Raw genomic sequence first — 72,089 nt, 5'->3', positions numbered from 1 at the left:
ATGTCTGGATGTCTGGATGTCTGTAGGATGTCTGTAGGATGTCTGTGACGCGCATAGCGCCTAAACCGTTCGACCGATTTTCATGAAATTTGGCACAAAGTTAGTACACTGTAAAAAATCTCGGAAAACTCTCTGAATATACAAAAAAGTTTTCCGTAATACACAGATTCCTACGCCCTCCGCAGTTTTCTGCTATAATCAGAAACGTTTCCTGTTTAGCAAGAAAGTAAGAGTCGACGCATGCGCAGATTACACGGCAATTTTATAGTCCAGCAGTAAATCTAAACTGAAACTTTCGAAAGCACGCAATGAAAACAAGTGCTGACTCATGTATGCGAAATAACACTCATCAAGGGGATTAGTAGAAGTTTTGTTCCTCGCATGAATTCACTGAAGATAATTTTAAAGTCTTATATTTTCTTGCTTATGTATCGTCATGAGATTGAATTTGAAGCTATGTCACTTATTTTTAAGTACGAAGTGCAAATTCTCGACGCATGCTCGCGGAAGGAATACAAACTGAAATTAAAAACCAAATAACTGCCTAGAGGACGCCATGTAAATTCATTGCGTCGCATAACTTGTGTAGGTAATTTACTTTTTTCTTGGATACTTTTCTTCTTTCTACCAAATGGGTAATTTTTGTTGGCAGAATTTTATTCTGTCATAAAAATCACCTTTTTGGTGACCAAAGCCTGCAAAAGACCACCACCGACGAATAGGTAAGTCGCTTTGCAACTCTATTACTTTAAAGAGATTTAGTTCATATAAAAAAATTTAAATAAGTGTTATTGTGTACTTTGTTTTTATGTGTCAATCTCAGTTAATATTTGGCTGAACATTTATGTATCAAGCATTATGAATTAAATGTTATAATATGCAAATTGTCAGGTTTGATAGTTCGTCTTTAAGGTTGCATGTTTTCATTCTCTTGTAAACAGTGTAGCTAGATTGTATGAAGTAAAAAAAAAAAACTATCTCTTGTAATTAGGAACATAGTGCTTCAGTATTATCTAAATGACGATATCTCTTTAAATATTTGCATTAGCGAAACGCTTTAAATTAGTTAAATGTGTATTAATTTATTTAACAAATAAATACATGTACGTATTTAAAAGTGTCTTCATTTTTTTCGTTTTACGAGCCTCAATTTTACCAAAAGCAAAAAAAAGACTTAATAAAATAATTTTGTATTTTTACACCATATTAAAGTATTTGACTTATAATTCATATGATACTTTGATTTATAATGTATATGATACTTTGATTTATAATGTATATGATGTTGCTTTTTCGAGGGGGGGGGGGGGTGCTTCATAGCATTTTATGGGTGCACCATCACTCTTATGGTGGGGGGGGGGGTATTCTCGTATATATGAAATGGAATAATCATGTAATAGAGTTCAATGTTTTAATAAATAAAATATATAATGCATTTTGCGCACACTGTAAAAATAAAATCAGTAACCTATTTTGAATAAGTATTTATATTTGTGATGAGCTGGAAAGGGCAAAAACAGAAGAATCAACCCGAATGGTTCCAGCAGGGGGACTTGGTGTCATATTTAAATTCATCAATTTCTCTGTTGGTACTTTTCGGACACTTTGTTCGTCAGAGAAATTGATTTGAGGTGAACGAATTCCGGAACGCGAAGGGTAGGTAAGTCCTGTCAAATTTTATCCGAAGATAAAAGCTATCAAGGTTGATACAAGATATGTTTTTAAGTTCTGCATTAAAAATACAATATGTTGATAGTTTTGTCTTGAAAATATTGAAAGAAAAACTGAAGTTTAAGATTGTTTAACAAACAATCCCCACTTTTCAGAAGGTACCCCCACTCCAATTCCCCGACGATTTTGTGATTAGGAGTGAAACTAGTAGATTATTTCATAATTTTTCAAAAATTTATAAGTGTGCATATGTTATGCTGTTAACCATGCTATTTGTCATTAGAAATTCCAAAAAAAAAAAAAAAAATCCACGAATGATTCTAAAATTGCTTGTATTATTGCTCTTAGATATGAAAGAATTGAAACTGATATGGTATGCAATACTATAATAAAAAATTATATTTTAGAAAAAATCACGGAAAAAGGATTCCGAAATTCTCGGAAACGTTTTTGAAAATTGTTTGAAGAATTCCGAAATACTCGGAAACGTTTTCGAAACTTTCATGAACCACAGCTGCACAGAATACTCAGAAACATTTCTGGAAATTACGGAAAGAGGATTCCGAAATACTCAGAAACGTTTCTGAAAATTACGGAAAGAGGATTCCGAAATACTCAGACACGTTTCTGGACATTACAGAAAGAGGATTCCGAAATACTCAGACACGTTTCCGGACATTACAGAAAGAGAATTCCGAAATACTCAGAAACGTTTTCGAAAATTTCATGAACCGCAGCTGCACGATATACTCAGAAACGTTTCCGAATTTTTTTTACAGTGTATGTAGCATGGGGTTGTGCATCTCGAAGCGATTTTTCGAAAATTCGATGTGGTTCTTTTTTTATTCCAATTTTAAGAAAAAAAAAACTATCATAAATTACGAAATTATCATAACGTAGAACCGCAACATGGGCACAAGCCAATTGGCGAGATACGAAATTATCATAACGTGGAACTGTAACGTCGGTACAAGCCAATTGGCGAGAAAATTCACCATACATTATTTGTAAATATACAAGCGAACCAAAAGACCTTTAATTTTTATATTACGGGTGAAGCCGTGCGGGTGCCACTAGTTATGATACTATAAAGTCATTTGCCTTTAATGTTTTGTGTATTTATTCCCTAATATTCTGCTTATTATTTTAAAATGGCAGGTATGCGTAGAAAACAAAAAACATGATTCGATATTTGATTTTTTCCCTCACAGTAGCCGTAAATTGGTTTGAAATGTCTCTGAATTGGTTAATTTATGCCATTCTATAGTGAAGTGCTTGATAAAATGCTTTAAAGACAAGAATCGGATCGAAAACAAGGTAAGAAAAGGTCAACTGGCAAAGTTAACAAAGCGTGATCGGAGGTTTACAGTTAAAAAAAACATGGAAAATACACCTTTCAAAACTGAAAAAGTTTCTGGAAAATTGAATGATACACTTTACGTTTAATTTTTACCTAAATTTTTTCGCCAAGGTTTCTGATTAGCTGGATTAAATGAGACCTCTTCCCGCAGAACTTTTCTTGTTCGTGCGAAAAACAGTAAGCTTACGCTTTCCGTCGTAAAATCAATCATAAATAAGCTCAAAACGTTTTGGAACAACGTCTTACTTACAGATGAAAATAAATTCAACATTTTGGGTTAAATTGTTGTATAATTGTAAATGGAAGAAAGAAGTGAGGAATTTAATCTTAAGAACTTAGTTGGATCAGTTAATCAGGACGGTGAAAGTGTTCTTGTGTGAGGGTGCATCTCAGCATCAGAACTTGGAAATTTGGAAATTTTCGGTGAAATAATGAATTATGCTGTTCATTTAAATATTTTGAAAAAATTTTTTAAACTATTAGCCCAAAATTTGGTAATCGGAAACAACTTTGTTTTTTATCAAGATAACGATAAGAAGCACACGTTCGCGTTTGGTGCCTCAAAATTTGTCCTTAAGCTTAGAAATATCTCCTCAAACGCCAGATTTAAACTTAATGGAATATATTTGGCGATATCTGGTGGCTTGATGACGAAAATACACCATTGAAACGAAAAGCGAACTAGAAACCGTAAAACTCGTAGTGCAGCTGAACACTTACTCAGAAATTGCACAAAAAAAGAAAGAAAAAACAATGAAATCTATTCCCAGACGTTTAAAAGCTCTTGTTGTTACTGCATGATATTCTACTAAATAATAACTTAGTAAAAAGTTAAATTATTTACAAAGTTTTTGACATTTTTTCAAAGTGTACGAAGACTTTTGTGAGATAAAATTTCCGGCACTTTTTGGTGTTTGATTTTTAAAAAATTAAGTTTTAATGTTTTATTAAAAAATGTTCGTGTAGTTTTGTTAAAAATAGATCATAGATCTTATAATAAAATACCTATTCCGAAATATTAGTTCTAACCAATGGATAAGGGCCTATTTCATTGAAAGTCGTAGGTGTACGAACACTTTTGGGAGCCACTGTATATTAATTTGAATTTTGTCATCTTGAATTCAAATTATGTTTTTCGCAATCACGAGTGTGTGTGTGTATGTAGGCGTGTGTGTTTATGTGTAGGGGTATGTGTGTGTGTGTAGGCATGTGTGTTTGTGTCTGTGTGCAGGCATGAATATGTTGGTAGTTGTGTGTATGTGAGTGTGTAGGTGTCTGTGAGTGTGTAGGTGTCTGTGTGTGTGTTTGTGTATGTGTGTAGGTGTATTCATGTGTGTGTATGTGTTTGTGTGTGTGTAGATGTATATATGTATATGTGTGTGTGTCTGTGTAGATGCGTGTATGTATGCGTGTAAGTGTAGGATATTGACGAAACCTGGAGACGGTTTTCGCTAGAGGAGCAACATCGTGAGGAGCCGGTCGACGGTGATGCTGCAGAGGGTGGCGGGGGGGGGGGGGATAAAATGATAGGACCTCAAAACAGTCAAATGAAAGTAATAAACAATCGTGATTATTCAAAAACTGACACAAAGGTTTTCCTTTCATTCTTTCTTTCTGTTTTAAAAAACCATGTATATTTGCCTTTATGGTCAAATTGCTTGATTCCGATATTCCAAATGCACAGCATGTCACAATCTTTTTTCCAATTAAAAAAGAAGCACATTGCAATACAATTTGTTCCTCACTACAGCATACTTTCTACTTTCATTACCAATACGATAAATTCTAAATGGAGCCCTTGACTGGTGTGTTTAACTTTTAAATACGACCGTGGTCGATACTTGCAATTCCAATTCAGTTTTTGCCTCAAATAATTATTTCCAAACACATGCGTATCGACTCCCCCCATTTGCAGGCCTTATAAATTTAACAGTAGACTGGTATACTTTTTTTCACATAACACAACTCATCAGCGCGTTACCCAGATCCGTTACCACTTGAGAGTTTTCAAACCCAGATTCCTGCCAGATTTAATCACCTGAGCTCACATGAAACAAAACTGCTCTGGGAATTTAGTATAGCCTCCTTCAAGCCAAGTAAATACTCAATACAAGTCGCGTAACCATACGGCATGGACACTGACGATTTAATTCATCTGAAAAATTCACTGACTGAGGCCGGGTATAAACACGTGAACTTAGGAGCAAGAAGCCAACCTTTTACGGCATCCTGCCGTTTTAAGTAATCATCTTTTGAAGCGGGGCCGTGGTAGCCTAATCGGTAGGGCATTGGACTCGGGGCCGGAGGGGCTCGGGTTCGATCCCCGCTGGTCGAAGACCCACCGTCGTCATTAAAGGGGACTGGGCGACGTTAAATATGCTCGTGGTCTCAATGTCCTCCAAGTGAAACGATACCTCTGGGGGTGCTAGTACCAGGTAGCTATTAGCTCTTGGACTAGTTCTAAATTCTCATTAACTGTTCGATCCGGTGATGGTGCTGCCATCTATCGGTATATAAAATAATGGAGGCAAGGCACTAGTATGCAGTCCTCGACATAAATACAGTTGTAGTCAGTTCTGACTCTTGAATAGAAATAGAAATAGAAATCTTTTGAAGCGGGCCGTGGTAGCCCGATCGGTAGAGTGTCGGATTCGGGGCCGGAGGGTCCTGAGTTCGAACCTCGACGGTCGAAGATCCACCGTCGTCATTAAAGGGGACTGGGCGACGTTAAATATGCTCGTGGTCGCAATGCCCTCCAAGTGAAACGATACCTCTGGGGGTGCTAGCACCAGGGAGCTAATTAGCTACCTGGTGCTAGTTCCTCCTGGTCTAGTTCTAAATTCTCATTAACTGTTCGATCCGGTGATGGTGCTGCCATCTATTGGTATAAAAAAATAATGGTTGCAAGGCACTTAGTATTCAGTCCTCGACATAAATACAGTTGTAGTCAGTTGTGACTCGGAATCGAATCGAATCGAAGATCTTTTGAAGCAAGAGTAAATTGTGTACCAGGGGTGTTTTGACCCGAAACTTCCGAAAATTTTGGTCTGGAAACATTCTAAAGTTGGAAAATTATATTGGGAGAAAAAAAAAAAAAAAACGTTAAAATGTTGTTTTTTTCTCAATGATTTTCGTATGCATATTTGAAGAGTTTTTACAGGGGAAGGGGGGCGGTGGTGTCAACCCCTTATCCTTAACTTGTGGAGAAGTAAAGCATTTGAAAAATATTTGTTGACGCCAGCATTCTCTTCCGAAATACTTAAGCCCAGGGTTTCATAGAAGCGAATCGTCGATCTTAAGCCTTGGTTCCCTAGAAGCAAACACGCCGATCGTCGGCGTCGCTCCACGTCGAGGCGAAAACTTGATTATTCTGCGCATGCGCGCCCGAGCTAAATTGACGTTGTGAATGGCCACGCCAGAATCCACTTGACTTTGACCTCAGCGTCACGGCGAGGAGCGACGTCGAAAATCGGCGATTCGCTTCTAGGAAACCAAGGCTTTAGACGTCGCTCCTCGCCGTAACGCTGAAATCAGAGTCAAGTAGATTTCGGCGTGGCCATTCACGACGTCGATTTAGCTCATTCGCGCATGCGCAGAAGAATCAAGTTTTCCCCTTCGTGAGGAGCGACGCCGAGGATCGGCGTGTTCACGCCTAGGAAATCAAGGCTTTACTTCCGAGGATATTGTACGTCTAATTCAAACGAAAGCAAGTGAAAAAAATAATAAAGGCAACGGCGATAACCATGTGTATTTGAAAATCAGATTATAAAAGTTTTGGAGAGATAAAAAGCAGCTGCCGTGTCTTGAGTTCTTTTTAAGAAGCAATTCCTAGTTGTATCGAGTTATTTGTTACGGATACTTTTTACTTCCTTTTACAAAAAAGGAAATATTGTATTCGCGTAAATAATTTCACTCAAAAATCGACCTTAATTTCCATTTTACTCACCCTCGAATGAATGTTGAGGTTTTTTTTCGACTCGACCACTCGTGAATAAGTGTCTAAGAACGTATAGACACGCGAAATATCCATTTTGACGATTCCCGAGTTAATTACAACGAGTTTTCTCATGACGTCTGTATGTACGTATGTCTGTGCGGATGTGCGTATGTATGTCGCATAACTCAAGAACGGAATGTCCTAGAAAATTGAAATTTGGTACCTAGATTCTTAGTGGGGACTAGTTGTGCACCTCCCTTTTTGGTTGCATTCGTGTGTTTCTGTGTTTCGAAAGGGGTCTTTTGCTCCTTTTTGGGTGGAAATCATTGTTAATTTCGATGTAAACCCAAGTGGTGTCATAATTTGGCGGACACTTGGCGATATATCGCCAGTCTTTTGATCACCAGGTTTTTTCGCCAACTTGGCGACAAATTTTGTAATTTTTTTTTCAATTGGCCCCTGTTTCAATTTGGCCACACTGGTGAAATTTAGAGAGTAAACTATTGAATCACATTAAAATTGCCCATAATGGGGAAATGACATCAAATTGAAGTAAAAGGAAGTCATGTGATGCACACATCAGCTCGTTCTTTTATGCGGCCCCTATCCGCAGCAGAAAAAAAAAATGTTACTTGTGTTACGAAAACTTTTTTTCGCTACTTGTGAAGTTTTGGGCGATTTTTTTAAGCGGTTCATTTCACCGCACAAAAACCAGTTTGAATGGGGGGGGGGGGGGGGTGTCACAGCATAAGCCTGAAAGAAACCTCCATCCTCGACTGCTTGGGGGGAGGGGGAATTCTTTGTCGAAAATATCATATTTTATAGTTCAAATATTTTGTAAATGTATCTTTTTCGGCAATAAAATATCCAAGAATTTCAAACAAAATCTCAAGAACCCAAGATATCTATTGCAAATCCAACATCGGGGAAACCCCAATTTTCTGCATGCCCGGCGAGATTCACTCACCCGTGTCAAGAGATAAGTCGCGAAGGGTGAGTCACAAATATGTACAGAGCACAGTGGCGATATGCGTATGACACATACCTAAGACGTCCCAAGTCTTCGACGCCAAACAAGAAGGACAAATCCTTTGCGTAGAGAGAGTTAGCCCTTTATTTCATCGCTTTTTTTTTTCTTCTTTCTAAATGTGCTGAAACTATGAGAAAATCTTCAGACGAATATTTTCTCATGGTTACATTAAATAGCAGTATCAGTCCCTGTCCTGAGCTGTGTAAAATACACATTTTTTACATTGAGAAGGGGTGTGTTTTTAAAACGATCTTTACATACACATTAGACATTCTTCAGAGTTCATATGCATGTTCAAATGATCTGAAATTCTTTCTGACCTGTACAAGTTCTAGAGTAGTGGTTCTCAACCTGGGGAGGGGAGGCGTAGAAGAATTTCAAGGGGGCACAAGTGTATGAAAATAATATGTATACAAACAACAAAACAAAGAAGAAAAACTACTAATATTCATATTTTCTAATAATTATATACTGAAAATAAAAGTTGTGTAGTGATGTGAAATTTTGTGCGTGGAATTAGTATCTATATTTTGACTTAGTAAGTAGCTTCACTTAAGATATCCTGGCAACTTTAGCTTCAAGTTCTGGATGCACTATTTGTACTGACCATACATGTTAAGAGGATGGGAGCCTAACCGCATATCCACGTTCAACGACAACTGGCCCGACGAGAGGCCATGTCAGCCTAGTCGGAAACTAGGGGCCCGGGCCTGGGGGGGGGGGGGGGAGGCGGCGACACTAACGCAAAAAAAAGAAAAAAGAAAAGCAGGAAGGAAAGAAAAAAAAGGAAAAATTAATTTGAGTTTTGACCTTTTGAATTCAAATTATGTTTTTCACAATCACGAGTGTGTGTGTGTGTGTATGTAGCCGTGTGTGTTTATATGTGTGGGGGTATGTGTGTTTGTGTGCAGGGGATATGTGTATGTGTGTGTAGGCATGTGTGTTTTGTCTGTGCAGGTATGAGTGTGTGGGTAGTTGTGTGTATGAGTGTTTGTGTTTGGGGGGGGGGATGTGTATGTGTGTGTAGGCATATGTGTTTGTGTGCAGGCGTAAGTGTGTGGGTAGTTGTGTGTAGGTGTGTGTGTATGTGTAGGTGTCTGTATGTATGCGTGTGTGTGTATGTGTGTGTAGGTGTATGTATGTATGTGTGTGTATGTGTTTGAGTGTATGTGTGTGTAGGTGTATGTATGTATGTGTGTGTATGTGTTTGAGTGTATGTTTGTGTATGTGTGTAGGTGTATGTATGTGTGTAGGTGCGTGTATGTATGCGTGTAAGTGTAGGATATTGATATTAAAATTAATTTGAGTTTTGACCTTTTGAATTCAAATTATGTTTTTCACAATCACGAGTGTGTGTGTGTGTATGTAGCCGTGTGTGTTTATATGTGTGGGGGGTATGTGTGTTTGTGTGCAGGGGATATGTGTATGTGTGTGTAGGCATGTGTGTTTGTGTTTGTGTGCAGGTATGAGTGGGTGGGTAGTTGTGTGTACGAGTGTTTGTGTGTGGTGGGGAATGTGTATGTGTGTGTAGGCATATGTGTTTGTATCTGTGTGCAGGCATGAGTGTGTGGGTAGTTGTGTGTATGTGTAGGTGTCTGTATGTATGCGTGTGTGTATGTATGTGTTTGAATGTGTGTGTGTTTGTGTTTGTGCATGTGTGTGTGTTTGTGTTTGTGCATGTGTGTGTATTTGTGTGTGCGCGCATGTGTGTGTGTAGTTGTGTATGTATGCGCGTGTGTGTAGCATATGGATGCAACCTGGAGACGGTTTTCGCTATAGGAGCAGCATCGTGAGGAGACGGTCGACGGTGATCCTGCAGAGAGTGCTGGCGGGAAAATAAAATGATAGGACCTCAAAACAGTCAAATGAAAGCAATAAGTAATCGTGATTGCTCAAAAAGAAGGGGTGAAAGAAAAAAAAGTGGGGGGGGGGGAGACTCCGAATAAAAGAAAACGTAAAGATTAAGTAAAGATAGAGTTAATAGTTTTCTAGTAAACAGTTACGATTTTTTTTCTCCCCCCCCCCCTTCTTTTCCCCTTTTCCTTTCTCTCTCCCCCCTCCTTTTTTCCTTCTTTTCCCCCTTTTCTTTCCTTTTTTTACTTCTTTTTTTCTTTTTAGGGGGACGGGAGAGGCCCGGTGACATAATTGACTAGGGGCCCGCCTTGGCTCTCTGCGGTCCTGAACGAAAGTGCAGAGTTTGAAAGATTGAGAACCCCTGTTCTAGAGAAAGGAAAGAATTACAGAACTGAGTTTAGTGGGATAACATGCTAATTGAAAACCAAGCTACCCCCCCCCCCCCTTTCACCCCGGTTTAGGCCTCAAGTTTCTTCAGCTGATCAACATCATATAACTAGCGTATCACAGACTCTCATATGCCAAAAAAAAAAAAAAAAAAAATCAATAATAAATAGAAATTTTGTCTTGTCTGAGCGATGTATACAGAATCTATAAAATTTTGTTATTAAGTTTACTAAGCTATTTTACAGACCGTTTATAAACTTTCGAAGCATTTATAAAATAGATTGAAATTGTTTTCTCAGTTTATAGATAGATAATATCTATTGCAAAAATAGTCATAAGTGAAATCGTCATGAATTTGAAAAGAAATTGAGAGAGATTTTTTAAACGTATTAGCCAAGAGTTAATACGTCATATAACAAATGTTTATCGTAAGTCTTGGTAGGGTATTTGCATTGCCTATATGTTTTGGCCCTCTGCTATTTTTTCTTCGTACTCCATTTTGGAGTGTTAGAAAATTGGATCGTTTTGTAATCGCCACTCTTGTGCGCGAAATTGATTTCCATGAAATATCCAGTGAATAATTCCTGCAAAATCTTCTTCTGGCTATCTTTCATTTCCTGTACCATACTGGCAACACATGTCGCTGGAAAGTGACTTCATATTAACTTTATCATACCGCTTCCTTTGCACTATCTTTGACGTCCAATGAGCGTCGTGCCTCCCGTCTGTATTTAATGAGTCATTATAAAGCATTTGAATTGCTATATCAGTGCTTGTCAAAGTGGTATTAGTCATATTGCACCAGAGATGTTGTGTATGACCCAATGCGTCGTATGCAGGGCCGCAGAAAGACAAGGTGGACCCCTAGTCAGTTACGTCGCCGGGCCGATCCCGCCCCCGCCCCCAAAAAAAAGAGAAATAAATGGGAGAAAAGAAGAAAAAAAAGGGGGGAGAAAAAAATCAAAACTGCTTACTAGAAAACGATTGACTCTGCAATTATCTCTATATTTTACGTGCCACAACAGTAAATACCAAAAAAATTTTGAAAAAAAAATAGAACCGACTTCAAAATTGCTCTAAAAAGTGAAAAATAATTTTATTCTTTAAACACCATTGATAATACTTTTAAACATAATTACTGAAGTTGACGCAAAAAAAAAAAAAAAAAAAAAAAGTAAAATCTATTGTAACCATGCTTCGTTCATATTTTTATCAAAAAAGCATCTAAAGTTAGGAACGAAACATTTATATCGTTACTCAAATATGCTGTCATCAATGCGTAATGCATGTGGTAGTGAAGAAACTGGGCCTGGTTAAATTTATACTTGTAGTTGAGTTATGGCTGTGAATGATTTTATCGATCGTTTTTGCGCCAACTTCAAAAATTATGTTTAAAAGTATTATCGATGGTGTTTAAAGAATAAAATTATTTTTCACTTTTTAGAGCAATTTTGAAGTCGGTTCTATTTTTTTTTTTTTTCAATTTTTTTTATTTTATTCTTTTTAGTGTAAATGCATTTTTGAAATATTAAAAAGTTACCATAACGAAACTTTACCTTATTTTTTTCATAAAAATGCTCCATACTAAGAAACTAAAAACACGCCTTAAACTTTAAGCGATTGAAACTTAAAATTTATCTCTGTTCCTCCCTGGAATTCATTTGTGTGTTAATTTAATTATAACCATTTAAATATTACATTTTCCCTAACTAATTTACAGTTCACAGCATAGTTCCTTTTTATGCAATCCTGTATCTCCTTACTTAGCCCAAATCATCTGTTATTAGCATATATGATAACGATAAAAATACTACTATAGTTGAAGCAAACCTAACCTAGTAGCATTGTGAAGGCTAAGCATATCCTAATCACTGCCTAAACCTCGCTTCCACGTTAGGTTTACCCCCACTATAGAGCAATGAAACTGAAGAAACTTGATGCTTGCTTCAGAGAAGCCTTCATTCAAAATTGTCACCACAATTACTATTAATATTATTGCTGTATGGCACCAAATTTTTTAAACAATGGGCTTTTAATTTAATCATTTAACTGGGAAATTGCATGAAATTTACTGTTTTTTGACCAGAACTTTTTTTTCTAAAGAACAAATATGGTCAAACAAAGTAATGGGACCTAAGTTGAGTCACCCCCTATCCATTAAAAGAAGAATCATCAAAATCGGTTCACTAGGTGAGACGCTGTGAGTGGACAAACAAAAAAAAAACATACATACATATGGTATGAACTGATAACCGCCTCCTTTTTGAAGTCGGTTAAAAAGAGTAAATTTCACTTGATCTTTACGTTTCTCTTATTCGGAGTCCCCCCCCCCTTTCTTTCCTCCTTTCTTTTCATTTTTTTCTTTTTTCTTTCATTTTTCTTTCCTTCATTTCTTCCTTCCTTTTCTTTCTTTCTTTCCTTCATATCCTTCTTTCTTCCTTTCCTTCCTTACTTTCTTTTTTTCTTTCCTTCTTTCCTTTCTTTCTGTTTTTTTTTAGTGTCGCCCCCCCCCCCCCAAGGCCCGGGCCCCTAGCTTCTGACTATACTCATGGCCTCTCGTCGGGCCTGGTCGTATGTAATTACAGGATTCTCTCGTTTAACCGGGATCAGATTATTCGTATTGCGAATAATCCGGGAAGACCCCTCAAAAAAGTTTTTGACCTATTTGGAACAAGAGAAAGATAGCCCACTAACAGGAAAAACTAAATAAAAAAATGATGTAAAAGAATGTGCGGAGCAAAATTCGCCACTGAGCCAGGGCCACCGAGAGGCAAGGTGGTCCAGCTGTCAGTTTGGCCACCAGGCACCTCTACCCCCAAAAACGTCAAATTTATGCTACTACGATTCCGAGCTGGTCCACCTCAAAGGACGGGCCCCTAATTTCCGACTCGTCTGACATGGCCTCTCGTCGACCCTATGAAGAGCAAACGAAAAGCAGAAACTGAATTTATATTATGTAGTTGTAATTCCTACCTTAAAATTTCTCACTTTTATCATCATATCTAGAAAATCGCCCGTCAAGGTGTGACGGGTGAAAATTGCTTCTACATTTGAACGAAGCCATTGCCTGTTTGGTGATATTTTCATAGTTGAAATTGTAACCCTAACCCCAGTGGATTAACAATAAACTCCAGTAGGTAACGTTCATTGTTGACCATTTTTTCGTTTCTTTATTCAACTGAAAAGTCAGTCTTAGCAGTAAAACAGTTCAGTTATAGGATCGAGTTCAGCCTTGTCACAATAAAGCCTTTCCCAAGCATGTTAAACGTTACCAGAACATATTATCAAATTATCATTCCGTGGCGCGAGTTTCATTGTTGAAATTCGCAGGTCACTCGATCATTGGCTATTATATATATATATATATGAGTATTCTTTCAATTCTTCTTATGTATTAATTAATGTCCAGTTGTATTCGGAACTCCAGCGCTCGAATACGCTACCTTGCGGTGATTTACAAAACTGCAAATGAAACTAAAACATTGCCACGTTGCGTTCCACGTATGTCTGCTGACGTAAACACAGGCAGTTTGTTCTGAGTATTTATTAACGCAATCGATGTGTCTTAGTTTGCTTTCAGCTACAGAAATTAATTCGTCCCTTAGTAGTATTCTCGAGCTTCTCAAAATAATGTTAGTTTTCATTTTTCCCTTAATAATTGGTGAAAGCGAAAATTCTGGATTAACAAACTTGGATAACGTTATACAAGGTAAAAAATTTTATTGTTTTGTATGAATTTGTAAGAATATGGGTTTTTTTTTTAAATCTTAAATTAATTAAACTTACCATATTTTACAGCAGTATTTAGTTGGAATGGACGGTATGCAAAATATTTTCTTGAATATATTATCGTAGAACAAAATGAATAACCGAGAAAGAATTTACTTTATTCCTTTTATTCTCAGCTGAAAGGTTTCGCCAAATTTGTTTAGGGTTATAATTTTAGTATAGTGCGAGCAAAGTAGCCTTGGCGAGATTTCGCGTTTTTAGTTAAACCATTTTTAATTTTTATCATGAGTGGAATAAAATGGTAGAAAGATTACAGAATTCGATAAGTGAAAAGAAATAATGGTCAATCAACTGAAAAGAAAACTACCACCATATATCCGTGAGAATTTTGTTGATGATTTGCATAACTTGACATAATTAAATCGTAACTCAGAAATTAGAAAAATCGAAACAGAAAAATTTTAAATTAACCGATTCGGGAATTCGAGAGAAATAACTCAGCAGCAAATGCTAAACAATAAGCGCTAGCCAAGCAAGGCAAAGAAGCATCATCTTCTTTCGATAATAATTTGTAATGTCATATTGAATTTTCTAGCATTAATTGTTGTTCTTGTCAGGCCACAATTATTATTTAGTTTTATCAAGAATTGATAAATATCGAATTCAACATCGTGGAAATGGTTGCTTAGAACTACGAACTACGTAGTTTGCATTAATCTTTGACGTTTAGTAATGCTTCTTGAATTCTCATTTCTTTCTACGTGGGCCAGACTGTCCACAAGACTTTGAAAATTAATTTTAAAAGAATAAAGCGAAAAAATCATACGTACGAACAAAAATCACAACACTTTTAGCATTTTCTTCGTTACCATGTGCGTTTGTTTAAGTTTTTAAGTCCACCATTAGACAGTGACTTCAGTGCCCCCTATAGTTCGTTGGAGTTGCGAATAGTTTTATGTTTTGAGTCCCTTGAAAAATAATTTATATAAAAACAAATCATGAAATTTTGCATTACTGTGAATATCTGGGATCTTCACTTATCCGGGCCGAAGCATGTCCCGACCTTCCAGGTAATCGGGAGTCGACTTATCCACTTTATTAATTTTGGAAACGAGATCTGAACTTCGATTCGAGCCAGAAGCTTTCGAATATAGCAAACATTATTCAAAGGTCTCTGGCCTAAGCACAGGCGTATATTTTACTTTCGTTACAAGTTTAGGAAAAGAAATATAGCAATGTGTGAATGTGTGTTAAGTTTCGAAAGGAAAAAATTCAAATATTCAAAAGTATTCTCTGGGAAGTAAAATTATGAACATCAGATTCACTAGAAAGAAAGTAGCCCTCAAGTCTTAATTAATTTAAGAGGAAGGTAATAGAAAAATTAAAAAGTCTTTTGGTTCGCCTGTATATTTACAAATAATGTATGGTGAATTTTCTCGCCAACTGGCTTGTACCCATGTTACGGTTCCACGTTATAATAATTTCGTATCTCGCCAATTGACTTGTGCCCATGTTACGGTTCATGAGCTAAAAGGTTCACCCCGTGAAAACAAATTGAGTCATTTGTAAAAGATTAGTAAGTAATGGGGTCGATTCCAAAATTTTATAAGTTTTTTTTTTTTTTTTTCTGAAAGAGCATGCTTAAAAACATAGAATTTGACCATCCTCATATATATATATATATATAATAGCCAATGATCGAGTTACGCTCCTGACGTCACCAACAATGAAACTCTCGCCATGGCATGATAATTTGATAACATGTTTTGGTAATGTTTGGCCTGCAGAGAAAGGCCTTATTGTGACAAGGCTGAACTCGATCCGGTAACTTAACTGTTTTACTCGTAAGACTGTGTCATTTCAGGGGAATGCAGAAACGAAAAAGTGATCAACATTGATCGCTATCTGCCGGTTACTCCACTGAAGTTAGGGTTAAAATTTTAACTATCATCACGAAGCATTTACTTCGTCCAAAAGTAGAAACAATTTTCGCCCGTCATATCTTGACGGGTGTTTCTAATTTATTAAATAATTTGACAAAGCTTAGTATTTATTAACAATTATTCTAATCGGTGCGCAGATTCAATTTCATTTTTTACAATTCTGCACATGACATCACAAGTGATGAAATCCATTCACTGATGCCACTAGCGCAGAGCGCAATGTTTAATTCGCATCTTCACTCATATGTAGTGGCAACTATATGGTTGATATCAAACGTAGAGCGCAATATTTAATTCGCTCCTGAATTATCATAACCTAGAAACGCGGTAGATAGCAAGCGTAAACATTCAGAGCGGCAGTGAAATGCGGGTCAAAGTACATCACTCATGCGCGCCCATATAGGAGGATAAGTGAGTGCTTTAGCCCCCTCCCCTCCTTCCCCCAGAAATTAGAACTTCCTTTCTTTTTAGTACTTTTTTTTCTTTGCAAAAATGGAGCAAGATTATTAAAATTAAACAGTTTCAATAACTTATTCACTAATGGCATTATTCTCCAGCCATTAATGAATAAGTTATTGAAATTGTTTAATTTTATTAACTCTAATTTGAACTGAAATCAGTTTCCATGGAGAAAATATCGTGCTAAACCATGGAGAAAATATCTGAACCCCCTCCCCCCTAAAAATTTTGCATATGGGCGCTCACGACATCACTTGTGACGTCATAAGACCACGCCTTGTTTGAAGAATCGGACATTTAAAAAAAATAATTAAAAAAAATTAATTTGAATTTTGACCTCTTGAATTCAAATTATGTTTTTCGCAATCACGAGTGTGTGTATGTAGGCATGTGTGTTTATGTGTGTGTGGGGGGTATATGTGTTTGTGTGTAGGGGGTATGTGTATGTGGGTGTAGGCATGTGTGTTTGTGTTTGTGTGCAGGTATGAGTGGGTGGGTAGTTGTGTGTACGAGTGTTTGTGTGTGGTGGGGAATGTGTATGTGTGTGTAGGCATATGTGTTTGTATCTGTGTGCAGGCATGAGTGTGTGGGTAGTTGTGTGTATGTGTAGGTGTCTGTATGTATGCGTGTGTGTATGTATGTGTTTGAATGTGTGTGTGTTTGTGTTTGTGCATGTGTGTGTGTTTGTGTTTGTGCATGTGTGTGTATTTGTGTGTGCGCGCATGTGTGTGTGTAGTTGTGTATGTATGCGCGTGTGTGTAGCATATGGATGCAACCTGGAGACGGTTTTCGCTATAGGAGCAGCATCGTGAGGAGACGGTCGACGGTGATGCTGCAGAGGGTGCTGGTGGGAAATAAAACGATAGCACATCAAAGCAGTCAAGTGAGAACAATAAGCAATCGTGATTGCTCAAAAAAGTAAATGTTGGGAAAATAAAATTATTTCTGGGTCCATGTTATTGTTTTTGCTCATTCTATCAACTTCGGTGACTAAAAGTAGTACTTTTGACTGAAGTAAACAACCCCATTGTAAATTGAGGAATTACGCACACAACCTCGCACTACAACTCTTTAGAAATGAGATGTTCCAGCCTTAATCAATCAAATGCGAAAGTCTTATTTATTTACCAGTCAAACTCTTTTCTCGTAGAAGAAAAGAAAACATTATCTTGTGATCGCATCGCTGTTTTTGAAATTTGGTTTGTTTGTCTGATTAGAAGCCTTTTTAATGATGCATTATTTAAACAGTGAAATGTTTGCCCCTTTTTTCTGATGATAAAAACTGACTGAAATATACTTAGAATTTGACACTGGTATGATTCATCTGTTCATTATCAGTAAATTGTTTTGTTTTCAACCTTTTTTCTTCATTTGATTTTGTAACATTTCATGGCAAATTCATGAATAGCTTGCTTAAAATTTTCTACGAATGAGTTTTAGGAATGAGTTCGGGGCATTTTCATAAGCTTTCTGGGTACAAATACAAATCGGAAGTTTCCTTCAATAATTGAATATCAATGGGGTTGTTTCCTTCAGTCAAAAGTAGTACTTTTTGTCACTGAAATTGATAGAATAAGCAAAAAAATAAAAAAATAAAAAACATGGACCCAGAAAATACTTTCATTTTCCCAACAGTTATTTTTTAATTATTTTTTTTAAATGACCGATTTTTCAAACAAGGCGTGGTCTTGATGACGTCACAAATGATGCATTTTGGTGCATCTTTCTTCCGCGTTTCCACGTTATGATAATCAAGGAGCGAATTAAAATTGCGCTCAACGCTTGATATCAACCATATCGTTGCCAATACACGTGAGTAAAGATGCAAATTAAATATTTTGCTCTGTGAATGGCATTTCATCATTTGTGATGTCATCGGACAGAAGCATATACATTGAAATCTCGCTGATTTAAGTAATTTTTTAAAAATATTAAACTTAAACAAATTATTTTAAAAATGGTCAGATTCCACGTTTTTAAGCGTGCTCTTTCAGAAAAAAATACTTTTAAAATTTTAAAAACGACCCCATTATTAATAAAACCATTTTGTACACTTGTGTATGATCCTCATATATATAATATAGCCAATAATCAAGTAACGAACAATAATGAAACGCGGCCCACGGCATGATAATTTGATAATACGTTTTGGTAATGTTTAACATGCAGGGAAAGGCTTTATTGTGACAAGGCTGAACTCGATCCGGTAACTTAACTGTTTTACTGGTAAGAATGTGTCATTTCAGGGGAATGCAGAAACGAAAAAGTGGTCAACAATGAGCGCTATCTACTGCAGTTTAGGGTTAATCCACCATATATTTAGGGTTAAAATATCAACTAATCAAAATATCTTCAAACAGGCCATTGCTTCGTTAAAATGTGGAAACAATTTTCACCCGTCATACTTTGGCGGGCGATTTTCTATTTTTTAATAATGGCGCCTTTTCAGAGTTAAAATTTTTCTACTGCGCCTTTTCATGCAACAAGTATGACTAATCATAACAAACAGACTAAAATTTCGTCTTCAACTAACAACATTAAATTCTCGCATTATTCATTACCCTTATTTATAGTGTAGGGATGCCGTGAAATATAGTAAAAGTTTTATAGTTAATTATTCTCTAATAATGTGTGCATTTTTTGCAAATTTTCTTTTCGACTCCTTGGGGGAGCAGCGACATAATTTTGGAATCACTAGAATACTGTGATTAATGCTCAAATGTTAATACATTTGGTGATAAATTCAGTTATTTCAATTGCAATCACCACTGCGAAAATGGTTAACAGAGTGGAAAAAAAGCTTCAGCATTATTCGTTTGATCCAGCTCGGGGGGGAAAAAAAGGAAAAGGAAAAGAGAGAGAGAGAGTAAGAAAAGAGGTGGGGGAGGGGGGGAGAGAGATATTTATTTTATCACTTTAGAAATGGATAGGAACTGAAGGAAGTTGGAAAATAAAAAAAGTAGGTTAGCACCCTCCCTATAGCCTAAAACTTAGAACTTCATTCACAATATTATCTTACTTAAAAGTTTGATTGCCTGGTGGGTTGCTATATCTTATCTGAAATAATCAATGGAGGCAAGCCATTTGACTCAAAATGTAAAACAACTAACATAGTGTTTACTTTCAATGGCAATAGGTCTTAATTTTCTCAAATTTCTCTTTGTTCTTTGGTGACTTTCGTATGCGATAAGAATAATATTTAAATTCATTAAAATATGATTCAAATGGGGTTGTTTCCGAAATTTTAAAAGTATTTTTTTCTGAAGGAGCAAGCTCTACAGCGTGGAATTATACCATTTTAAAAATAATTTGACAAAGTTTAGCATTTCTTAACAACTATTTTAATCGGTGCTCAGATTGAAATATATTTTTTACGCTTCTGCACATGATCTCACAAATGATGAAATGCCATTCACTGATTAGCGCACAAAGCAAATTATCATAACCCGGAAACGCTGTTGACAGCAAAGCGTAAACATTTAGGCGGCAATGGAGTAGCGCGCCAAAGTACATCTCTTGTGACGTTTTAAAGACCACGCCTTATTTCCAAAATCGGACATTTACAAAAATTAAATTAAGAATAACTATTGGGGAAACAAAAACAAAAAAAAAAAATTCTGGCTCCATGTTATTATTATTTTTTTTTTCTTTTTGCTAGTTCTATCAATTTCAGTGAGAAAAGGTTGTACTTTTGACTGAAGGAAACAACTCCATTGAGTGGTTTTTAATGGAGCATCATTACTCATTACATTTGTTCGTCTTTCAAGAGACCGTTCACAAACGGATGTGCAAGCCAAAAAAAAAAATGTGCAGATAAAAGTATTTATGACATAACTTATGTACAGCTAGGGGGATCTGCTCCTGCTCGCCAACCCAGTTGTGGTTAAGTGGCGAAATGATTTATTTGGCTCGGTGAGAGATGGTGTCGCATTGTCTAAGACAGTTTCCAGAAAGCAATTTTTTATTTACAACTTTAGATTGAACAACAAGCCACACGGATTCACATCGCGGGCCACATGTGACCTGCAAGCAGTACGTTGGGCACCACTGCTTGACAACAATCTAAATAATTAAAAATCTTTATCTCTCTGCAGCAGCAATTTCGCACAAAGAATAAAAACAACGTTACTGAAGTACAAAATCGCAAAATAACTCTGGACACTTGTCTTAATGTTGAAAGGAAACCCTTTATCAGTGTATAAGGAGGGGGAAATTTCGACGAAACTTGATTCAAATTATTTCTATCTCAAAACTCAAATCGTCGTCCTTCATACTCCCGGAATATGGGTTAACGATATTTTGCAGGGATTTAATGCTTCAATAACACTGTTTTTCCATTTTCATTTCAATAGTCTTAGCGATATCAAATAATTAAAATGAAATGGTGTTACTTATCCCTATCATGAAGCGCGGAGACCACATCGCTCCAGAGACAGCCGGGAGCTTGGCGTGGTGCATTGGCGACGATTCACCCTCCTGTTGAAAGGCAAGCAACCCTGGCGAGTGTTCTTGCTTCGCAAACAAGGGATCAGTATCGGGAGAAAGTAGCTTTTGCTTGGAACGACCCGTGCGCGGCTCTCACGAGGGGTAGAACTTGATCTCATCATTCGGAACACCCCGAGCTATTGTCTCCTTCGAACATCCAAAGAGTGCGATCCCATCATTTTTATGGAAAAAATTGGTGCATATTATTGAGGAGGAAACTTAACTGACTATTTCGAAAATTAATCATCGAAGGAATTATAAGTGGAGGTTGCGATAAAAAGTCAGCAGACGATCTTTTTCATGGAAAATTTGACACTTTTGTTGCTGGAAAAAGCATTTGAAAAACATTGAGAAAGAATTGTGATTTGTTTCCGAGTTGGAAGATTATTAGGGCAAAGTATGCGGCAACTAACAATGCTAAACTTTGCCCATTATTTTTCATGTTTTCTTAAGATAATCTCAGAAAATCGAAGAGTAAAAAATTTTTGAAGCTTCTTTTTATTGTTCTATAAATTTGCGCAGAAGTGAGTGCAAAATATGAAATTTTCGAAGATACGGGTAAGAGTTTGATGTGAAGGAATTAATGCGAATCATCCTTTTTCTGAAGAAATAATTACGTCATAAGGAAAATAAGTGAATGTAAAAATGAAGTTTGTAGCAGACATTTAAAAAAATTGCTCAGGTTTTTTTATTATTATTATTATATTGTCAATTTCATGGAATTACCACTAAGATGAAGAAAATATCACTGGCACAGAATCGAATTTGGAATGGTTTAAGCTGCTGAGTGATTCAATCGCATTCGAATTTTAGAGTTCTAAAGTATGGATTTAAATTTCACGGAGCTGTCGTAATTACCTGAACCCATATTTCTAGTGAAGCCACCAAAACTGGCCAGTGGCTATCTTATATCTTCTGACGGAACCGGAGGAAACTTTTCCGAACCGGATTGCTGGGTGGAGAAACACCATAACTCGAACTCTGACAGCAGATCAAAAACGTTCTCCATAACTGCTCTTCCATCCCCCGCGGGACGATAATCTAAAAAACTTTCATCGAATGCAAGACGTGGGTGACGTCATCGCCCCGTTGAAAGATGACGTGTGCCGGAGCTCGTCCAATCGGAGGCCGTCCAGCAATTTCATTATGATAATCAGAGCGGTTGCAAATTGATAATCATAGCAGCTTCATCTAGCGCATGCGTCAAAGGGGGTGTCAGTTGAGTGCTCGGACATAGGCTTTCGAATATTAGACAGAACTGCTGGCATGGCGAGGCGAAAGCAGCGCAAGCCAAAGCATTTCGAGAATTCCGATGACTTGGCTCATTCGCTTCAAAACGGTAAGCAATATACGTTTTTCATTCACTAAATCAATATTTTGATTGATTTTTGATTATTTATTAATATTAATTACATAATTGATCATGTTTTTTTAATTGATAACATTTGCTTCGAAGCACTGAGCGATCCATTTTTCGTTCACTTAATTCATATTTTGATTTTTGATTTGTTCATTAATTTTAACTAGTTGAATGTGTTATTTTATTGATAACATTCGCTACCAAATAGTGAGCGATCCATTTTTCATTCACTTATTAATATTTTGATTTTTTATTCACATATTAATTTTAATTAGTTGATTGATTGCAGTTTTTTATCGACAACATTCGCTAAAATATGGTGAACGATCCATTTTTTCATTCACATAACTAGTATAATCTTTTGATTTATTTTTGGTTCGGTTATTAATTTTAATTGCTTGATTGATTGTGCGTGTGTTTTTTTTTTTTTTCATTGATAACATTCAACAAACATAACATAAAATTGATTTTCATTTGATTGATTGTTGACGGAAGGATTTTTTTTTTTTTTTTTCATTTTCATAATCAATTTTGGTTGCTTTTTATTAATAACTTTAAAAAAATTTTATCGAAAACTGTAATGTAATTAATCGTGTTTTTTTTATTTTTATTTATTTTTTTTATAAAAAAATATATTACATTTCGAAATTCATATATGTTATTAAAATTGTAGAAATGAATCGTTACTCAAACCTATTTAATATTGGATTTACACTATCAAAATAGCAGTTCACTTTTTTACATATTCAAACGATCGTAATTTTCAAATACGATCATAATAACTTCTTAAGACTACTTACAATTATTATTTTGGATATTTTTTTATTACTTCAATTTTACCTATTCCGCGATTCACCTTTTAATTTACGTGATTTCAGACTTTTTCAAAAATTTAAACCCATTAATACTGTTTTAAACAATTCTACAGTACACTTTTTAAAAATTCAATAATAAATATTGTTATTTTTACTAAATATACATGATTTTTCATACTCGATCGCGTGTTTAACGGTATAACTTCGATCTAAAAAAATGCAGATAAAAATTGATAAATGAATAAAATTATAAGGAAAGGCTCCCCCCCCCTCCTTAAAATCTTAAGACAATTTTCCCTCATGCACTTACACTTTGGATAAGTAACGTACTTTTTAATTCATCTTATCTTGTCAATTTAATTGTATACATTAATCTGTGCCCTTGTGAAAAATCTCGTATTTTTAGAACACTTCAAAAGTTTTTAGTTACATAACTTGTAAATTTTCTCGCCATGTGCAAAAAATATAAGAAATCTTCTTTAAATAGCTTGCATCGGCAGTTATGTTTGGTGTCCATTATTACGTATTACGTACCATTGAAAGACTTTTAAACATGAAATTTACCTGTCTTGAATCTCAGATGTTCATATTTACTTCACTTTTCACGTTTCGAAGCATTTAACCAACCAATAAAATCTTCACAAAAAGTTTGCTTCCACAGAAATTGAAAAAATCTTGATGACGCAATTCCGTAAAATGTATTTTGTATGCGTTACGTGCATTAGTTTATTTTATCTCTTTCTTTACCTATTGTTAAAATCTAAAATTTCAGATAGGACTTCCATTTTTATTAAAAATGTCACCTGAAATATATTTAATTTCATTTTGCTTTAGAAATTTTATCATCGGCATTTTGACTGCAGTTTTGTTTTTTAAAAATCGTCTGCAAACATTTTCTTCCAAATTGTCTGCGAGCATTTTCTTTCTAATTGCTTGCGAAGTTCTTGACATGCAGTTTATTTGTTGTTGAAAATTCTACCTTTACAACTTTCTCGTCTTTATGATGATGTTTATTAATATCCTAATATCACCAAATTTTGACTACTTTTCTTGGTTCGCATTAACAAATGTCATGTTTTAAGACTTAAATAAAAACTTCGTTTTTTTTTCTCTACCTCTGGCCGTGAAGTTAACTGCCGTTTTTATATTCAGAATTGGCGATTTTTGCAAAGAATGTCTAATCATTCGGCCATGTTTTTTTCATTCGCATTAAGTATAACAAGATGCTTAAGGTAAGCGTTTTTGCATTTAAATTTTTTACGTGATTCGGCTTTTTTATTTATTTTTAATACATAAATTTTAGGCCTTTGTTTCATGTTTATGAAAATGAAGTTAGGCACGTAATATAATATTTTCTTTTAGCACAAACTGATACTCATATTAATAGATTAAGATCAGCGTATCAAACTTAATTTTTTGTTCATGCAACTGCGAATATATTCGGGGGTTACATATTAATATCTTAATTTTGATTTTATACATACCTAGATAATTTTTATAATTTTGTAGTAGGATATTGTAAAAGGGATATTTTGCTTATGTGTTTTTAGAAAACTGGGATTTCAATACGGTGTAGTAGATGAAAAATTAATAATTTATTACTGCGTTTTCGTTAGATCGCTTATCACAGAAAGAACTTCGTTATAACATATGCCTCATAGTAAGGTCGTAGCTTGGGGGATAGTTTACCCCCTCCATATTTTTTTGCTTAGATTTGTGTTAGACATTTATTTTAATTTGTTTATTTATAGCGTTTTTTGGTCTTATTTTGCTATCATTACTGCTTTACACTTATTGAATCATAATGAAAATTGATCTGGACGAAATTTCATGAAGTTAGAAGTTGTTAATAATGGAAATATTCTCGTTTTGGGGGGGGGGGGTTCGAAAGGGGGGAAAAGGAGGAAAATTCGCCTGAAGTGAATTAACACCTGTGATCTTGTAGTTTTACCGGATGAGAGTTTTCGTTCTTCAGGAAGTGTATCTGAGAGCGAGTTCAATTGTTTTGCCTTTTAGCGATTTTCTTCTGATATCATTTCTTTTTTAAATCATATTTTTCGAAATATGCTTCTCTTATTTTGTAATCAATATGTGATAGCGTTATCCATGATTAATATTTTTATTTTCCATATTTAATTTACATAAATGCAATTTTTTTAAAAATAGGCTTTGCATCGATGAACACATATTTTTTTTTCTTTATTTCCATTTGAGGAAATAGAGAATGAATGATGATTGAAGAACGATTCGAATCCTCCCCAGAGTTGTTATTCCAATTCAAGTGTAAAACTCTCCTACTCAAGGGCGCCCATATGCAAAATGTTAAGGGGGGGGGGGCGGCTCAAAAATTTTCTTCATGGTTTAGCAGAATATTTTCCCCATGGAAAGCAATTTCAGTACATATTAGAGATATTAAAATTTGACATTTTTAATAATTTATACATCAATGACTGGCAAAAAATTTTTTATACATTTTTGTAAAGAAAAAAGCACTAAAAGCAAGGAAGTTCTCATTTCCAGGGCTTGAGGCTCCCTTGCCCCTATACGGGTGCCCTTGTTCCTACCCCCCCCCCCCCCCCCCTTGTTTAAAGCCTGGTTTGCCACCTCCGCCGAAGCTCATGGAAAATCCAACTGCATTAGTGTTCAGTTCTAGCAGCATTTTGAAATTTCAGTAAATTCTGGGAGGAGAGGGATGGGAGAAGAAAAAAAGACATGCATACAACTTTGAAGAAATTGAAGGCCGAGAGAGTTTTAATGAATAAATGAAACATAGCGTTTGCTTAGATAAGTGACTGAATATTGAAGAGTAATCAATATTGAGAGGGGTTTTCAATTCATGAATATGACCATCAGTTCATTAAAAATGCAAAATGTTTGTCACGCTGCAATCATATTTAGAAGCTTTGTGTGGCATGAAATTAATTTTCCGTGTTCATTTATTGCCATCGTCTTATTTTTCTACAATATGCGAGATTCTTTTATATATTTTATCAAAAAAAAAAGATAAACTGTCTTAAAGCAGGGGTGCCCACCTTGGGGGGAGGGGTTCGTGGCGCAGATTGCGCAATTGAAATTTTTAGTTGGGGGTTTAGGGGGTGTTCTCTTTTTTTAGGGAATGGAGTTCTCGCTGTAGAAGCGGGCTTCGTGGCTTTTTTTTTTTTGGGGGGGGGGGGGTGCGCCCTTGCTCTTGATGAATGAACACCCTTGCATAAAGCTGAGTAAAATCATTCTCGGATCGAAGTTAATTACGTTAGTGGGGTGGGGTCTAATAAAAGAATCCCGAAATTTAAGATTCTTTTAAGCAGATCTTATCTTTAATTTTCATTTGATCGACAGCTTTACGATGTTTATTTTAATAATTTATAACTTTAGGGAATTAGACGAAGGGATGTAATAGATACTAGCTTTTTTGCTCCTTTTTTCCAAAGATCTTCAAATAAGGACTCTTGATGTGAAGAACTGTATTCTTGGGCCTAAAAATTAAGGGGAATGAAGTTTTAAAATCTTTAGGAGAAAAATTACCCGGATGGCAGATCCTCCTAATCGGGTCCGTCTTTTTGATTTTTTCATGCGGGTGGAGGGGAGCAAAGGGTTTATTCTTAGTTCAAATTTTATCAAAAAAAAAAAAAAAAAAAAAAACGACCACTTATGTGTTAAAACATTTATTTTTCGAAAGGGGGGGTTGCAATTGACCCCGCTTGATCAGGCCTGCTCCTAATGCCTCTGCGACTCTTCAAAACGCACCTTGAAAAGTTAACGAATGTGATTTTCTCACTTTTCTCATTTTATTCTAGATCAATTCACTAAGTCACTAATCAGTCAAAACGTGAAAGAACACGAATTTTTATCCTAATCATTCCACGACACCATGAACGATCCTCGTGAAAAACGCAACATTGAATTAATTGCCTATGCGTCAAAACTTGGGTCTAGTTTCGTGATAAAAATTACTTTCTTTTATTTGAATACATTACGAAAAAATATCGTCTGATACCTACTTAAAAATAATTTTATTTTGGGGAAAAAAAAAATGACAAAGTTAAGTAGAATTTCGCTGTTGATGTAATTTTTTTATTTACTGACGCTCACCAACCCTCGAAGATTGCTTCGTAATTTTTTTTGATTTACAAAGATATAAATCGTCAATTAGAAAGAAACAAATTTCCCGGGTTTCAAAATAACTGGTACCAACTTGCATAGCCGTAAGGGATAAGGGTCTATCCTGAGCATTGCAACACTGCAGTTTCGTACGTTTGAAAAATGTCTTTCATATTAGTGTTCTCTTGTAATATATTTTGCTCTTTAGCTCGATGCTTGAAATGAGTTGAGCCTAAGATTTTCCGTTAAAATCGAAACCCTTAAAAGTTTGTGAATAAGAAAGAAGAAAGTTGCGAATCGAAAAGACGTAACTTCGGCAAACGCCAAATAAAACGTCAATAATTTTAATGGATGTGAGATTATTCGAACTTGAATTTTAACGGCTTGTAACTTTTTTTCCTTTGGAGATAGAATCTTAGTTTTTCGACCATAGGTCGAGTCAGATCAGGAGTAAAAAAAGCCGCTTTTTCCAGTGGTGTCGAAAAGAAAACTGTGGGTCAATTACTTCGCTGTTTACTGATAGATTTAATAAAGAAAGTAGTGCCTGAATTTTAGCTAAGCCTAAAACACTTCGAGCTAAAAAACGCAACTAACTCCCGCCGTATTTAAATTAGAGCATTGAAATAAATTACGTAGAACGCGGAAAATTCTACCATTTCTAATGATATATAATATTAATATGTGCAAGTAATTTTTCAATCCTTTAATAAGCAATAATGGGCAATTTAAGCAATTTTTTAGTTTCAAAAATTAATTACAAAGAAATTGATTTGAATTTTTAAAAAATAAAGCCCCAGGTGAACCCCCGGGGCTCGAAGTAATTTTGTACAAAATTTCAAGGCTGTAGGTGCTATGGGGTCTCCTGGACGCAGGTCCGCCACAGACTTCCTTCCAGAATTTCTTAGAAACCTTACTTTTTATTTACTACTAGTGGTACCCGCACGGCTTTGCCCGTAATAGGATATTAAAAGGTCTTTTGTTTCGCCTGTATATTTTACAAATAATGTATGGTGAATTTTCTCGCCAATGGCTTGTGCCCATGTTACGGTTCCACGATATGATAATTTTGTAACTTACTCGTCCATCTTATGATAATTTTGTTCTTAAAATTGGAATAGAAAAGGAACCACATCGAATTTTCGAAAAATCGCTTCGAGGTGCTCACCCCCCATGCTATGAACTAATTCTGTGCCAAATTTCATGAAAATCGGCCGAACGGTCTAAGCGCTATGCGCGTCACAGAGATCCTGACAGACAGAGAGACTTTCAGCTTTATTATTAGTAAGGATAAAGAGATCATTTGCTTACATTCAATCTTATATTACTTTAAGTATGTTTGGCAACAGTTAGAATTATTGTTTGTCTGAGTGTGTGGTTTTTCTTTAGTGAGTCCTAATGAAATTGTTTTTATCTATTTCTATCATTAGTACTTATTATTATTATTTAAATTTATTTTTGAGTTACTTTTAGCTCAGTTTTTGATTTTATTGACTTTTCGAGAAGCGTTGAAGAATAAGTCTAACACACGACATGACTAAGTAACCTTCACAGGGAACTGACATTGAATTAATTCCCCATTATTGTAGCATGTAGCAATATTTGTGCACAATTCCGTTTACTTTCCAATAAGAGACTTATTTGATTATCTCTCCCAACCAAACACGAATTTATTCACCATCAGTTCACTCCAAACAAGGCAGAGCGTGAAAAGACGATTACACACCTGAACTCATACGAATTGAAAAACAAAATTCCAGTGAAAGCGAAAGATGAAACCTGTTGTCTTAAATGCATAGCATATTTGCCACGAGCCGCCTTATCTCTCGTTGATGTAAGAAAGGGCGGAAACACAAGGCCACGATAACAAGAAATGTGTTTCGAATAAGTTTTCCAGCTAACAATAACCCTTTTCCAGATTTATCGAACCGTCCGTGCTCTCTCATTGACCAAGGGTCAGAAGCGATAAGTTGATGACTTCGGCATATTAAGAGATATGGAATACTTTCTCGATTAACATTCATTGATATGGTGATGAACTTGAATTTGTGTAAGGTGGTGGATAAAATGTTGAGTTTAATTAGATTTTCAAGAATAAAACTGAAGGGAATCACTGCAGGAAGAACTAAGCAATCATTGAAAGTTTCCTCCGTTTAGTCGTATCACTTCTTTAGGCTCCAACTGACTGAGCAATTGTTAACTAGAGTCAGGTTTTCTACTGGTAAATTGAGGTGTTTGGTATCGAAACCAGTTCAATCCGCCTCTTAACATTTAGAGACAAAAAAAAAAATTTAAAAATCACGGAATGAGCTGCTAATTATAAAAAAACGGTTTTTTTTTTTGACAAGCGTTTTCAACCAGATTGTCATGGTTGCGTTCAAAATCACCTTGTGTGATAGTATCTACCAAGGAGCATCAAATTATGGAATGAAAACGTTTTGGACAATTTCTGGATTAAAATAGTTTTGATACCAAACACCTGAGTTATGAAGCTTTTGTGAAAATAATGTTCAATGGAAGCTTGAAAAATTAATTTAGAAAACTGAGCAAAAGAAAGTGTGAAAAAAAAAATCAGAGCGGAACAATCGGATATTTTTCTGTAGCCTTTTTGCTTCTATGTTCATAAGAAATTCGCACTTGGTAAGTTATTAATTAGACAAATGAATATTTTTTTTAAATTTAAGTCATATTTTAAAAATTTGACTAAAATGTATCGACGTTGTTTCCATTTCCGATTTCTCCCCCCAACTCCTCCCCCGAATTCATCCTAATCTAACATTTTTTTGAATTGAAAGTATTTTTATTACCCACTCAACGATGTTGATGGTGCAGTGTGCTAGCATTTCCGAAGTGCGAAGCAGAGTTATTTTGCTCATGCAAGGCTGCTATGAGGGGAGTGGGAGGGGGGCTGTACTTTTGCATGAATTTTGCCTATTATTTAACAAAAAAATTTTGTATTACTTACCTGTTTTACTTTCACAGTCCGGTAGCAAAAACAGCTCGACGCGACGCTGTGATCCACGTCGTAGATTTTTGAGAAAGTCTTCAGACTATTTATTAGTTTGTACCTAAATTTCTTAACGAAAAAATCTTAAATTTTGGCAAATGAAGATTTGTACCTTATTTCATGGGATATAGCTTACAGGTACCACGCACTTGTAGGTTTCCAGTTCAGCATCCTTTTTTTTAAGTATTTCTTGCTGCTGATTTAGATTTTACAAGTAACACAGCATCGATTCATGCTTCATACTATTTTTGAGTTTTTTAATCTACGTTGCAGACTGCTGAATGAAATTCTGCAGCTGAGCTTGCATAAAAGGAGCTGTTTTTCATAATATCTGTTGGTAGCAGCGCCGTATCCGGAGGGGGGGGGGGGGAGAGCAATGCCCCACCCCTCTGAAACCCGAAATGTTTTGTAACGTAAAACAGAAGGAGGTTTTTTTTTCTTTGTATCGTCAGAAAATAAAAATAACAAATTTTTATTCTCAATTTTGTAATTATAAAACGAGTGAAAATTTGAAGAAATACAGAAAAAGCAATCATAGTACTCCTTTGCTGCAAAACATACTTGAAATTTAGACACTTATTAGGACTTCCTGCTCTCTTTCCCAATTCAATTCAGGTCCGTCCAGGGCCAAGGCTGGGCCCTTGTCAGTTTGGTAGACTTGCCCTTCTCCCCCCAAAACTCTTATAAAACTTACACTACACCGATTTTTAGCCGGGGACTCACCAAGGGTCAGGCCCCTAGTTTCCGATTAGACTAGTACCTGCATCAAGATGTGCCAAATTCAGCTCCTTGATGCATCCTGCGTAAAAAATGCAAAAATCATGATTCTCGCGTTTTTGTCGCATACAAGTATTTTTCAAGATAAATTTTTGTGACTCAAAATGTTTCGTAACTTGCCATTTATTTAATACTGAATTCGGTATTTTGGAAGTTATTCTGTTTTTGCTTGTTTTTATCTTATTTCTACTGCAAACTGTTAATATCTTAAGCATGGGGGGGGGGGGAGATGTAACCGTTACTTTACTCTATTTCATTTTCTGCACTACTTGTCATTGAAGAAAAATATTTGTTTGTTTTGAGAAATATTTCGCTACATTTTAAACTTCAAACAGGTGTGTTTTACAAAGTTGTAATAAATTTGCAAGACTGTGTAATCAACTTCTGGAGAGTACAAATGAAGTGCTTTAAATAATTTCAACTGTTCTAGAATCTTTACAAATTATTTAAGTTTTTGAAATTCCTTGAAAAGTACTTCGATTTTGTCTCTTATCAAGAAAATAAAGTCTGAATTTGTCGAATTGCCAGAATATTACTCTTTTGTTACTTTTTTTCTGAATCTTCATCTCATTTCTTTTAAAGCACTAGTACACTAAAAGCCAATATCAGCAAGTGACGATATGCTTCTCTTTTCTCCTCCTTCGTTTTTCCTCTTTGTCGATTAAATGTCAACGATTTGTCGAACAAGCAATTATTTGTATTTTGATCGATCTTGACTTGCAAAAGAATGCATAACTTTTGAAAGGTTTGTTTACCTATTTTTCTTCACACTTTTGTAGTCTCAATTACCACCATATAAGACCTCAAAATACAGATTTTTATATCTATATTTCAAAAATTTTTCCGGGGAAGACCCCGGACCCCCTGAAAGTATAGATATTCTACGTTCCACTTAAAGGGCCACTCTGCTGTTATCCTTTCCACTACAAGATGAAATAAAAATATTTATCAAAAACAAAAACAGCGGGAGCATTAAAAAACGAGACAAAAACATGAGAGCTATATCAGTAAAAGAGACACATACGGGGGAAAAATGTCCGGACCGCAAAAGGAAAAGTGTACCTGCAATGGCTCAGTACCCCGTTCTAAATACGGCTCTGTAAGTGAGTTCACAACTTTTTATGCGTGTATGTGTGCCTATATGTGTATATTGAAAAGCGATAGCTCTGTGCAGGTAAATTGGATAAAAATGAAACAACGTTTAAAAGCACAGAAAGGATAAAAAGTTTATAAAAACGCAGACATGTTTCGGAGGCAATAGCCTCCTTCCTCAGTGCGAAATGTACAAATGGATGAATCAAGGTTAAGGGAAAGTTTAAATTGCGTAAACGGAAAAGCATTGACCAATCAGCTATCAGCGAGTGCTGAGGCAAAATATGACGTATTCTAACATGTAAGATTGAATAAGATTGGAGAAAAATGCGGAACAGCAAAAGACTCATTGCAAAGATAATTTAAGTTTTTATGAATGTACTTTCCCTTGACCTTGATTCATCCATTTGTACATTTCGCACTGAGGAAGGAGGCTATTGCCTCCGAAACATGTCTGCGTTGTTATAAACTTTTTATCCTTTCTGTGCTTTTAAACGTTGTTTCATTTTTATCCAATATATGTGTATATATTTATCTATACATGCCTGTGCGTGTGTGTTAGGGCAATGTGCGAAACCGGGTCCCTCTCGAAAAAAAAATCTGGATACGTATTTGGTTCGTAGGTGATTTCAAATTTTTCTTGAGTGGAAAGATTTGGTTGCGGCAAGAGAGTCATTATGTAGTTTTTTTTATATTGGAATCCATTTGATTTTTTTTTAGTTGAATTTTAAATAATTGAATTTCACTATTTCTAAAATGAGTTTTTAAGTACAATATTCACACATTGTTTAGTCACATAGTTTTCCTAACTTAATTTCAATGTTTCAGTTGTTTTGCAGATTAATTACCTAATTAAGGCCTAAGGCGACAAAAATCATTCTTAACACAGTTTTCATCAAAAGTCACAGACAAGGTAAATTATATCATGGATTTGAGGCATTGAAAATCCTAGGCTTTACAGAAATCTCATTTTGAGAAGCTGACTCAGTCAAACAAAGGGTTAGCAGTGACACTATGAAAAAAAGAATCTCTGTTCTGTCAGTAATACATTAAAAAAAGAAAGAGAAATAAAAGGTGAGAGGGGGGGGGGGATTGATTTCTGACAAATTACAATGATTTTGCAATTGAGGCTTGCAGCTAGGTTTTGAATCTTTTTTTATTTTACACTTCGTAATTTCTAGGCTCCTTAGTTAATTGCTCTGTGATTTTAAAAGTTATTTTACATTTTAATTTTAGCTCATCTTCAAAGATTTTTTTATTTGTTCTAAATGTTTGAACAGAACTGCAAATAAATCTCAATATTTATGTTTTAAAATAATATATCAATCAACTATCAGAAAATAAATTATCTGTGAAGTGCAAAATTAGCGCAATGTAATATTATATAAAATATACTGATAAAAATTATAATAAAAAGAAAGAAAGAAAAAATATAATTTATTGGTATTTCTTAAATAGCAGACGATAATATTTATGACTAAGGGCAAGCTTTTCTCCTTCATTATTTTGCTTTCATGAATTTCATTCGTCACATAATAGCAATTTTATGACTCACAATCTAAGTAATAACAGGGTCTAACGCCATCCTCTATCGACGGTAAACTGTGAATGAGGGATTAACACCATCATTTATTTAAATTGAATCAGCAACAGGTCAAAAAACTAGCTCAAGTAAAACTAAAATTCGATAAAAGTCTACAGAAAATTACTATTTTCAAATGTCCTCTTGACGTTTGTTTAAGTGTTCCTCACCAGTGGACAGATAAATTACTACAGGCAACTATTTACTGTTACTGTATACCTTTGATAAGTATAAATATTTTCTCGCTAACCGAGTTTTTGAGGACTGGAGCGGATACGAAACCGGTTTCTTCTGCTCATTAAAAAGTTGTTTTGCTTCTCTTACTACACTTTCTAGAATATATTTTTTTTTCTTCAGAAAAGCAAGTGCTGGCTACCAACTGTGCTTGACACGATTGGAAAATAAGATACTAAATTCATAGAGGAGAAACTAAAACTTTGCTCTGGAAAAACGAAAACGGGAAGTAAATTAAGGCGAATGCTCAGAATAATTGAAATAGATGCAATGGGTTACAAAGGAAGAAGACAGTGATATAGGATAGGAGTAGACTATCATAATTAAAACCTTAATTTTATGCATTTGAAATTATAAGTTATATTAACAAACCTGTTTTAGTGACTCGTTGCCGTGGGATAATTGCGGAGGGAAGATTTTAAGGATAAAAAAAGTTTCAGTCTATTTGAGTAAGTGAAAATTTGCAAATGTCTAAGTCTGATGATAATTTCTGTTAGTGAACCTTCAGATTTCGAAAATCCTAATACATAGGAAAGTGTTAAACCAATGAGAATTCCTAATGAAGCTGGAATGATTGAGCGACTTTTTAAATATCTCGATTACTTGAGAACATCTTAATAACTAAAAATACCTATAACTGGGAAAATCCTAACAACCGAAAGAATATTTAGTGGTTCAGTTAAAAAAATCTATAGTTGAGACAAACTTAACCTGGCAGCGTTGTAATGCTGTAATTCGGATCTGCGTAGCCTTTACAATGCTGTTAGGTTAGGTTTGCCCCAGCTATAGTGACTGAAGACAGTAGCGTCAGTAGGGGGAAGGGAGGGGGCAGCCCGCCCAGAGTGACAACCATCTGGGTGGGTGACACCCAAAAGTGACTTTGAGAGTGTACAAAGATTATATATATATATTCATTCTGACCATTTCCCTCAATGTGTCTTAATTTGTATTTAATCTATCAAATCCCAACGAAAATCTTCACGCACGTTACTACGGAGGCGGGGCGGATAGGCCAAATTTAACTTAAAATAAGCACAAAAATGAAAATGAGTTGTTTCTGAAAATTTTATGAACATAATGTTTGCATTAAAAAAAAAAATTGTCGGGGGGGGGGGGGGAGACCATATTTAATCACCCCGGGTAACACCCGTGCCAGGAACATTGTCGCTGAAGAAACCCCAAATAATTACGTAAATGAAAAAGCTCTGCGACTGAGTAAAATTCTTAATAACATAAGTGAAAATTTTAATGCATATGGGAAAATACTAACCGAGGAAAATTTCTATGACAAAGAAGAGAGAGGAATTTTAATGACACTGGAGGAGTGAAAAAAATTCCTTATCATCAAGAGAGAAGAGATGAGAAGAAATACGAATGATTAATTGAAAATAGTCAACCCAACTTAAAGAGTCAAGTAATAATGGCTACCAGGTAAAAAATTCTGCATGTCGGTAAAGAGTCATTTCGTTTTTCTGCTTAAAACTTATCAATCTATTACGGATTTATTCGATACATTACTGTATTGAGCTTTATTTTTCTTACACATTGATGAAGTTCAGGCCGCGATATGTTTGACATCAAAGCGACATTTTGAGCTGATGGATGGACAGCTTTACGATGGACATAAATCCAAGACAAATTGGCAAAAAGGTTTCAACGAGGGGGTACTGGGGTGTCCTGGTCCTCAAAATTTTCTTAAACATACTTTGATGCATCTCTTAATTTTCTAATGTTTTGAACGCATACGGGTATTGCGCAAAAAACACTTCAATAGCTGCGTTCACAACACACTTTTCGACCAGGTAAATCCCCGCTCTGGCTCCGCAAAAAAACGATTTAAAAATTTCCCGTTTCCATGTAAAAAGAGGTTTCCCATTGTACCAGAGAAAGCGGTTTTTACCCAGTATCTTTAGCGGCTGGTAGACGAACTTGTTTCGCTTAATGCATTCCAGGTAAAAACTCCGCTTTCACTCCAAAAGCAAGCACGAGGAAAAAAAGTCCACATATACCCCGCAAATAACCGGAATGCGGTGAAAAGCAGGTTTTTTCCGTAGTCGAAAGTGACCATGGAAACGATCCTAATAAGATCAAGAAACTACGAGCTGGGTTCTTGATCTTTCGTTATCCGAGTTCCTTAACATTGGAGTTTCTCTTACTTTGCGCCAGTCGCTTGTTTCCATTCAAATTCATTCAAGCCTTGTTTTGAAACTTGTACTTGATTAAGTGGCTGTTTACTCCAAACTGCAGAACTCTCATTTCGTTGTTCACTCGTCACCAATCGAAGTCTGTCTACGCGATATAACTTCTCGGATAATCCACCGCGGCCGGATCGATCGTCTCCGCCGCCCGTGTACCGGATGATAGCCGCCGGACGTCCGGCTGCGTCTCAGCGTCCCCAGTTGCGGCAAGAGTGGCGGCGAATTTTGCCTGGAGACTTCGTGTTTAAAAAAAGGGATAGGGGATGGGAGGGGAAATTGAGCGCGTAGTGGTTGTGTAGTAAAAGAGGTTTTTTGGCAGCGGGTGCTCTTTTCCGCATGGTTTCTGTGACGTAACGGGGGCGGGGGATTTCCTCCCCTCTTTTACTTTCTGTATCTTCTTTCCGACTCCTCTTCTTTCAGAAACTCACGTGGGAATTGAAAGATAGTTATTAAAAATTTTAACAATCTCAGCTTGATTTCACTTTAATATAAATTCGCTTGCAATAAGTAGTTAGCAGCATTTTCTGCGATATACTAGGACTAGCTTATGAATGTCGAAATTGTCTTACCTGTGTAATAAAGCATCATTGGTCAATGCAAATGCATTTGTGGGTGACAGCAGCGTCTGCGATATCAGCGCCATCTATTGGCTTTTACTATAATTAATAATAGGCCATAGTTGAGCAACCTTAGGTCTAGTTGAGTGATTGTTGGAAGATAGGCTTTTCCTAACTCACGCATTCACATTTTTTGTCTTTTTACGAATTCTCGTCTTAAGAGTATTTCAAGTTTTATGTCCGTTTTTTGTACGTTGTTCTTCATAAAGCATATTTTTCTTAAAACGTTATGTTTAGGCCTGTTATTTCGAATTTTTCCAGGGGAGGATTAAAGGTACAGTAAAACCTGTCTACAACGATACTGTTGGGACCTAAAAAAAATATCTTAATAGACAGGTTATCGTTATAGACAGTTTGATTATTCATGCTGACATTTTTCTGGGGCCAAAAAAATTTTGTATTGGACAGGTTATCGTTATAAACAGTATTGTTATACACAGGTTTCACTGTATTATACTCAATGTAAATTATACTAAAAAACATCAAAATTACAGTCCCTTATAGCTAAATGTACTAATTTCTCAAAACCGGAAGGGGGAGGCAATTGACTCCCTCTCACTCCCCCGATATGTTTTTAAGTTTAAATTCAAGATTTCGCCTCATATTGTGTGTCTGTCAGTTGGTAGTAAATAGACTTTGAAAAACTTCTATTTATTGTCGAATGTGAAGAATAATTTTGGCAGTGTTTTTTTTTTTTTCCTTTAATCATTTAGGAAGTAATAAATTACGGCCAATTACCACGAACTTGTCCATAGGTAAACAAACAATGTGGATAATTCCGCACCAGGAAGAATTTCAATTAGCTGCAGATTTAGACCTTAGAGCAGAAATAAGTAAATGGAGGGAGCTAGTCTAATCATTGGCATAGCGAAAGCGGAGGCATGAACCTCAAGTCACGTGACTCAAGAACGACGAATGGTTGACACGTCTTGCGTGAAACTAACGAAAGAAACCTGATTTCTTCCAATGCTTTGCTGTAAAATCTGTCACATGACTTGGGGCCTCTGCTTCACTCCCTCCATTTTATCTCTTCTCAGTGATTTGGACACTACTTTCTGAAAGCTGAACGTGGGTGACGCATTGTTTTGCCAGTTTCATCTATCATTTTTACCGCTTAAAACTGAATGCTTATAAGCAAAGATATATATAGTAATAGTACAGTCCGACTTCCATATATCGAAGTAGCAAATTGCCGGGGAAAAAATTCGATGTATAGAAACGATCTTATTTCATCCTAAAAATCTCCTAAAACATTAAAACTAAAGCTAATTTTCGTGTATGAAACCTAATTTCTAATTTATACGAGCCTCGGATTAATTGAAAGTTAATTAAAAAAGTAACGGAAATTACATCTTTGCGCCTTCATAAATCTTCATTCTTTGTCAATTCAACTTGATCCGCAACATTAAGGGATTTTCGTTTTGACAAATCGAGAGAAAAGTAAAAAATTAATCTACTTAACTTGAATGATTTTTACTGCAGCTAAAACGACTAGGAACGATAATCAACAGACAAAAGGGATGACATGAAACTGATTTTACAATGTTACTGGTTTCAACTAAGATATTTGAAATAAACTTAAGGGAATTTAAAAATTCTAGAACGAAACAACGACCTATCTACACACCATTCAACCCCAGATTCCTTATGAGTTTCGTAGCAACCGTTAATGAACATAATTTTCTCCCCTAACCTTTATTTTTCATGAGACAGTCTAAAGAGGAAAAAAAATCTACGAATGTCTCGAAAAAAAATTCGATACATAGAAATTTTTCTATGTAATGAACATAAAAATTTGCTGGGATTTCGATATATAGAAAATTTCGATATGTGGAAGTTCGATATATGGTGGTTCGACTGTAGTACGTGTTGTATGACTCCGTTGAGTTGAGGTTCTTTCTCCATATCCTTCCGCTATCTTCCTCCTTTTTCGCTCCCCCTTTACACGCAATCTTCTGGCGTGAAGCGTTTGAATTCTCATATGGAGCGGAAGAATTAACATTATCAAAGAACATTAATTTCCGTCTTTTGAACTTCCTTATCGAAAATTTGTCAATAGAGTCACTAAAGGGAGGGGAAATCACACCTCCATTGTATCCATCCTTGCAAAATGAATGAAAAAGTCATATGAATTTTAAAATTGTTTAACATTCATGTGAAGCATCATCAAAATTATTTTTTTCTAAAATATGACCATTTAATAAGAAACATTTACCTCCGTGCAGAAACATATTGTGTGTGTAACATTTTGAAAATATCAACTGCGTAGTAATATATTTTTGTTTCTTCTCGCAAACTATTCTGTACTGTTTTAAGATAAAGGGGTGAGACCAGCATGAACCATACACGTGAATATTACCAAGTATTTAAAAAAATAATGGTTTGGAAACAAAATTTTGAACGGTATTGAAATTAGTAATTGCGATTGTCACACTGCAACCTTTCATTAAGTTGCTGTTTAAAAAAAAAAGAGAGAGAGATTCCCTGTTAGGGTTTATCAAAGCATTTTTTCTATCAATGCAAAAAAAAAAAAAAAAAGAAATTGATAGAAATATTTATTATTCTTTTTGGTCTCTCACAAAAAAAAAAAAAAATGTGAAATCCAAATTGTCCACAAAGGAAGATGGCAATTTCTAAACTATTTATTCATCAATATAGTTATAATAGTCTGCTTTCGAAGCAAATGTTTTTAAGATGCAGTAAATTCTGAAGAAATAAATAAATCACTTTACCGAGATAGTGAAGTTTTTCAAGTGTGCCCAGGAGCACCCGAACAAAACCGGGTGGGTTTGTTTGACTGAGCCCGGTTTGGAAAACTCTGGTTGTTACAAAAATTTTAATTAATAGGTGATAAAAACATGAGTGTAATAAAACTGCGGGCACTTCCTGTGGAATTAAACTCAATATTTTTTTTCAAATTTGCATCGGTCCACGGATCAAAAAAGGTTGAGAAACAATTAGAGCATGAAAAATTTGGAATGTAAAAATAGTTTGAAAATGGTAACTGATGTGAAATACTGGACAAAATGATATTTCCGGGATACTGAGATGCAGTATGATGAAAATCTGCTGGACAGATTTTTTTTTTTTTTTTTGAGCAATCACGATTGCTTATTGCTTTCATTTGACTGTTTTTGGCGTTCCTTTGATTTTTCCCACCGCCACGCTCCGCACCGTCACCGTCGACCGGCTCCTCACGATGCTGCTCCTATAGCGAAAGCCGTCTCCAGGTTGCATCCATGTCCTACACACACGCGCATACATACACAACTATACACACACACAAACACACACCTACACCTACACACATACACAAACACATACAAACAAACACATACACAAAAACATACACATAACTACCCACACATTCATGCCTGCACACAGACAAAAACACATATGCCTACACACACATACACATAACCCCTATACACAAACACATACCCCCACACACAAGCACACACACCTACATACACACACTCGTGATTGCGAAAAACATAATTTGAATTCAAGATGTCAAAATTCAAATTAATTTTTCCCTTTTTTTAAGTTTCTAATCATGATTTTCTTTAGCTTGTTTCTTGGAAAACTGTCTTATTGTTAAAACATACAATTTTGTTTCTTAGTATGATGAGAATCTGCTGGACAGATTTTATTTTTCATGCTTCTAGTCATGAGTTCGTTTTCTTGTTTATTGGAAAGTTGCCTTATTGTGGAAACAAAGTTTTGTTTCTTATGATACTAAGAAAAAAAATTTATTTCCCTTTTGTACTCAATCTCTAGCAAAGCAGGAAGCTCTGTACTTTCCGACCCTGGCAATGAAACTACAGGTGGTCTCTCTGAAAGAAAGGGGAAGGGGCGTCAAAGTATCTGTCTATATAGTTTGTGGATCGCCTGCGAGGCATTCGTAAGCGAGGGTGAATTTTTTTAATGGTACTGGTGACCTTGAGCGGTGGTCTCGTTCTCGGAAGAAATTCGGGGTGGCCTCACGGGGTGTTTAGCACTAAGAAGATCAGTCGGTAGTTGAAATGGCACTGCAGGAGATAGCTCATTCGGAGGGCGAAATTTTTTAGAGCATTGAAAATATTTACACATGAGACACATGAAATATATTGAGCGCATTTATGTCACTGATACAGTAGAACCCCATTACACGACGGGAGTTGGATGACATGGGTTGCACTGTGGGTTCCCTCGAGGAGTGAAGGGAGAGTTATGACACAACTCTGGTAAAATGAAGTCTATTCATACAGAAAAGAAATTGACGATTGAAATACGGAGTAAAGCATTGACATTCAGTTGTCAGCAAAGATAATTTAATAGGAAAAAAATTAGAGAAAGTTACTTTTTTTCTCGAAGGAAAATCATGTCAGGGAGGAAGGGAGTGACAATCAGGGCTGCGGAGTCGAAAGGAAAATGGCCGACTCCGACTCCGACCCCGACTCCTGGATTTTGAAACGCCCGACTCCGACTCCGGATGTTTTTGATTTTTTTAATTGTATTTTTTCAACTCCCTCTCTCCCTTCAGGGAAAGGGGGAAAACCTCTAAACAGAGATTGAAATATTGATTCCTTTTCATGAAAATTTCGCATTATGTTTTTTATTGTAAACCCAAGACGCGTACAACGTTAGAAATTCAATTTAAAAATCAAATTTTCCAACAGTTACGAGTTAAGAAGTGAGATGACTTAAAAATCCCTTCTAAAAAATTTGAAAAGGATTATCTGCAATTTGCCCCCCTTTAATGTTTAACAAATAGATATTGATCAAATCGTGTGCTTTCAATTTTTGAAAGCTGTAACTTGAGAGAAAAAAAGCTTTTTTTTTTTTTTTTTTCTAAATCCAAGCTCTTGAGAGGGGGTGGTTTTCCCTGGGTGACACCCATCAGGTAGGTGACACCCAAAGTTAATTTCAGAGTTTATAAATACTTTAATTCTGAAAATTTTCGCGAATATATTTTAAATTATATTTTATCAATCAAATTTCAACGAAAATAGGGCACATATACATCAGGAGCTAATTTTACACAAAATGCGCCCGGTATACAAATTTGTACGAATAGCTTTTACTATACCTATATTTCTTCTTCGCTAAATTTTTAATTTAAATTTTATTGTCTGCTTTAGAATTAACCTTAATATTAAGATTTTAAGATTAGCTGCAATTATTGAGTGTTGCAATCAAGAAATCATTTACACTTATTTTGTTCCATACTTTTTAGTGAGAACCAAGCTTATAGAAATAGTCTTAATAAAGAAAAAAACATTAGATTATTTTTCATCGGATCTTTTGGATTCGTGCTTTCGCGCCAGAACGTTTTTGAATTTGTCGATCATCCTTAAACGTTTCAACCTTAGCTACGGGCCTCGACTTATTAATTTGTTACGTTTCTTTCGCTATTTTATAACTGAGATCGAACAAAACACTATATTTCTATTTTTATTTGAAAGTGATTACTTGAAAATGTTAGGCAACAAAACCGTTTGCTGACAGTCGCTATTAGTTAAATTAAAAAGCAAGCAAACTAGAGGACGGCTACAGTAAGTTCGGTAAGCATTCAGGCTAGCTGATTGCCATAATGGCAGTTATTTTCTCATTAGTATCTTTTTATACATGTAATTGAACCAATTGGTAGTCAGTTTTTAAAAAATGCAAGGAGAGTCAGTGAAAAGGAAAGAAAAAAAGAAACCCGGAGTCGGAGTCGGCAAGTTTTCTAACAACTCCGACTCCGACTCCTTTACCCCAAAATCAGTCCGACTCCGACTCTTCGACTCCGACTCCGACTCCACAGCCCTGGAGACAATAGTTGTTTGGGGTTAAATATTTTTTGAGGTTTGAACTTCATTATTCCGAAAAAATATATAGATAATAATAATCAGCATAATGCCTTTTAAGGGGTCACAGTATCTCAAAAATGATCAAACGGTCAAAAAAACTTTTTGTTGCTTATTTCAAAACTAAAAACTGTTCCAAAAACAGGGAAAAAGTTTCGTTACTTTAGCTCAAATATTTAAAAAGTTATGAGGGGTTTTAAAACGTGCTCGCTATGTGTTCTTATGCAAAAGAAAAACTTTAAACTGCTTTTTTTTGATGATCGCTTTTTTTGTGTTTTCAGGTCACTAGAATCCCTAAGAATTTTTTCTATTAAAGTTATAGCTTTAAAGTAATACTTTTTGCAATTAGCATAAAATATTTAACAAAACTGTGCATTGGATAAGCATTTTATAAATTACTCAAATGCTTAGAGCACGTTATACCTTTAAAAACCATTTTTTTAATAACGTTTTTTACATAATCATAGAAAATTTTCTAATTAACACAAAAGCAAATGAATGCACAGATTTTTAGAGATGATGTTTGTGATCGTTTATCAAAAAAAAAAAAAAAAATTTAATTAGTACGAAAACAAAAAAGCCTTAAGGATTTTAAAAATTGTAAATTTCCTAATTTTTTTGAATTTTTTAAAAAAGTAGGCAATGTTTGAAAATGAATTATGGATTACGAAATAAGTATGCATGTTATGGTTTCAAAGAAAAATGAAATTTTCTTAAATTAAAAAAAAAATGTCTGAAACGTAATGTGACCCCTTAACACGTACACAAGTGAGTATAGTGTGGAAAAAGTATGGAAAGAAAATCCTTTTTAGAAAATCTGCCCAAAGCATAGGCGGCTTTTCATTCCAGGGTCCCCCGTACCTATCACTATTTGTGGTTTAACCAATTGGACGGGAGCCTGAAGATAGCTCTGATTTTTTGATCCAGATCAGTAACCGAACAATCCCGTCCAGCACCCACAAAGGTATCGTATCACTTGGAGGACTTAGTGTCCTCGAGCATATTCAGCGTCCCCCCAGTCATCATTAATGAAGACGAACATAGGTGGCTGGTACTCCAAAAAAAGGGGGGAGGGGTTAGGTTAGTTGGACCTGCCCACGGAGCTGATTTTTTGTTTATGGAATAGATGTTTAGCTCTATTATTGATTAAATGACCTTATAAAGTTCAAAACCCACTTCTAAACTGGGACAGATTGCCACAGCGGACTCGTTGTTTCATTAAAGCTCTATTTTACTTTTTATGAAACAACTTGAGAAAAATAAAAAACCCGCATTTTTTAAAACAATACTTCTTTCTTTAAAAACGTGAATCGATCTATTTTATCATCTTTCGTTCGATCGTAAATTTGAATGATGAGAAATGGAGGGACAAAGCTCTTTTTAACCGACTTCAAAAAGGAGGCGGTTATCAGTTCATACCGTATGTATGTTTTTTTTTTTTTGTTTGTCCACTCATAGCGTCTCACCTAGTGAACCGATTTTGATGATTCTTTTTTTAATGGATAGGGGATGGCTCAACTTAGGTCCCATTACTTTGTTTGACCATATTTGTTCTTTAGAAAAAAAGTTATGGGCAAAAAACAGTAATTTTTATGCAATTTCCCTATTAAATGATATTGTAGCGAAGTTCGCACTTTTCATCCGCGGATAACGGTGGCTCAGTGGTAGAATTATAGCCTCCCACACGAGCGACCCGGGTTCAAATCCCGACTAGGACAAAGTGAATTTTACTAAAATTTCGTTTCTACTGTTTCCCGTATTTTCTTGAATGTTCTATTAATTTCTGTATCTTTCCAAGTCTGGAAAGTTCCAGCACTTTCTCAAGTTGTATATAAGGAGATGTAACGTTCATTCGTGGTTCTGAATAAAGATCTCGAGTTGAGACTAACGAGTATTCGCTTCATTTGGCTTTCACATTGTCTTCGCTATCTTCATCTACGCGACAATATGAAACTCATTGTTATAAAAGTTTGGTGCCATATAACAGTAACATTAATAGTAATTGTAATGATAATTTTGAATAAAGGCTTTTTTAAAGCAATACAGTGATATAGAGCCGAACTTTTTACTAGGTAACTTCTTACTTTTACTGAAATATCTACATTTACACTAAAAAGAATGAAATAAAAAAATTTTGAAAAAAAAATAGAACCGACTTCAAAATTGCTCTAAAAAGTGAAAAATAATTTTATTCTTTAAACACCATCGATAATACTTTTGAACATAATTTTTGAAGTTGGCGCAAAAACAAAAAGTAAAATCCATTGTAACCATGCTTCGTTCATATTTTTATCAAAAAATCATCCAAAGTTAGGAATGAAACATTTATATCGTTACTCAAATATGCTGTCATCAATGCGTAATGCATGTGGTAGTGAAGAAACTAGACCTGGTTAAATTTATACTTGTAGTTGAGTTATGGCTGTGAATGATTTTATCGATCGTTTTTGCGCCAACTTCAAAAATTATGTTCAAAAGTATTATCGATGGTGTTTAAAGAATAAAATTATTTTTCACTTTTTAGAGCAATTTTGAAGTCGGTTCTATTTTTTTTTCAAAATTTTTTTATGCTTTTAAAAGTGAGGCCCCAATTGCCCGGTCGCCTATCGATAGAAGAAACAGTTGAAACGCCGCTTGAGCTAGTGATGACAATAATCTATTCCGTTTAACGCATATGCTATAAGCTCATGTATTTAAAACTTTTAAAAAAATAATAATAATAATGATGATGAATCTTAATTTTTAATAAACTTATCAATAATCTTTGAGCTGATTGTTTTTTCTAGGACGGGGGCCAGGACCTGATTACTGAATAGGCCAACTAGACCCTTGCCTAGGGTCCTCGTTATTTAGAGGCCCCAAATGGCTGAAATTACTTTGGTCTATGGCTAAAATTGTTTCAGCCAACGGCTAAAGTGACAAAGTTTGAATGCAGGAGGTCCCAAAAAATTATTTGGTCTAGGTCCCCTCGATATCTTAATCGGGACATGACGGGAGCGCCAAACTTTATAACAGTATTGCTCTGACTCGGTTTTCATACATAGGTCCCTAAGAGAGGAATTTGTTGGTTTCTTCTTCAAGAGTGACTCGTCAATGGGTAGAACACGAATTGACAGGCACTGGTTGAGCGAACATAAGAGCCTTTTGTTGAAATGCCAGTCATCTTATCGAACCAGTGCTCCAGGTGTTGGAACAATAAAAAAGGTTTTTAAACAGCTACTCCTTCGGGAATTAAGAAAGTATTTTAAAGCCCTTCTGAAGAAAAAGTATCAAATGTCCTAAACATCAATTGGTTCCACCCTCCCCCGCTTCAGTAAGGGTGCAAATTGGGGGTACCTTTGGCGCTTGGCGAATTATTTACTTCCTAACATTGTGGAGGGAAAAAATTGTACGCGTCGTAGCTATATTTGCTCATAATTGCGTTAATTCTTCATTTTATTTCACAGCAAATTTTGATTTTTTAGAATGGCATGACATATTAAATGGGAGGTATTTTTGCATTTTAATATAACGTTTAACGTTTAATAATAGCTTGTTTCATTTACTTGGCCCATTATTTTGAGTTTTAATCAAGGTCGGATTTAACATTTGACTCACAAACCCCGGTTAGGGGCGCCTTAGTTCCAGGATCACCCAAAAATTGTAGACCAAATAGAAAATTGTACCACTATATGCCTTTATTTTATTTGTCACTAGCGTTTACCCGCGCCTTCGCTCGCTTGATATAGATTATTTTAATCCATTCAGGTTAACGATCAACACAGGCAGATGTCAAATCGCTCAAAAAAAAATGGGTTGTCTCCAATTTTGCCGACGTTTCAAATTGCCTCCCCCGATATATCAAAAAGTATGATTAAAACTTAAAAAAAGGGAGAGGGGATAAATGAAATATATGGGGAGACACCCAAAAAATCTCACAATATAAATCAGGAAAACATTTAGGAGTTGCAAAGAAGTTAGTACGGGTAGTTCTTAAAAATTCCAATTCGAGTGAAATTAACAATTCTTAAATAAAGTCAAGCATTTTTCTTATAATCCCGATCTCCGTCAAATGGTAGTCAATGTCAGATTTAACATTTGGCCCACTAATCCCGGCTAGAGGAAAAATGTGCCACTATATGCCTTACATAAAATACACTTCCAGCTCCATCATTCCTACATCCCATCCGAGAACTGCAGTTTCGTGCTTATTGGCACTCAATAGCCCGGAATAGGAAGTAACTGAGCTGGAGGTGGAAAACCTCTAAAGGGAGCCAAAATAGCCAAACAAACTGGTAGCTAGTATAAAATTAGCACAGACCAAACGAGTGACCGAAACAATGGTTCGGTTCAACTCGATGCTCAGTCACTTCCTATTCTGGGCTGATGAGTGCTAATAAGCACAAAACTGCAGTCCTCGGATGGAATGACTGAGCTGGCGGTGTAGTTTATGTATTTGCCTTAGCCCTGGCTATAAGGCTTGTAACTTACTGAAAATACTATGTGCCATTATTTTATTTATTATGGCTAAGGTGTTTAAAATCAAGAGCGATCAATGAAGTTTATCGCAATGTGAATTTTAACATATCAGACATGTTTTGCTTTTAAGGGGGGGGGGGATTTCTCTTAGGGGCAGTCCAAATTTATCTCGCTGAAACGGATATTTCGTTGAATTGATATTCGTTGTAAGAGGATTTCACTGCAGTAGGAAATGTTAGGGTTGCTGTACAGATGTAAAATGTAGCCAAACGAGGAAATCCTTAGATTCCTATAGCGATAAATCATTACATCGCCAATGAACCCTTCTTTTACTCTCCTTCTCCTTCCATCATTTCTGCATTTCAAACCTTGATAATTCTCATTCTTTTTGCCCCCTCTTCCCCACAATAAACACGACACAAATAACCCTTCCGGAAGAAACATGTTCCAGTCTTTGTCCTTTGTCACCACTATGACTAATGCGTTTAAAATATGAGAACGAGTCGTCACTAATCCCTTGACCACCGGTCATCATGCCCCCTGTTGTGCTCTGGTGGTCAGTGTTCCTTGTTACAAGCGTTGGGAGAATGGCAGCTATTGTTGACTGCGTGTTCCCTACCGGGAAAGAAGAAAACGGTCTTGATAAACTATCTCGGGTATTAATCATCAGGGAAATGTTATGAGAAAGATTCACTTATGTATAGCTTGAGTCTTTGATGTGGTTTGAAGGCTGAATTGCCGGACTTCATATTGGGTTTTCTTTTCCCTCTTTGAAATGAAGTAGGTAAATGACATTTACAAATTGAACATCAACTTTTTCCGAAAGACCACTCCTCCTCTTCTATGACTCTGAAGAATGTACTATGCTTTGGTATTCGAAGAGAAATGGATAGGTTCCAAGTTTTCATGGAGAAGGCTACGTTTCTGCGACTCAAAGCTAAGATATTAGATAAAAATTATTGGAAAATACTGTGTGCTAAAAAAGAAAAAAAAATAGCGTAAAAATAAAGATAAGGACACGAAAGTGCTCAACACACTGCAAAGTCGAGAGTGAACAGTGAAAGTCGTCGGCTTTATTGTTTCAGCCATAAAGTCGAACTCCATTTGAAATTCGATAGAAAAAGTTCAACAATTTCCGAAACATTGCAGACACAGTTTCCCGATACACGCAAGATGGCGGCCGGTTACGGTTATCGCTTCTAGAAATTCCCCCTGTGCTCCATCCTGCTATTTCTACATCCATGATTCTATGTCCTTCTTGTCATTTATTTCCTCCCCCTTGTCACGAACGGTTACAATTTAATGAGCCCCGCCTTAAAGAGGGACTTCATTCGTAGTCGGCTCCTTGCAAATAGACAATTCAGGGGTCTGTCCAGGATTTTTCACAGGGTCCGTTTTTTTGTGAAAAATCAAATAATTTTGTGAAAAATGAATTAATTTTGTGAAAAATCAAAAAATTTCGCAAAAAAAAAAAAAAAAAAAATGTTAAAACGAAATTTTAGAATTTAGAGATGGCACAAACTGCATCAATTAAACTTAGAGCTGAGTGTTTTCCTCTTCTATGACGAGAAAATCATTCTGGATTTTTTTTTCTGATATTTGGCGGGGGGGGGGGGGGGGCATCGCTCATTCAAGTATCAATATTTATCTACAATTCTGCATTATGTTAAATTATACTAGATATATTTCTGTACAGTATTTAAAATAATAGTAACAAAAATATAAATAAATAAAACGAAATTCAGAATAGAGTTCGGCATTCAACTTTTTGACCCAAGACACTCTTAAAAAGCACAGAATTTCGTTTAAAACTTATAAATTCCGTGATTTTAACAAAAATAAAAAGATATTTCAATTGTTTACCTCTTAACAAAGCGTAATAATCATCAAAAGTTCGAAAAATCGGATTCCCATAGCGGATGCAAAGAGATCGCAATTCTCAAAGTGAAGGCATCAAAAGTATAAAAACGGCTTGTAAAAGAAATATTTTCGATAAAATTATTTTAAAATTTCATTTTAGAGTCCTATGATAACATATCGTTAATATCTGTGGACACAGTTGACCCCCCTCCCCCCCCCCCAAAAAAAAAATAATAATAAAATAAAATAAACCATCTATTCAGCATTTTTATTTTTGACTCATTACAGAAAATGGAATTTTGCTGTAAAAACTTGAAATGAGAGTTAAATAAAGAGACTTTTCATTTATTTGAATCCTAATAAAGCGAAGTTAGCTTGAAAAAAGAACAAAATATGATTCTCATATCGGATGTTAAAAGGTTGCATTTTTCAAAATGTAGACATCTAAAGAAAAAAAACGGTAATTAAAAGAGTTTATTTAAAGTTAATCATCCTTGTTAGCATCGAAAAATCAAAATCCATATAATTTTCTCCCAAAGTAACAATCAAACATCGCACCGCACCGTAAAAACGCAAATATTGACAAGCCGACAAAATGATGAGAATATTTTCTAATCAAGTCATTATAAAGATTCAACGCCAGACACTAAGTGGTGATAGTTTTGAAGTTGGTAACCCTATCTGAAGCGATCATATTTTTTCCTCACCCTTACTATCCCTTTGCAGTTCTAAGTTCATTTCGCAGATATATATATTATTATTGTTTATTAAATCATGAGCGGAGAAAAGTGCTTACCAATGCCTTTTCAAAAAAGTTTACAACTACACCGCTGCTAATTAGCTGTGATAAAACAAACAACCATTATATTTATTTGGCAGTAGCAATTATTTACCGCTTGCAGGAGCATCGCAAGAGTGTCGATTTTTTCTTTTTTTCAAAATTAGCCGATTTTGTATAAGCTGATCCCTCTAATTTGACTTAAAAAAAGGTTCCAAAAATTATCGGTTTATACACAGAAATATGCGTTTTTTTGCTTTCAGATTTGCTCTTTCAATAAACAATTTGTGACAGATCCGATCTTGTTTATCAGAATTTTGTGAAGGGTCCGTTTTGTTTGATCGGGATTTTGTGAAAGGTCCGTTTTGTTTGATCGGGATTTTGTGAAAGGTCCGTTTTGGTTGATCGGATTTTTGTGAAGGGTCCGTTAACGGACCCAAATATCCCCTGGCCAGACCCCTGCAATTCTCCACGCTTCTTTTACGAATGAAAAAGAAAAGTGTTTCTTGCGCTGGCATTGGTGTCAAAAATTTGACTCCAATGGATAAAGTTCGCCAGTTTCACAACTATGGAAGTCTTCCTGAATGAAATGATACCGCAAAACTCCTTTATTATGTAAAACTTCTGTATGAACAGTATTCTAGTAGGCATGACCTTTGCCGTTAAATTTAAAGTTTACAACAGTCAAATGAACGAACTCGTCTTGCCGCAACATATAATTGTCCATTCGAAAGCACTGGACGTCGTAATAATACGCCAATTTTATGAAAAGTTTTTCAGCTTGATATCTGTTGCTGGCAAATGCAGGTATTATTATGAGTTTTTTTTTTTTTTTTAAACAAATGTTGGAATTTCATTTCTTTACGCTCACGCGAGAAATGACAACACACAATATTATCTAGCAATTTCTTCAACCTAACTAAGTGGCGTGAAAAATCAAATAAAAATGAATTTTCGCCAACTTATAATTGCTTCTAACTCCTTTTCTATTCATCCTAGCGGGTTTCCATTTTTGAACCGTAAAGGGGGGGGGACGTTTTTAGAAATATTTTTCGCGATCTTTCCAACCATACCAAACTCGAAGCACTAAAATGCATTTTTCGTGCAGAAAAAGCAGTTTGAAAATGATTTAAAACTTAATGTTTCACGCTTCTAGCAATGAATTTCAACAATGGAAAAGAGATAAAATTAAAATTTTTGAGTTTCGCTAACTGAAAGCCGAACTTTTTTTCTAGTGGATTTAGGTTATTGGACTTCGGGCGTCTTGACAATTTCTTCGTTAGGAATATTTTTTAAAGACCTTTCCAATCATATCAAATTCGAAACAATTGGACCATCCGTTCGCGTAGAAAGAGCCATTCAGGGCGAAAATGCGTTTTTAATTACTATCTCCGCTAGTCAGCGTTCGATTTCAAAAATTTTTAGTGAGGACACTAAAACTCAGAGATAGCTACTAAACAAAAAAATAATGAAGGAGATCGGTTCCTTAACAGGAGAAATCGATTCCGAAATAAAACGGCTTGCCTATTAATATATAAAGATTGTTTTATTTGCAAAATTAAAGGTGTAGTGAAAAAAATAGTATATAACAAAACTTTCTTTTGTTGCTTAATTCACATTTATTTTATTCTCTAGAGTGCGAACCGTTCTGAAATTCTGATTTTTTTTTTTTTTTTGAAATGTATAGAATTAATTTTTTTAAAGAAATCACATAAGTTTATGTTTTTATTAATAGGAAACAGGTGTTAAACTCGGGGCTAAATTCAGTCATAATGTGTACATGAAAAGAAAAAAAATAAATAAATAAAACAAAAATAAATGGATTTCAGCGTAATCAATGAAGAGCGAAATTCACTTAGCATGGCTAAATTCATACATGCAGTTGAACATTTCTTTTGAATTTCTCGCACTGGAGTGAATTGTCCAATTTTTCTATCGATGTTTACACAAAACCTTCCGTTTACACAAAATCATATGAAAAGTGTATGTACTTTTGAAGAAAAAAATGCCAACAGCGAGCGATTTCTTCTGTCCATTGCTCTAAAAACCACCTGCATTTTCAGAGTTTTCCTCCTCGACATACTTTTAACTTCAACCCACCTCCGGCGGATTTTAAAACTCGTCTGCTACTTGTTGCCCGCGCGACCGTCCTCCTTGCCCCTTGCCCTCCGCGCGCATTTAAATATCGATTTAAGAGGGGGGCACAACCTGTGCGATGCTCTGTATGCAAATAGCCGGAGGGGGGGGGGGCGTCGCACGTGGTTCCACTCGTGACCCATCAGGAAAACGGTCACGTCCCTTCACTCCTGTTTGTTCTCTCTTTTTCATTAAAAATCTGGGAAAAGGGGAATCTGATTTATAAGTGGCGCGTGGCGCCTCTTTCGTTGCGTACACAACCCCCCGTTTTAGGCGAGGGCCGTGTAATTGCCACCTCAATTGGGCGTCGGGCTGCTTATCTGCGGAGGCGATCCCGGAACAATGGGCGGAAATGATAAGTTCTTACCTTTTCTGACATTTAGCATGTATTTTTAATGGCGGGATGCGTCATGTTTCTAATATAGACATATACACTGACTCATCGAAGGTTCCGATTTACCTCTGTCATTTCGGAACCCAGCATATATATATATATTTGAGCAATCACGATTGCTTATTGCTTTCATTTGACTGTTTTGATGTCCTATGATTTTATTTTCCCACCAGCACCCTCTGCAGCATCACCGTCGACCGGCTCCTCACGACGCTGCTCCTATAGCGAAAGCCGTCTCCAGGTTGCATTCATATCCTACACACATGCGCATACATACACAACTACACACACCTACACACAAACACATACACACATAAACCCATACACACACGCATACATACAGACACCTACACATACACACACACACACACACAAACAAACACATACACACAACTACCCACACATTCATGCCTGCACACAGACACAAACACATATGCTTACACACACATACACATACCCCCTACATACAAACTCACACGCCTACATAAACACACTCGTGATAGCGAAAAACATAATTTGAATTCAAGATGTCAAATTCAAACTAACTTTTTTTTGACGATTTTTTTTAGTAAAAATATTGAATCCACAACCCTTTGACCACGAGTTTGATGCCTAAGGTTCAATCAGCTCACATAAGAAACTAGAATTTCTAGGATATACTTTCTGTTCTTGTTGAATGTGCTCTTTTGAATAAGATAACTTTGATTTAACGATTTCCTCATTTTAATAATACATTTCACTGGTCCGGATTTGACTGCATTCAATGTCTATGCTACTCGATTTAAAGATAACTTTTTCCCGTCCCTTGAATATCGTTAAATCGAGGTTATACTTAAATTTGATTTTGCTGTAAAAACTTTAAAATGTCACCCCTTTTTTACATAGACCCCCCCCCCTCTTATTTTTTTTACCGAGGGAGGGGATTGCATAGTTGCTATCTCGATTCTCGTCGAACTATTTATCAGTGGAGGGGCAATCCCTGAATAATGGGTGGAATCGGAAGCAATTGATAAGCTTTTTACCTTATCGTCGTGTTTTCTTAAAAGGAACTTTCTGACGTTCAGCCTGCAATTTGAAATAAATGGATTCCTTCCTAATGTCATAGATACTGCGTTATTTTAGATAATGACTCAAAATAAAGTAATAATACAAAATTCTGCAGCTGTAACTGAACATTTTGAAAATGAATGAAATGCCTAAGGGGTTGTAGACAAATGATGTTACGCTCTAAGGTGGGGGGGGGGGTCGCGAAATTGTGACAAGGGGGAGGGATGACAAGAAACATCAATTTTAAGAACATTTTCCGGAGCAAAATTATCATAAGATGGACGAGTAAATTACGAGATTATCATGACGTGGAATGGGAGAGCGAATGAACATAACCAATTGGCGAGAAATTCGTCATTCATTATTTTGTAAATATACAGGCGAACCGAATGACCTTTTAATTTTCAACTACGAGCAAAGCCGTGTGGGTACCACTAGTGAGTAATATATTTGCGAAACTAATTGCATTTATAACATTTTTCACCTGCTTTCAAGAAAAGAGAATGTTTTCAATTCTTCAAATTTCAATTACAAAATTAGTATTTTAGTTCCCAGAAAATATTTTTTTACTTATGTCTCGGATAGAAGTTAAAGATAGATCTTTATATTAGAAATATATGTTACGTGTAATATAAGAAAAACATTTGCACAGTACTAGCCAATTGACGAAAAAATTCACCATAAATTATTTGTATTTGCACAGGCGAACTAAAAGACCTTTTAATTTTTCTATTACGGGCAAAGCCGTGCGGGTACCACTAGTTTATAAATAAAAGTTCAGCAAAGTAATAATTCGTATGTTCAAAGCTCATTGCAAAGAACAAAGAACTGTAAGGCTCGACTAACTGAAAGTGAGGCCCTAGGCCCATGGTCAATATGGAGGCTTCCTGAAGATTATGCATGCAGTGGTTGATTTACAGGTTTAGGGTTCGTTGGAATGCACTTTTGGGGGCTTCTTTATTTATCACAGAATTATATTGTAAATCATTCATCATGTGCATTTATTAGCCCCCTTTGGCACCCCTCAAAATAGTGAAAAAATACATTCGTTAATGGCAGAATGAATAAAGTTCCCTTTTAAGGAAGTTTTTATCCAATTAATAACTCATAATTCTTTTTTATTATTTTAAAAATGCATGTATTTTTCATAAATTGCAATGCTATGCATAATTATTTTAGTAGTTTGGAACCCCTTAGGAAAATGGGGCCCAAGGTCCAGGCCTAGTGGGCCTGTGCGGTCATAAAGTGCTGAAGAACTGTAGTCAATAATGTTTCCCAAACGAAAATTAGAAAAAGAAAACAATTGTGCAAGAGAAAGTCCACATCAACGTAAAAATGAAAAAAAAAAAAAAAGTGTAGGTCAGTGTGCCCTTCAAACACTATCTAGCTGGCAAACAGACTCGGGGAAGGAGATAAAGGGGGATAATTTGTGCCCCGCATTCTTCGTCTGTGAGTTTTCCATTTTGCAATAAATTACAAGAATCGGCAACATATTTATCGCCTGAGTCTTCTTGGGTGTTCGGCGGGGTTGCTTGGGCGACTACTGGGGGGTCGGTGGCGTATATTCCGAAACATGATACGTATGAAGCGGGGGTGTAACAGTCGTGGAAAACATCATATCGCGATGCTGGAAAATACGAAGAAATATTTGTTTGCGATAAGGAGTATTTTGTTTACAGCATTTAAGAACAGCAGCAAGAGGTAATGCGGATAAACTTGGACGCAAATAGATCTCTTTTCAGGGTCACCCCCCCCCACCACCACCCAGATCTCCTCCCTCCACCCCAGATCAATGACCGCGAGCAATAGTCGCAGGCAATGACGTAGATCGTCAGGAACGTATCAAGATGTTGAGCGGTCGCCCCCCCCCCATTCAAGCCTGAAACTGCATTTTGAGGAATTCTGAGAAAGTACCGGGGCAAAATCAAGGACCCCCTATTTATGCTTAAACAATAGTTTTGACAGGGGTGCTTATCCCTCCGAAGAGCAAGGGCGCACCCCTCCCTCCCATAAATACCACAACAACCCCCCAAGAGCGAGACCTCCTCCCCCCCCAAAAAAAGAGAAAAATACCCCTTAAAATATACCCCAAAAAATGGGGCGGTTTCCTTCAGTCAAAAGTACTACTTTTAGTCACTGAAATTGATAGAATGAGTAAAAAAAACATGGATCCAGAAAATACTTTCATTTTCCCAACAGTTATTTTTTAATAAATTTTTTAAAATGTCCGATTTTGAAAACAAGGCATGGTCTTTATGACGTTACAAATGATGCATTTTGACACACCTTTCTACCACGGTTCCACGTTATGATAATCAACAAGCGAATCAAAATAGTGCTCTACGCTTGCTATCAACCATATCGTTGCCAATACACGTGAGTGATGTGAATTAAATATTTTGCTCTGTGATTGGCAACACAGAATGGCATTTCATCATTTGTGATGTCACACGACAGAAGCGTATACAATGAAAGCGCACAGATTTAAGTAATTTTTTAAAAATATTAAACTTAAACAAATTATTTAAAAAATGGTCAGATCCTATGTTTTTAAGCATGCTCTTTCAGAAAAAAATACTTTTAAAATTTTGGAAACGACCCCATTGTCGCTGTCTACGCTATGATCCCCTTGCTGGTGTGCGGCACCCCTGGCCTTTCCGATTTGAGCTCGTACAATTTGATATGAACTAAATCTAAGAAGCCAGATCCACCTTCTCACTTTTTCACGTTCAGAACGATTTGTCAATTGGGATTTAGGCGAACTTTGCAAAACACAAATTTATATTGCTGTACTCGAGGAAACAGTTATTTTGAAATCATAGTAAGATAAATATAAAGCCTGATTTTAATGACCTGCAAGAAGCAATGCGGAAAATAATAAATTAATTCTGTTTGTGAGAAATGTAATTATTAGCACAGTTGATAAAAGACGCGTGAAAATTCATCTTTTCATTTAAGCGATTAATGAGAAAACCTCATCCAGGGGCGTGTACAGGGGAGGGGGGAGAAGAGACACTTGTTGGCTCCGGCCCCAGCCTGAAGGGGGCTCGAGCTACGGGGGGGGGGGGAGGGGCACCAAAAGTGGATTTAGGAGATTTTAAAAAAATACATAATATAAATTCTACTTCTGCTCATAATTCTGATTCTCCCTTACTTCCTTACTTTTTAAATCTTATATTGCAAAAAAAAAAAAAAATTAAACTTCAAAGACCACAGGGCGTAATGTTTCGGGGAGCGGGTAGTAAAAATTTTACATAAAATGAATTTGTCATTAGTACTCTTGTCTCTTTAATAGGAAACTTCGTTACTCCATAGAAATAAAAATGAGTTGTTTTAAAAAAATATACGAAAACTTCATGTTAATGTTAATATAAAATATTAAGAGTGTTTCGGGCGGGGATGTTACCACTTCTGTCCATCATTCTTGTAGTCATTGCTCGCATTGCTTTCTTTTTCAGTAAAATGAATGGAGGAATTCTATGGAAAGTAGAGAAGGTTTACAATTCGTAGAAAAGATCTATCTAAAGCAGCGGTTCCCAACCTTTTTCCCTTTGCGAACCCCTTCGAAAATTCAAAAAAGCTGGCGAACCCCTTGTGCAGTAAGTGATAAGTAACAAGTAAAAACATGTTCGCACACACATGCATAATAAAATTTGTGTGTGCGCCTGTGTGTGTGATTTTCTTAAAGTTGGATGTTACTCAATAGTTCACAACAGGAACGAAAACAAAATTGCAAAAAATAGAAGCATAAACATTGCTACAAACTAAAATAATGAGTAGAATATAAATGCATATCACATTCAAAAATGAAAAAAAAAAAAAAAAAAATGACATTTTTTTTGTTGAGCTTCAGTCAATTTTTAAAAAACTCTTAAAATGGGATTAGTGGAACAAAAAAGTCCAAACTGTTGCCCAAATATCTCACAGTTTCAGCTTTACATTTATGCGTATAACACTAAATCAGCAGTCAAATAAAGAATGATCTTTAAAAATACCTTCCAAGGAACTTTCTCAGATTAACTAAATGATCTTTTTTTTCTTCTTAAAAAGTAGAAAATTATCTAAATTTTTCTCTTTTAAAATGCTACGAGTCCAGCTGTTTGAAAAGGATATACTGGGGTACATAAATCGTTTGAGGGCTAAAAAAGTTTTTGTCCTTGTACTAAATGCGCGAAATAAAATGCATGTATTGAAAAATAATAGAAACGCCTATAATTAAACTGTAATTATTACACAAAAGATAAATTTTACCAACAGAAATATTTTTCAACTCACTTATTACAAGTGAAACTTGAATTCTTTTCTTAATTAGCGTAAATTAAGTTGTATGGTTAATTTTTTTTTTTTTCTTTTGACTGCGTACCTCACACTACTGCAAGCTTCACCCAGGAAAGTTTTGTGAAGTAATTTATTTTTTCATACTTCCTATCGTATTTTTGAGTTACTAGCCATTTTTCTCTGTTTCAACAATAAAGCTTGAAATAAGTTGTAGCCTACGCAGTGTGAAAACTGTAGCAATAAACGACAACGCGTTCGAACTTCTACGCGTTTTCGGCACATTATAAAAGAAGCACAATAGCTCTTTGTTGCACTCAAATGATAAAGAAACTAAACATTTAGTATTAGCCCTGGCTAGTGGGCGGTAATTTATTGAATAAACATCTAGTGTTTATTAAAGATGTTTCAGACGTTCAAATGTGCTTCATGTAATGTTTCTATCATGTTTAACTGAATTTTCCATCAAAAGCTTCTGAGAAAAAAACAAAAAAATCATTTTCCTTCATCGAATACATTGTATTCCGAAGTGGAACGTTTTCGCCATGGCTTCTATTTTCTATTATACTTAATGAATAAAGTAAAACTCGCGCTTTGTAACGACACACTTAATTCTTTAAATGTAAAATTTGTCAAAATTTTCATGAAAGAATATCAAATGTGCGACAGACAAATGAATAAATGATAGAAAAAAAAAAACCGCTTGAACTTAAGACTTCATCTCAAACACACAAGTTTGTTAAAATTCCGCCACTACAATATTATTGTCGCAAACCACTGGTTGGGAACCTCTGATCTAAAGGATACGGTATCTATCAACAATGCACGTAACTGTATTTGCAAATAAATGCACACATGTCTGTCAATTTGATGAGTGCCTGCTCCAAGTCTTGCGTCGACCTTCCGGTTATCCCAGGGATGCATCGCACTCTCCCCTTTCGTCGGGAGTGATGCAAGGGATGCGGAGAGGTCACGCTACCCCGCGGTGGGGTTAAAAAGCAGGGAGAAACGATTTGGCGATAATTTTCTGCGGATGGTGGGGGAGAGCCATGCTGCTGGCGCCATTGTGTGGCAAGCCGCTCGCACCGGATGACCTCATCGCTTGACCCTTCGGCTTTGACCGAATAAAAGCAACACCTCCTAGAGAGGGTGTTGGTAAAAGTGGGTGCTTTATGGGGGAGGCATAGCCAGACCTTTCACGGTGGGGGGCTCCTGTTATGATGCGAACAGACATTGAGATTGATGTAAGTAGTGTAGTTAGAGGCGTAGATAGATACCAAGGGCGGATCCAGAAATTTTTGTAAGGGGGGGGGGCAAGTTTCAATGGATATCATTATTCCGACGTAAAAAAGTAGCAGTTAAGCAGGGTTGCCCATCATTCCATGCTTGAGAGCGTACCGCATCATATGCTACAGAGTCCCCCCCCCCCCAAGTCAAAACCCGTTAAAATTACCTCCCCTCCCCCGAAATTTTCAATGCCACAGCCTGAGCCATGGATCATATTCTCTCAAATTTTCATCAAAAGTCTCATTTCTTTCAGCAGATATGCTGGTCATGTTACCGTAAGCTTTGATTATATGCGATTGCATCTATAAATAGTAGGAAAAAGCATACATGACACGCACAACATGTGGTTTGAGGGGGAGGAGAACTGGGAAGAAAGTTAAGCTCGTTAGAGAAATTTGTGCTTTTGAAAAAGAACAAAGAAATCAAAATAGCAATACCCCAGTAAACAACCCCAGTCAATTCTTTGAGTTATGACGCACTAAAAAAACTACCTTACAGAACCGAGCAAAAAAAAAAAAAAAGTTGACATTGATTCCATGTACTATTTTTTTTTTTTTTTTGATCTAAAGAATTGAAGTTAAATAATAATCATAATGAAATTCTTCTCACGGGGGGAGGGGGGAGGTCAGCTGACTCTTTGACCCTCCCCTGAATCCGCCCTTGATAGATGCTATTATGATAGATATTGATCAGATCTAGTTGGATATCAAAGCAGTCTGTTGGAGATAGAGGTACAACTTGGTACACATGTAGACATAATTTTTATTCATGGAGATTGACAGAAAGCTATATGCAGGCGGAAATAATAGAGATAGATAAAGACGGAGATGTAGACATGCTAGAATTCAAATCCACAGACATAAAAAGATACTTTTGATTAATTTGCAGAGATATAAATGAGAATAAAAGGAACATATAAACTTTGATCACATATAATCAGACAGGCAAAATTTATAGGCATCAAGATAAAGGTATAAATGGATAAAGATGGGCAGATAGAGATAGGTATGGATAGATAGATATAGGATAGGTATGTGCGGTTATTGATGAATTAAAAGAAAATTTTTGACAAGTAGTCTATCGTAAAAAACTTTGATTCTTTGTAGTAGGATCTATAAATCCTGGTTCTTCTACCCTAAAGCTACTTCACTATAGTTATGGCAAACCTAACCTGGAAAAATTGCTATGCTGTAATTCGGATCTGCGTAGTCTTCACAATGCTGCCGGATTACGTTTGCCCCAACTACAGTTTGATTCTTCCTTATCTTTAGCACCAACATGGCCTTATTACCGCACAGGCCAACTAGGCCTGGGCCTGGGGCCCCATACTCCTAAGGGGCCTCAAATTACTTAAAGAATTATGCATAGCACTACAACTATGCAAAAAATACATGCATTCTTAAAGTAATAATTAAAAAATAATGACTTCATAGTTAGAAGAGAACTTTCTTAATGGAGAATTTTTATTAATTCTGCCAGCAGCGAGTTTACTATGTCACAATCATGAGGTGCCCCGAAGGGGACTTATGAATGCACACGATAAATGATTTACATAGTTCTGAGATTGACAAAGGCGCCCCCCAAAAAAATGCATTTGGACCAGGTTATAGAATATTCAGGGGGCCTCGAAATTAAAGGACCTAGGGCCTCACTTTCAGTTAGTTGGACCTTGAGCACCAACATTCGTTTAGATTAGATGATCTGGAGTCACGAGGAATTAATAACAATAGAATATGTGATAAAAATATTAAGAAATTAAAAAAAAAGATTTAATTTTTGAAAATGAAATACAATGCTCAGACGAACGGAAAAATATTCGCTTTTCTAGTGGCAGGTTTCAACGATTGAGACCCCATCTCAATACATTTTAAGGGAGGATTTTTGTCGATTCTTAAAAAAAGCATTTTTGAGAAGTAGTAGTTTTGACGTAGCATTCCTGAAAATACTGTAAGGCTAGTTTAGCTTTACAACCACATGCATAAACAATTATTTTACCTAACTTTGTCAAGAAACTCTTTCTTGCAGGCCGGGATCTGCGTTCTTATTGTTATGTTGTTAACAAGTCGCGCTATGATAGACAGACATCGTGTCGAATTGACTTGTCAACAGGTGTTATTTCAAATGTAAAATTCCTTTGCACAAATATTTTAACTATTTGTTTTCGGGACAGGAGGCCGTTTGGGATATGTTTGATGTAATGTTGTCATAAATAAGATCTGAATTATGTCAACTTAATTTTATAAATGGATTTTTATATTTTCCTTCTAAAACGAACTGTAAATCTTGTATAACGTATTGCACTTCATTCAAAATAATTCCTTGACTGTTCTCGGTCAGGGACGGATCCAGAATATTTTGAAAGGGGGGGGGAGGATCAAGTTTCAATGGTCAGCGTGTTATAACATATAAAGAAGACAGTTGAACAGGGGTGACCCCCCCCCACCAAGAGTGTGGACATACTCCTCATATGCTAAGACCCACACTCACCACCAAATGAGATCAAAACCCTTTCAAATTACCCTCTCCCCCTAAAGCTTTCAATGGTATAACCTGTGCCGTGGATCCTATTGCCCCAAATTTTCACTTAAAATGATATTTCTTTAGGCAGGCGGGCTGGTCACGTTAGCGTAGAAAATATTTGGATAGATTTACATAAACATTTAATAGCACACACAACGTGTGGTTTGAAGTGGAAGAGTGCTCTGAAAACACATTTAGCTCATTTGAGGCGATAATTCTTCTGAAAATGAACAAAAAAACTCATAATAGAAGTAGCCCAGTAAACGAACTCAGTCATATCCTTTGGACTATGACGAACTGGGAAGAAAAGCCCTACAGAACGAAGCAAAAAAGGTTAACATTTATTCCATATACTAGTCTTTCATATCTAAAAATTTGAAGTTTGACTAATAATAATAATAATAAAATTCTTGTCACAGGGGGGGGGGGGGTCGGCTGACCTTTTGACCCTCCCCTGAATCCACCCTTGTTCTCGGTACATGTACTCTTGAACGAAACATATCCTTGCCAATGCAATGAACTCAGTCAACTGAGTGGCAGAATCTACTTCTGGAGGTAAAAATCCGGGATAAGCAGGAAATAAAACGGGATAGGATCCCCGCCTGTGGTCGATGTTACTTCGAAAAAAAGGAGAGGAAGATTCATTCAGGAGTGGTGGGAGCCCTGTGGGAGAGAGGTCCCCAGGGCCCTGTCACCCCGAGGGTCAACCGGGGCTCTAATCCAAACACAAGCACCTCTCTCCGCCTCGTTTCGCTCGTATGTCACTCGAGCTCGAATGGCTGCATTTGGCGAGCGTGGCTCCTCGAATGGCGATAAAATCGAAATTTCTGGTTTCTGAATCTCTTTACAGTATACTAAAGCAAATTTGCAGTATGAAATACAAAATCCAGTGAAACGAGGAATCGAAAACCGTGAGACGAGGGTTCAAAATAAAGCAGTTGCTAGTAGTATTTTGTAACTAAAAATTTTAGTTTGACGACTGCAATTTCACATCGAGTCGTGGTTTTTCACGCCTAGCTTTTTGTATAAAAATTAATTTGACGATTGTTGTTTTGAGACTAGTAGTCATTTTTTACTAACTTTATATATTCTACAGATTACTTAAGCACACACAGCATAGCAATCAAAATTGCTAATACCCACTCGATTGAAAAGTTCACTCTTGAAATAATAGCAAGGACCTCTTTCTCAGTGAGGTGTGGTCAGTATTTAAATATTAAATAGTATTACGTATTTAATATTACGCTATGCGAAATTGGCTACGAAGAAGAAAATAGCTAGTTGCCACTGACTTCACCTTTTTTTATCCTAATTTCCAACCCTGGTGTGGGGGGGGGGGGAGGGTTGACAAAAGATGGACTAAGCTTGAAATATGGTTGAGACATTATTATTATCACTATTATTAAAAAGTACATTAGTACAAAAAAAAGCAAGAAAATTCAAAAACTTAATTTAATCATTCATTCTCATTCTGTCTTCAACCCATCTTTTGAAAATTCTTATCGAATATAATAAATTGATAGTTGATGCAGTTACCATGGGTGCAGAGTTTCCGAAGACTTTCCCTCTACTTTAAAAGTAGGCCTAAATTGGGGTGTTGGTGCTGCCATCTATCGAGACCATAGTCGGATGCCTCCCATTTTTGGGAGCTCACTTTTCTAGGAGTAGCTCTCTTCCGAGTCAAATGCTTACTCGCTACATAAAGAGGAATTGGGTCTCTCAAATTGGATATTAATAACCAGAAGGGGATGTCCATAAATGATGTCACAATTTTTCACCCCCCCCCCCTTTTGTCATAAAGTGTCACACTTTATCTTCCCCTCTCCCCTTGACACATGCTACGCTACTTATTTTAATTAAAAAATGCACTATGTCACACTTCTGGCAACCCCTTTGCTCCTCCTCGTCATAAACTCGCAATTTCACAAACGCTCTTCCCCCTTTAAGAGTAACATAATTTGAGGCAGTGAGAAGCAAAGGGAATCAGGGGCGGATCCAGAAATTTTTGTAAGGGGGGGGTCAAGTTTCAAAGGCCAATGTTATACATTCTATGCGAAAAATATTAGTTAAGCAGGGATGCCTCCCGTCCAAGGGTGATGTGCACTCCCCCCCCCCCGCCCAAATGGAAGCACAACCCTTTCAAATCCTTCTCCTTTAAATTTTAACGGCGCAACCTGCGCTATGGATCATATTCCCTCAAATTTTCAGCAAAACTCAACAGCCCTTTTCTTTAGGCAGACAGACTGGTTACATTACCGTAAGCTTTGAAATATATGAAACCACAGCTATAGACTGTAGTTGGAAAAAGTTTAATATTGATTCCATGAACTAATTTTCCGGATTAAAATAAAAAGTTGAAGTTTTATAATAGTCGTAAAAAAACTCTTGTCACAGGGGGGTCAGCTGACCCTTTGACCCTCCCCTGAATCCGCCCTTGAAAGGGATGTAAGTGGCAAAATTAAAAATTTGGAGATAACCGGTACACATGGTACTGTCTGACCACGGATTGTATGGAAAGACAAACATCCGTTTTACAGCCGTAAGTGGACGAATCTATTATTTTTTAGCGATTCAGCTTTTGCAGAAGCAGAGCCTCATTCAAATGAGCAGAATTCGCGCATCAAATTTTTACTTTTGCACCTCATTCAGATAGATTCGTTTTATCTGGACGTTTGAAAATTCCATACAATCCGTGGTTGGACAGTAGGTGAACCTCTCCTCTGTCTCTGGGCAAGAGATGGTGCTAGTGGCCATGGTAGTTGTTGCTATACAGCCCGATTTAGAAAAAAAAAAAAAAATCAATGAAAGCCTACCTAAGATCTGATCTTTAAACGCGTTTTACTCAAAACTTGAAAATGTCCACTTACATCCCTTTGCTTCTCACTGCTTCATTTGTGAATAGACCCCTAACAACAGCTTCTTTCGTCCAGAGATTGCATCATCGCAACGCATAACGAGAAAGTGATGATTAGTGATGTCCAGTGTTAATGATTCAGTTCAGGTTTTTTTTCTCCTTCCCAAACTTCTACTACTCTATTTAATTAAATTAAACGAATTAGCGCGATATCTTCTTTTTCCTGGAATGACTTACTAAATAGTTTTTGGATTAAATAAAAATTGAGAAGTTTTTGACTCGTACTCTAAAAGTTATAAAAGGTGTCCCAAAATTAACGCAAGATTTGAATTTGCCACAATTTTTGCTCTGAATTGTTGGCAGCCACGGAAAAAGAACAATTTGACAGCTGGGAGTTTAGGGTTAGTAAAAATGGAGTGTTACGCTATTATACAGCCAGCGAAACAATTCAATCACTGCATGAGGAATTTACTGTTCATGTACTCTCTCGTTTCGGTGATATGAATTGGACCCTAGATCGTATGATTTTACATCATTAGACTTCTCCCTATGGGGTTATTTGAAGTTAAACGTCTATGTCAGCAATCCCACAACCACCTGCGCATTACCTAATAGCGATATCGAGAGCCAATAACAGTAAACTGCTTGACCCGTTCAAACTTTCATTATTTTTCAAATAATTGTTCGATAATGAAAACGCATTATAGAATCGAAAACGCTCCATTTGTAATAACCCTAGACCATCAGCTGCCAAATTGTTCTTTTTTCAAGATTGCCCACAATTTATTGCAAAAATGGCGGCAAATTCAAATCTTACGTTAATTTTGAGACACCCTTTACTTCTGCCTACTCTCCTTCCAGAATAGTTTCTGACCTATATTCTCTGTTCATACTTTTGGGATTATTTTTCCCGTTTTGGCGAAGATTTGAGACTGGCAACCCCAACTCCCCGTCTATCCTATATCGGTCGTGTTTATGAGAAACAATTCCGAAGCGGGTGGAGCAGTTATGAACTTCGCCGGGATGTCCCCCGGGACAGTCTCTGCCTCATTCAGGTTACCGGCAGGTTTGCGGCCAGCGACATCTTTGGTCACGAAACTGTACTGCTCTTGATGCTTTCAGGTGAGCAAAAGGCTGAGAACATTCGGTTTGATATATTTATACGGTGAAACCTCAATAAGCTGTCGACCGGTTAAGTGGTCGTTTTTCTTTGGTCCCGAAAAGGTCTCATTCACAGTAATGTAAAATGATCCTCCTTTTACTGGTCGCCAAATTTAATTTTACCCGGTTAACTAGTCACTCAATTGTTTTCTAAAATTCCTTATCGGAAACGAATCACTATTTTCTAAGATTCCTTATCGGATCTTAGAAAATAGTGTCGGACTTAGTTGAAAGGCTGTTTCATAGTCATTTTTCCTTAATCTCGATCCTCGGTTCTGGTCGTTCAAAGCATACTTCTTGCTGTGACTCTGCCGAGTGCCAAGAGTAAGAATCAAACTCCTTTCAGCAAGACATACAAAATCTAATACCTGGAGAAAGTTAGTCAGTATTTAACATCCGTTCAAGAAACTACAAACACAGAATTTAAAGCTTGATGTATGTTAGAAGAGATCATTCTTTTCCGTAAGCAACAACTTCATGAGTCAACATTGAAGGATTGTATTAAAGTACTGTAACTAAATAAGTTGTTGTTATTTAGTAATGTATAAGTAAGAGAAAATGAAACAAAGTAACTATCATTAGTATTTTTCCCCCTTTTTAATATTTCCACTAATTTATAGATATTGATTTCATAAGCTATTATTTTTCTCACAGAATTCTACTGCTATTCATGAATATTTGTAAGGCTTTTTTTTTTCCTTCCTTAATTTCCCACTCCACATAAGTAGTCACTCCACATAAGTGGTCAAAATTTTTGGTCCCTTGAGTGACGACTTAACGAGGTTTTACTGTATATATATATATATATATATATATATATATATATATGACCAAAAGTATTGGGACACTTTCAAAAATTCATTTTTAAGGATTTCTCAAGAATTAAAAGACCTATTGCATTGTAACTTTTGTCACGTAAAAGGTATGCTCCAGCTGTCATTTTCCAATAAAAGTTACATTACTCTTGCGCTTAGGGGATCAGTAACAGATTGAGGAAAACAAAAATGTTTTTTTTTTTTTTTATCATCATGCATCGTAAATAGCTGGGAATATGCTGCAAATTTCAGAAATTAGTCAACTGACTGTGTACAATTATTTTACATATTTTTGAGCAAGTATCACTGAAAATCACGAAAATACGAGCAATTTTTTTCAAAACTACGAATTTTATTTGAAGGTTTTTGGGGTCTTATCAAACTTTTAGAAAACTTGAGAGCGTACAAGAGAAGCATAATACTGAAACTTGAAGTTCAAATAATGAAAATTGGATACAATATGGACATTTAAAGCAATTAATTTCTCACTGCGCATGCGCGAAAGATAGCAATTTATAACTTTCACAATCTAAAACCCAACTAAATTCTTTAACTCATAATAATATTCCAGCTCAATATTTTAAAAATTCAGGAAGTTATCAAGGATCTAATGAGCTGAATTTCAGCAATTCTTAACGCTGGTTCTTGCATCGAACAAGAGTTTTAGTAGTACAGTGAAATCCCGTTACAACGACTGTCAAAGAATCCCAAATTTTCTTCGTTTTCACGGGAATTTCTAGCAATGAAATGAAAATTTATTTGGGACTGAAAACTTACTTTGTTAAAACAAAGATTTCGTTGTATTAGTATCCGTTGTCACGGAATTGAACAGTAAAATCCAATTTTCGTTTAATCTGGGCTCGCTATAAACTGGTTCAACATATGGTATAACTTCGATTTAACGATACCCGAGTTAACGATTTCCTCAATTTAATGATACATTTCACTGTTACGGCTTTAACTGCTTGCTTTGATCCTCGATTTAACGATATCCCTAATTTAACGATAACCTTTTCCCAGTTCCTTGACAATCGTTAAATTGAGGTTGTACTGTACTTTACATTACAGCTCAGCACTAGCACAGCCAGAAATTTTCATCTTTTTTTTTTGATGAAAACTACTTTTTGCGGAGGGGGGGGGATGAAAATACCTTCTAGTGGGATTTTGTGATGAAAAATACCTTCTGAAGGGGATTTTTTTGATCAAAAATATCTGCTGAAGGTTTTTTTTTTTTTGATTAAAACAGTCCTTTCATATGCATAAACTATTACATTAGAATTTGCATTTATTTTAAAACCAACGGCTCTGGGGGGAGGGGGTTCACCCCCAAAACCCATACTTCGCTGTGCCACTGTAGCTTAGTAAAAAACAAATAATTGTATTTTAATTTAAATTCGATAGTCCACAACTTAAAGAAAAAATGCTAATTTTCATCCCACCATGCATGGATCAAACATGTCTGACCACTGCCGACCCGGACCGTCCGGTCCAGCAGCTTCCGGCAGCAGTCGGACCCTCCTCATCGACGTAAATCTCTGGTTCGGCAAAAGAAAATAAAAGCCCAAGTGCTGTTTCGTGGTCAGAACGGGGCCGATCAGGATTTACAGCAGCAATCCTCTGCACTGGCTGATGGCTCATATTTCTCGCTTTGCCATATCCCTGATATGAGTCCGCCGCCGACCCTCCGCCCGCACATATCTGTTTTTCTTGGATCCCGTCTGCAGCTGAGGCCTCCTCCTCCTCCCCCGGGGATGCTCCCGAATGGAAGTTATGAGCCATATTTTTCCCGACGCGTTATCAGGTGTGGGAGACGCTGTCGGCTTGCGTGGACTTTTTCAATTATGGTGACAGAAGTGGGCGTTATGTGAACTTGGATGTGAGTTTTTGGTGAAATTTTTCGCTGATGGTCAGTGACTTGCTGGTAGGAGGCACAGGCGGACTGGGTCCTTCAACCTTGGCCTCCAAAGGGAGCAAAAAGAAAAAAAAAAAAAATACAATAAAAAGAAAAAGAAAAGACAAAAAGGAAAAGGAAAAAAAAAGAGATGATACACAGGTTTACGAGTTTAAATAAAATAAAATAAGTAAAATTAAAAAAAAAAGTGGGAAGTCGCACAGGCTTGTGAGAGCCAAAAAAAAAAAGGGAAATCGCACCAAAATATTTTTTTAAAAAATCTCTCTCTCTCTATATATATATATATGTTCAGGATTGGGGAGGCAAGGGCGGAAGGAGGGGAAGGGGGCTGAAACTCACCATTTTACGGGCTACAACCCCCCCCCCCCCAAGCATGACATTATTTGAGGACGGCCCCTAATCAGAAACAGTGCACTTATAAAGGCACATCCGCAAAAGAGTTCCAAATTTAACATGAAAACAGAGAGAACAACAAAGACTTTCCAAAACATTTTAGACTTCAAAAAGAAGGATGCTTTTGAAATTATCACCACCTAAGTCGAATCCTATGCAAAATAGGAAGGGAAAACTGAGTTATGACCACCACAGAAATGCCCAAAGTCGATTTTATAATGTGACCAACTTGCGTATCTCTACAACAAATAGTAAAAAAGGTACAGTCCCTCACAGTGTTGGCGGTTCTCAAGTGATACAGTAAACTGGAAATCTTTAAATCGGATTTCTGTAAATTGCTTAAAAGTGAGATACTCCCATTCGTCTTTTTAGCGACGAATTATTGGAGAAAAGGTGGTTTTTTCCAGAAATCTCAGGGTCAATAGATCTTCCACGTGTCTCCCTCCTATTCCTGAAACTTATGCCATTAAAATTCCTAAGACAATTCTAAATACACGGAGACCAGAAACTACAAAACGATTCGTTAATTGTGATTTAAGGCTGTGATAAACTACAAGTACCTGCCAAACATATTTTTTGTTCGCCCCAAAGAAGAGACCGCACTGGGGAAGGATTTTTTAGCGACATTAATAACGAAATTGTTCCATTGACGTCCCATAAATCGTTTGCTTCTTTCAAATGACTGAACACACAAAGCAGCACTCATTTATTCGAAAATACTCTGTTTGGGGGAGAAAAAAAAAAAAAGAACCCTGATGTACTTTCCCCGGAGCGTGTTTGCGCGCACCAGGTAAAGATCACCAAACCGTCACGCCGCTCTTCAAAACCAACATCTGGTATATCAACAGCTCCTTAGCGTTGCCATTTCGGAGCTCTTAACTCACGGCACGTGCTGCCAGAACGAAAACCACGTTTCCAGCTCCGACCGTCCCCCCCCCCTCTCCTCTCGAAAAATAAAATAAAAAGAAGCAGCTCTTCAGACTCTGTCAGCAACTGCCCAGTGGCACAGGGAAAAAGCCATGTTTGTCTGTCTTTTGAAAATCTTTCCCCTACAGCTCTCCCAGCTAACCAAACGGGCTATTTCGGGGTTTCGTTCAAGAGGACTGTTGTTCTTTCGGGGGCATGAAGTATTCTTCGGGTGTTGTGTGTGTAGATGGTATTTTGCTCCCTTCTGTACACGCGGAAAGTATCATTCGGCCCCACAGTTCCACGACCAATTGCTGCAGAAGGTCGTTCTTTCTGAGAAGGGCAATTGTTCTTTGTCTGAAAAAAAAAGTCTGAATTACCAGTCCGTTGTTGACTTCGAAGAACTTTATAACTGAAGACAATGTAGCCCAAAAAGACTTTTTTTGTTCGATTAACAATTAAATCATGATTGTCCTACAGTACATGATGAAGTTCAGTGTCATTAGATCAACTTGATCATCATTGTTCAATTCTTTCATGTCTATAATGTCCTCCGATTTAATTAGTAGATTCACTTTCATGAATTAAGAACAGCCTCAAACATTCTGCAGGTTTTGTCACCAGGGGTTCCAGGAGGTGAAATTTTTCCTCCCCGAATGGAAAGATATATTAACCAAGATAATTTAGTTTGTTAATGCACATAGACATAAAATGGACTTATAAACAGAAATCAAGTGTTCACCGCCAAAGATAATACCAGGAACATCGATAAATATAAATCATTCACTTCATAGAACAACATCTTCAGAAATGTTAGAACATACTGAAGTCCGTAAATGAGTGTGTGTCGCTATTGTTTCTCTTGTAATTTCTACAAAGTCTTTTCAAGTCAGTCAGGAAAAAAATCGTTTGCCAAGCAATCATTTGACAGTCTTCTGCATAAAAATTGATTGAATGGTGCATGAAAGTATTAATAAAATTATTTCATCTGGTTATAACAATTAGAAAAGTGAAAATTTACAAAAATGAGATTATTTACTCATTAATATAATAATTAAATGTAAAAAAAAAATCGAAAATGTTTGACGTTTTCTAAAATTAATAAATAAATTTTTTAACCACGACCTTCTAATCCATCCCAAACACATCATTTTCTATAAACTTCATTGATTTTTTCTTTTGCCCCCCTTTCCTTGAGTTTTTTTCTTTCAATGCTTTTTAATTTTAAAAAAATAAGTGACTCTGCTGGGTTATGCAGAATATGAGACCGATGCTGATGGTGGGGGGGGGGGGGGAATCTAGAAAATTTTACATTAAAACTTGCTTCTTATTGCAGTGATATTTTTAGTCACACTTTAAGACAGCAGTTACTTCAGTTTTTTTAGTGAAAATCATACCTTAAAATCCATCCCACTGACCTGTATACTAACTGGACCGCGCATCGCAGGTTCTGACGCGCGGAGAAGTAGAAGCGAATAGAAGCTCTTGGGATCCGCCATGCTCACCCCCAACTCGAAGTGAAACTAATGATTGGTGTATTGAGCTGCGCGCTTTAAATTTAGTTATTTCACTAAATATAAGCGAAAAAAAACCGTTTCATGTTGAAAAACTAACATCATATAAAGTCTAGCATCGTTTCGTCTGGAACAGACGTTAAAAACATTCAGTTTTTAATTTTAATGAAATAGAAACCTGTCGAAAAATGGGTGTTAAAACCGTGATGAGATTCGTCAGTGCAATATTATACCGATTCAGACCTCCCCCCCCCCCCGCCCCCACCATTTTAAAACCGAAACATCGTCTTATTTTGTTTTTAAAGTATTTTTATTTTTTAACTAAAGGCCGGATTAGAAAAGAATTGTTTAATTTAAGAAAAGGTTCCTATTTTTTAAAAATATAAGTAAGAGATACCGAATATTTGATTTAAAAAAAATTTAACAGTACAATTTTTGCCTCTGTCCAATTTTAAATAAAGAATGTTTTATACACTAAAAATGTATTTCCATAGAACTCCTAAATCTGTCTATATTAAATATAATTAATAAAAAATAAAATATGTTTATCAGCAATTCTGAACAAATTGATATTGCTTGAAATATCGTTACAATTTATTCAAAAAAGTCAATTTGTTTTTAAACAATTTTTAATATTGCATATGGTCAGGGGTGAACTCGAGTAAAATTTTTTGAAACTATGAGGAAGTTCTTCAAACATACACAAAAATCATTTTAAAAAAAACACATTTTAGAAGTTAATATTTTTTAAAAATAATTTTTCTGCATTAGAATGTGTTGTCAGCCTAAAGTTTGCAGAAACTTCGGATCGCAGCCCTCCCCCCTCCCCTGCCTTACGGAGTAAAACTTTGAAAATTAAAATACTGCAAAATTTAACTATCCAAGTGTTTCCTTTTGTCAAATAATGACTTTTTAAAAAAATGATGGGGTAAGTGGGTCACCCACGTGATTTTTAAAAAATATATAATCTAAAAAATATAGTGGAGTTTTTTGCCTGCAATGTTTGTAACTGCAATTTATTGCACTGCAGGTAGGCATACTTTAATAAGAAAAAGCAACAAGCAAATATAAATCTGTGGCAGAAATGAAACAACAAGCAACAAAAAACTTAATAAAATCAACATAAAATAACAATGGCAAAAGAAAATCTTGATTTAAAAGTGAATTTGAGAAAAAATGCAAAGCGATAACAGTAGCAGAACGCTCGATCAACACTGACTTGGGGGTGATACAGGTCAGTGGGGTGAGCAAGATGGCGTTCAAATCACTTCAGCTCGGAAACTGCGATGCTCAGTCCAGCTAGAATACAGGTCAGT

The sequence above is a fragment of the Uloborus diversus genome, chromosome 6 (assembly GCF_026930045.1).
Source record: "Uloborus diversus isolate 005 chromosome 6, Udiv.v.3.1, whole genome shotgun sequence".
NCBI classification, from domain to species: domain Eukaryota; kingdom Metazoa; phylum Arthropoda; class Arachnida; order Araneae; family Uloboridae; genus Uloborus; species Uloborus diversus.
Note: the sequence above shows the minus strand (reverse complement) of the source record.